The sequence below is a fragment of the Ruditapes philippinarum genome, unplaced genomic scaffold (assembly GCF_026571515.1).
Source record: "Ruditapes philippinarum isolate M1 unplaced genomic scaffold, ASM2657151v2 ctg6299_1_1_1_1, whole genome shotgun sequence".
Taxonomy (NCBI): domain Eukaryota; kingdom Metazoa; phylum Mollusca; class Bivalvia; order Venerida; family Veneridae; genus Ruditapes; species Ruditapes philippinarum.
Window position 1 is genome coordinate 33,374 of NW_026866369.1, and position 69,055 is coordinate 102,428.

At 33.1% G+C, this 69,055-nt stretch overlaps 3 protein-coding genes across 6 annotated transcripts; 2 read left to right on the forward strand and 1 right to left on the reverse strand.

Annotated features, from left to right (window-relative positions):
• The first annotated feature begins 17,385 nt into the window (after positions 1–17,385).
• LOC132732309 (torsin-1A-like) lies at positions 17,386–27,019 on the forward strand. Its single transcript, XM_060718702.1, has 5 exons — positions 17,386–17,592; positions 20,261–20,523; positions 21,735–21,910; positions 22,648–22,762; positions 24,698–27,019. The coding sequence occupies exons 1-5, from the start codon at positions 17,421–17,423 to the stop codon at positions 25,013–25,015; spliced, it is 1,044 nt and encodes a 347-aa protein (XP_060574685.1). The 5' UTR covers positions 17,386–17,420; the 3' UTR covers positions 25,016–27,019.
• Positions 27,020–30,251: 3,232 nt separating this feature from the next.
• LOC132732311 (torsin-1A-like) lies at positions 30,252–41,416 on the reverse strand. The gene is made up of 5 exons (XM_060718708.1): positions 41,107–41,416; positions 38,673–38,935; positions 38,043–38,218; positions 34,083–34,207; positions 30,252–33,522 (listed from the first exon to the last, which is right to left on the reverse strand). The coding sequence occupies exons 1-5, from the start codon at positions 41,297–41,299 to the stop codon at positions 33,254–33,256; spliced, it is 1,026 nt and encodes a 341-aa protein (XP_060574691.1). The 5' UTR covers positions 41,300–41,416; the 3' UTR covers positions 30,252–33,253.
• Positions 41,417–42,548: 1,132 nt separating this feature from the next.
• LOC132732310 (uncharacterized) lies at positions 42,549–60,654 on the forward strand. Of its 4 annotated transcripts, none has more exons than XM_060718703.1 (10): positions 42,549–42,705; positions 44,526–44,932; positions 45,604–45,737; positions 46,185–46,327; positions 46,634–46,730; positions 47,432–47,599; positions 49,035–49,207; positions 55,176–55,347; positions 56,313–56,503; positions 59,308–60,654. In XM_060718703.1, exons 1-10 carry the CDS (start codon positions 42,575–42,577, stop codon positions 59,417–59,419), a joined length of 1,728 nt encoding a protein of 575 aa, XP_060574686.1. In that variant the 5' UTR covers positions 42,549–42,574; the 3' UTR covers positions 59,420–60,654. The 4 variants fall into 4 exon arrangements, with proteins under 4 accessions (XP_060574686.1, XP_060574687.1, XP_060574688.1 ...); XM_060718704.1 differs by having other exon boundaries at positions 47,432–47,584; XM_060718705.1 differs by lacking the exons at positions 55,176–55,347; positions 56,313–56,503 and adding an exon at positions 54,240–54,405.
• The last annotated feature ends 8,401 nt before the right edge of the window (positions 60,655–69,055 follow it).

The window sequence follows — 69,055 nt, forward strand, 5'->3', positions numbered from 1 at the left end:
AGACTCTTAATGACAAACTATATGGTCAACATCTTGTCGCCGATGTCATTGTTAATCATTTAAAAGGACATATCACTAATCAGCCACAAAGTGCACTTGTTTTCTCCTTCCATGGATCTGCAGGAACAGGAAAAACATATTCAACCAAGCTTTTAGCCGAAAATATGTATAAGAAGGGAATGCAAAGTAAATATGTCCACTTAATATCGGCAACCAAAGATTACAATCATGACTCCGAAATTGCGTATTATAAGGTACTTGTATGATAAAGTTTTGTTACATCTACTAAGTTTTGTTACATCTACTATCATGTTAGTAACGTTGGTTTTCACAAGCGCAATATTTCGGGCCTTTCCGTCAGTCTTTATATAAGCACAGACACAAAAAAGAAACAATAAAGAAACCGTTAATGGCTTAAATAATTTTTAACAGGCACTATATAAGTAACCTATAAACAGTGGTCATTAATACTTTTTTTGCAGGATAAGTTAAAAATATTCATTGAAGCACGAGTGAAGGTGTGTCGCCGTTCATTGTTCATTTTCGAAGAAATGGACAAGATGCCAGCTTGAATTTTAGATGTTCTTCGGCCTTATCTAGATAATTATGAAAAAGTTGGGAAAGTGGACTACAGACAGACAACATTTATATTTATAAGGTACACCTAGTGTAATTACCTTTAAGTAGTAGGAGCTGCTTCAAAGCGCAGGACGTGAAGTGGTTGCACATATAGGTCAAACGAGCGGAATGGTTGCAAACTTGATATGGCGATCTTGTCATTAAAATTGTGTAATGTTCGCTCGATTTTGTCCATGTAAGTGGATTTGTATGTAGTTTTGAAGTCTTTGATCATCAGGTTTTAGATATTTGCCTGCCTGATTTGACGGAGTTATTGAAGATATAAGCTTGTCATTTACATATTTTATGATTTGACAAGTGACGATTCTGATCGAATTTTATGCTCATTTACTGAAATACCAAAATAATTTTCGTTGATAGTATTTAGAATCAAACGAAATAACTAATCATGAAGAAAATGTATATGGCTGTTGTTGGTAAGTGTAATTAAGATACATGATCTTACATATCTTTATATACCAGATAATAAAGTGTTCTATAAACAAAATGATATTACTCATTATATTTATTTCAAGAAATAGTTCATATAAATAGAGCTATTATATTTCTAATGTTTTTACCAATATTTGAAAAATTGAGGAAAAATTGTGCCTGTTGTAGACCGTTCAACTTAAAGCTTTAAAAGCAACGTACTTTTGCCTTAGATTAACGATATGTACTTATGATTTACGACGTAATAAACGGTTAAAACAAATCCTAAAGATATGGTGTTATATTTTTATCTATACTTGTAGTAATACAGCTGGAAACGATATAAATACGAAAACACTTAAACATTGGAAGAATAACGTAGCGAGGGAATCAATTACATTCAAAGAAATGGAACAGATCATAAAATTATCTGCTTTAAATGCAAAGAGTAAGTTAATAATACTTGTAAATTGTATCATAGTTTCTGCACCATCAAAACATTCGGCAATCTGATTGATATTCCTTGTACAAATCAGATAGCCTCATATGTTTCGATGGTCTTTCTATTACATAATCAAGTGATGGGTAAAAAAGTTAAAAGCACAGTTTGTCACCTAAGTAAAGACAGATTGTTTATTATATATTTCAATATACTGACGATTTTTAGCAATTCTAAATAAAATATTTTGAGAATCAATTGCGAACATCATGTGTAATCTTGCAATATTCTTACTTTATAATTTAATGAAATAGCTATCCTGCCATATATGTTTGTGTAAATATCATTTGTTATCTAGAGAGAGGAGCTATATAAGTTTTCTATCGTTCTAATCCCTTTCAATCTTATGTTACAACTATATACATATAAAATGTAATACATGTAAAATATTGAAATAAATATGTTTAAACTAACAGAATGCATTAATCAGCTACTCAATTTCCCTAATTTTATGTTGAGTTCTTATTACAACAAATTGAATGACGTCAGCATGCATTTATTATTATTATTCTATTATTCATTGGATTTATTAGCATCCATTATTGATCATTATTCTATTATTCATTTGATTAAGCTGCATGCATTATTATTATTCTATTATTCACTGGATTTATCAGCACGCATTATTTATCATTATTCTATTATTCATTTGATAAATCTGCGTGCATTATCATTATTCTATAATTCACTGGATTTATCAGCACACATTATTTATAATTATTCTATTATTCATTGGATTTATCTGCCCGCACTAGTAATAGAAAGTGCACCGAAACATGAGGCTATCTAATTTGTACGAGGGGGCGTAGCCCCCCGAGTATTAATCAGATTGCCGAGTGTTTTGGTGTTCTTTCTCTTTTGTACCATTGTCAAATACCACAATATATGAAACCCACAAAAAGTAACCAATGAACAAGCATCTGAATATGCATATGATATTTCAATCGCTATCTCTTTCTCTGTCGTCACAATATGTAAACCCCGGACAAAATGAACCAATCAACGGGCATGCTTTTGTTGTTTTAGGTTTTATTTATACTGGGCGCCGGTTTCCCATATGTCCCAGACTAGTCGGCCTCTATTACGATTGCTGGTAACGTAGAGCCTGCAACGGAGGACTTATTCGCCTGCAACGTCGTCGATGTCGTAGAGCCGCGACGGAGGTCTTTTCATGCTGTCGTTCGTCGTAGACCTTCTCTAGGACCCAATTCCTCGCTTCTTGAACAAAGGTTGACAATAGAGGAAAGGCACCTCTTCCGGGAGCAACAGCTCTCTTTAGGGCCACACCCCTTGTCGTTGGTTAGGTCACACCAGCTAAGTGACCTAACTAGGTCACCCATCTGGTGTGACCTATGCCTTCCGAGCGACGTGCACGCCGCGAAGGGAAGTCGGAAGAATGGGCATGCTCTGGAGTGCGGGTAACTAATACCTGCACTCCACAGTAAACGCATGGTGCATGTATATGTATACACTCGGCAATCTTATTTATACTCGGGGGCTACGCCCCCCTCGTACAAATCAGATAGCCTCGTGTTTCGGTGCTCTTTCTATTACTTATCCTATTATTCGTTGGATTTATCCCTCTACTCGACCAATGTTAAGTTAACAACAACACATAATTACATAATTTTACAAGATGTTCCTTACTGCTGCTGTGAAACACAACATTGTTACGATTTTATTTTTTTGCAGGTGGTTTGTGGCACAGTGAACTAATAAAACATGATCTCATCACAGCTTACGTACCATTTCTGCCACTTGAAAGAAAGCACGTGAAGCAATGTATTAAACAAGGACTTATTCGGAAAGGGTTTTACAAATCGATTAAATATGGACCAGTCGAAGAAATAGCAGACGAATTAGTGTACTTCAAGTTCCCCGAGGATATGCAACTTTTTGTTGTAAATGGTTGTAAACGTGTAGATCAGAAAATAGATTATAATAATAATGAATATTTAATATACAGTAAAACCTCTGCAGAGCAACTCCTTTTGGGACACAAATATTTTGGTCGTTGTAAAGAGGTGATGCACAAGAGAGGTTTAACTTCTGTAAGGACTTATACTGTGCTCCACTTAGTTCATGGTACTTTACGCTTTGAAGCAGAAAAGAAAACAACACATAAAACTTACGATACAAAAATTGTCATAAGCTGTAACATATAGGTATTTTCTGCTGTATGACATGAGGAAACAACAATATATTTAGTCGAAATCAATTTAAATGAGCCAGACGTAGACCATATGTCGGCCATTTTGAAAACAGTATATCATTTAAATCCTGTAATGGTGTTTTATTTCAGTTTTTTCATATTTCAGTTAAAATTTCTACATGTTATTTTGCATAATTTTAAATATTACAAGTATCTTTACATTGTAACTTTCAACAAACAAGGACATTTAGAAAATGATGATTGTTTCAAACGTATGCACAAATTTAACGGACTATTGTTGCTTTTTGCAGAAATTTGTAAAATGTTTTTCGCATTAGTGCCAGGTGTGTGTTTTTTATTTACTCGAAATTTCGAGGAACTTATCTCGAAATTACGATTTACTAACTTGAAATTTCGACTTATTAACTCAAAATTTCGACTTATTGACTCGAAATTTTGACCTATTAACTCAAAATATCGAGTGAATAAGTCGAAATTCCGGTTTATTAACTCAAAATTTCGACTAACTAACCCGAACTTTCGACTTATTAACTCGAATTTCGACTTACTAAGTCGAAATTCCGATTGCCGGTGAAAGCAAGGATTGAATTCAAGATACTTTCTTTTATGAAATTGACACAGCACCTATGTATGTAACAGAGCAATTTAATAGGATGAAATTGTCCACACAGACCGAACATTTCCTTCCCATTTTCTGCGATTGCTCTTTTTATTCGGAGGGGGGGGGGGGGAGGAAGGATAAAATCACACTCCATATTTCTTTTATTTACTCAGACTTTGATTCAAACAGTGTTGATTGTTGGGAATAATATTAAAGCAGCCGATTTTACAAGAAACGGAAAGATTGTCAAAGTTGGCCTCACTAATAAGTTTAAGGTTAACTTAGGCACCCGGTTCTCCATTTCCATCGTACAATCGCACTCCCTACTATATCTTATATTATCTTAACTCTTGGTAACTCATAACTTTTTTAGCCATTTTAGTAATGTAACTTAGTCGAAATTTCGAGTTACATTTGTACTAAGTCAAAATTTCGAGTTACTTTAAGTCGATATTTTGGGTCAGTAAGTCGAAATTTCGAGTAACGGAAGTCGAAATTACAAGTTAGTTAGTTGAAATTTTGGGATAAGTAACTCGAATTTTCGAGTTAGTTACTTGAAATTTCAAGTTAGTAACTCGAAATTTCGAGTTAATAAAAAAACACACACCTGGCACTAATGCTCTTACGTAGTTTTCAAATATAGAACACATAATAGTAACTACAGGCCTGTGTCAATTTTAAATGTAGTCTCCAAGATACTTGAAAAGATAGTGTATAACCAAGTTGAAACATATTTTAAAGAGAATCAGCTGTTGTATAAATTCCAGTCTGGTTTTAGAAATGGTTTCACCACTGATACTTGTCTCATTTATATGACAGACTACATTAGGCATGAAATTGATAAGGGTAATGTGGTAGGCATGGCTCTGTTAGACTTACAGAAAGCCTTTGACACTGTTAACCATTCCATTCTCTTAATGAAGCGTCAAGCGTCTGGTCTTGGTGATGACATCATAAGGTGGTTTAAGTAATATCTTTCTGAATGACAACAGCTTGTTGATGTGTCAGGTAGTTTTTCTTCTACTTCAAGTATAACATGTGGTGTTCCCCAGGGTTCAATCCTTGGGCCCCTCCTCTTTTTAATTTACGTCAATGACATGTCAGCGGTAGTGAAAAATAGACTGTTGTTATATGCTGATGACTCTTGAATACTTGTTTCTGGTAAAAGTTTATCTGAGGTGGAAATTTCTGTATCTGAAGATTTGTCTTCAGTAAGCCAATGGTTAATTGATAATAAGCTATCGTTGCACTTAGGTAAAACTGAATCCATTGTGTTTGGGTCTAAACAAAAACTCAGGTCACATTCCAAATTAAATATAAATTGTAACGGCACTGCAATAGAAGCGTCCACATCCATCAAATACCTTGGGGTAACTATTGATCAGTACCTGTCCTTTGGTTTCATGGCAGACTCAGTTATTCAGAAGGCTAACGCCAGGTTAAAGTTCTTATACTGTAAGAAAGATTTCCTTACACAGCATACCAAAAAACTGCTAGTCAATTCCTTAACTCAGTGCCACTTTGACTATCCCTGCTGTTTCTGGTATAATGGTTTAATTCAGGTCTTGAAAAATTAATTACAGACAATACAAAATAAAATGATGAGATTTGTTCAAAATCTTGATTCCAGAGTTCATATTGGCCCTTCCCATTTTATATCCCTTAATTGGTTACCAGTTCGTCAGAGAGTTGAAAAAAATATGTTATGTCATGTTTAAAGGTTAAAAACCAAATGGCCCCAGAGTACTTAAGTGATTGTTTAGTTTTTCAGGAATCTATGCATTCTTATTGTACCAGACTGAGTGAGAAAGGAGGGTATTGTCTTCCTAAGGTTAAAGGTTCTGGGTCAAAATCTTTTAGTTTTTATTTGGTGCTAAACTCTGGAACAGTCTTCCAACTTGTTATGACTGAAATTAACAAATTTCATCGTTTTAAGGTAGCCACAAAAGTCACTTTTTTAAGTAGCCCATATAAGTGTGTTGTTTTTTTAATTTCTTGCGAGAAAATTTTATGTTTTAATTTTTTTTATTGAATTATTTTTCGGCTCAGGTTTACTGTTTCATTTTTTGAAATTTGTTTTAATTTTTTTAAGACTTTAAAAACTTTCTTTTTTGTGAATAGTGTAAGCTATGGCATGTTCTTTCCTAACATACTCATAACTCTATATTTTAGTTACTTTTAATACACCATGGTCCCTGTGATAATAAATCGCAATTATCCTATAAACTGTGATAATTTTTTTAATGTAATCTTTTCTTAATATGCACATGATTATTTCTTTATGTGATACTGACTTTTTAATGAATTACATTATTTTACCTTTTAAACTGTAATAATTTCAAATGATATCCTTCATTAATGTGATTTCTCCTATAATAAGTGATATTTTTTTATCTTTTATGAAATACCTTGCTTTGTCATGCCACCAAATGCTAAGGACCGCAATGGAAATAAGAGCTTGCTCTTTTTTGTGTTATCCTTGGTTTTTGGAACATGTCATGGTTTACATATTATAGTATTTATTCATTTATTTATTTATCTATTTATTCATTTGTAATTGTTTTAATCTATATTGTGTTTGTTTATCATGTAACATGTTTACCTTTAGCCGAAATAAATCTACTAGTATAATATCTATCTATAATTACATGTATATAGAAAATTCTCGCACACACATTATCTATCACCGTAGGATTGAATAAATAGAACGGTATAGAATATAAAATTAAAATCATACAATATTACGGTGCACCGTTTGGACAATCGTGATTTTTGTGCTTTGCTACTTTCAAAACTTTTGTCATTTAGAAGTGACAAAATATGTAAAATAATCTACAATACTGCTCTAGCATTAGATTCTAACAATTTATGTAAATTTCCATGGATAATCTTTGTCAAGAACACTCTTGATGATTTGGGACTTTTATAAATCAGAATGTTAGTAATTTGTTAAAGTGCAAAAATGTTGTTAAAACCAAATTAAATGATTTGTTTTGAATGAATGGCACAACACAGTGGATACATCTCCTAAATGTTTAGTTTATCTTATGTTTAAAAAGGAATGCAAGTTTGAAGAATATTTAGACGAACTACATGTTGATCTCATGAAATATCTTTGCAAATTTAGAACTACAAATCACCATCTCCCTATAGAAAAAGACCGCCATCTTGGCATTGAAAGAAATCTTAGAACCTGTACTCATTGTAATAAAAATATAATTGGTGATGAATTTCATTATTTGCTTTAATGTGATACTTTTAAAGAAATAAGAACAAAAATGTTAAGGAAATATTATTATTGTCACTCAAATGCCTGTAAATTGAATGAACTAATGGACAGTATTTTGGTCATGTTAAATTCACAAAATTAGCTTTACTTTGTAAGAAAATCCTATAAGATATTAAATGAGATCTTTTTTGGTAACCTGTCATTCTCTAATTTTGTTATTTTCTTTTTATACGCCCGTTTGAAAAACGGGACGTATTATGGGAACGCCCCTGGCGGGCGGGCGGTCGGGCGGGCGGGCGGCGTCCAATTTTGTCCGGAGCATATCTCCTACATGTATGGAGGGATTTTAATGAAACTTCATAGAAATGTTCACCACTATGAGGAGCAGTGTCGCGCACATGAACCAGGTCAAAGGTCAAGGTCACACTTAGAGCTCATTAAAAAATGCTTGTCCGGAGCAAAACTTCCACATGTATAGAGGGATTTCAATATTACTTGGCACAAATGTTCACCATTGTGAGGCGGAGTGTCGCGCGCAAGATTCAGGTCCTTGCGGCCAAGGTCAAGGTCACACATAGAGGTCAAAGTTCAGATAAAAATATGAAGATGTGTATATGGACCATTTAGTCATCATTTATTGAGGGATTGTAACACAAATGGTCATTATCAAGACTATGGCTGTGATTCATATAATTTAGGTCAATATATACAAGGTCAAGGTCACTAAAGATGATGAATTATCCAGATTTTGTCCGGAGCATATCTCCTACACGCATGGAGGGATTTTAATGAAATTTCATAGAAATGTTCACCATTATGAGAAGCCATGTCACGCACATGAACTAGGTCTCTTGGTCAAAGGTCAAGGTCACACTTAGAGCTCATTGAAAAACGCTTGTCCGGAGCAAAACTTCCACATGCATAGAGGGATTTCAATATAACTTGGCACAAATGTTCACCATTGTGAGGCGGAGTGTCGCGCACAAAATTCAGGTCCCTGCAGCCAAGGTCAAGGTCACACATAGAGGTCAAAGTTTAGATAAAAATATGAAGATGTGTATAGGGACGATTTAATCATCATTTATCGAGGGATTGTAACACAAATGGTCATTATCATGACTGCGGCTGTGACACATGTACTTTAGGTCAATATATGCAAGGTCAAGGTCACTAAAGATGGTGAAATATCCAGATTTTGTCAGGAGCATATCTCCTACATGTATGGAAGAATTTTTATAATACTTTATGGAAATGTTCACCACCATGATATGTATTGCTCCATGCATGATCCAGGTCTCCAGGTCAAAGGTCAAGGTCACACTTAGAGCTCATTGAAAAACGCTTGTCCGGAGCAAAACTTCTACATTCATAGGGGGGATTTCAATATAACTTGGCACAAATGTTCACCATTGTGAGGCTGAGTGTCTCACGCAAAATTCAGATCCCTGCGACCAAAGTCAAGGTTACACATAGAGGTCAAAGTTCAGATAAAAATTTAGGAAGTGTATAGGGACCATTTAGTCATCATTTATTGATGGATTGTAGCACAAATGGTAACTATCATGACTACAGGTGTGACACATTTAATTTAGGTTAATATTTGCAAGGTCAAGGTCACTGGAGATGATTAAATATCCAGATGTTGTCCGGAGCATATTTTCTACATGCATGGAGGAATTTTAATGTTACTTTATAGCATTGTTCACCACCATGAGACGTAGTGCCCTGCACATGAACCAAGTCTCTAGGTCAAAGGTGAAGGTCATAGTTAGAGCTCATAGAAAAACGCTTGACTGGAGCAAAACTTCTACATGCATAGAGGGATTTCAATATAATTTGGCACTAATGTTCATCATTGTGAGTGCCGTGCATAAAATTCAGGTCCCTGCGACCAAGGTCAAGGTCACACATCCTGTGCATATCTTCCCTACTGTTTTGTTTTAAGGTTCATTTAACAACACAGTGCCAAGGATAAAAACTTGCTTGCTAGATAACACTTATCCATAATGCCCCCATCTCCATCTAAAGCTTTCGTAAACGGGCGTATTTTGTGACTATGGCACCCTTGTTTACAATGGTATAACAATTGCATATAGCATTATTCATTATAAGTGTTGAAATAGTGTCAATCTTGTAATTGTTTATAACCTATGTTTGATTAAGTTTTTGTTGTTTTGTTAGCTGTTTATATTCATATGAAAATGTGTTTTCAATGAATAAAAGAATTGAATTGAAATATTTCGTCCAAACACGCGATGCACGACGGTACGATGGTGAAAACACGATAGTACGATGACACGATGATGAAAACACGATAGTACGATGGTGAAAACACGATAGTACGATGACACGATGATGAAAACAAGACGGTACGAGGGTGAAAACACGATAGACGATGGTGAAATCGCGATGTCGCGATGGTACGATGGTGAAAACGCGAGGTTATATCGCGTTTTCACCGTTTTCACCATTTCGCGGTTTCACCATCGTACCATCGCGTTTTCATCATCGAACATCGTGTTTTCAACATCGTACCATCGTGTCATCGCGTTTTCACCATCGTACCATCATGCATCGCGGGTACATAGTAAATAAAAAATCACGATTGTCCAAACGGAACGCCGTACAAAATAAATATAAATGTATTGGATATGTTCCAAAAAATAAATTTATTGAATTTTGCAACGTTTAACATGCGATAAAAAACTTTCGGTTTATACTCAATCAAATTAAAACCACGAAACAAGTGATAGACTTATAAATCTTTATTTTTGGCATAACTGGCTAAGAAACATCAGACCAAATGAATGATTATATGATAAATATAACTAAAACTGGAAATAAGACATAATACATGTTAAAACCATTAAGTCTGGTGTAGTCCGAGCCAGTATGCCTCCTTCTTTCTTGGTATTGGCTGACGAGCCTCATCCCCAAAAGAACATGGATGATAGCAAAGCGTTTGCAACCATCCAGTGTTTATGCCCAAGAAAGAAGGGTACCTTGAAGAGCAATACAGTGTTTGTTATCATAAAGTACTGAATATTCAATAAAATAACATTTGTATATATTATACAGAATTACCAATTATGACACTTAAGCGTGATAATGAAACATTAAATTATAGAGGGTTAAATATGTCATGTTAAAAATACTAAATTTCAATTTATTATATAAGCAGACTTTAGCAAAAATGTGCCTTTAAAGCAGACACCTATAGAAAGATAGCAGACTTGAGATAAATATTGCCTACGATAGCAGACACATACATGGATAGTCTACGATAGCAGACTTGAGATAAAATAGTGCCTACGATAGCAGACACATACGGAAATTATGCAATGGCAGACTTTAGATAAAATATTGCCTACGATAGCAAGCATCTAACAGGGATGGTCTACGATAGCAGACTTGGGATAAAATAGTGCCTACGGTAGCAGGCATCTAACAGGAATAGTCTACGATAGCAGACTTGAGATAAAATAGTGCCTACGGTAGCAGGCATCTTACAGGAATAGTCTACGATAGCAGACTTGAGATAAATAGTGCCTTCGATAGCAGGCATCTAACAGGAATAGTCTACGATAGCAGACTCGAGATAAAATAGTGCCTACGGTAGCAGGCATCTAACAGGAATAGTCTACGATAGCAGACTTGAGATAAAATAGTGCCTACGGTAGCAGGCATCTAACAGGAATAGTCTACGATAGCAGACTCGAGATAAAATAGTGCCTATGGTAGCAGGGATCTAACAGAAGTAGTCTACGATAGCAGATTATAGATAAAATAGTGCCTACGATAGATAAAATAGTGCCTACGATAGCAGGCATCTAAGAGGAAAAGTCTACGATAGCAGACTTGAGATAAAATAGTGCCTACGATAGCAGGCGTCTAACAGGAACAGTCTACGATAGCAGACTTGGGATAAATATTGAGACTTAAGATAAATATTGCCTACGATAGATAAAATAGTGCCTACGATAGCAGGCATCTAACAGAAAAAGTCTACGTACGATAGCAGACTTGAGATAAAATATTGCCTATGATAGCAGGCGTCTAACAGGAATAGTCTACGATATCAGACTTGAGATAAAAATAGTGCCTACGATAGCAGGCATCTAACAGGAATAGTCTACGATAGCAGACTTGAAAATAAAGGGATAGTGCCTAACGAATATAGCAGGCGTCTAACAGGACAGGAATAGTCTACGATAGCAGACTTGAGATAAAATAGTGCCTACGATAGCAGGCGTCTAACAGGAATAGTCTACGATAGCAGACTTGAGATAAAATAGTGCCTACGATAGCAGGCGTCTAACAGGAATAGTCTACGTCAGCAGACTTGACAAAATATAGCGCCTACGATAGCAGGCGTATAAAGGAGTCCTCAATAGCAGATTATAGATAAAATGGCGCCTACGATAGCAGGCATCTTATAGCGAGAGTTTATTATAGCAGACTTGAGATAAATAATGCCTACTAAAGCAGGCATGTCATCGGAAGTTTCTCTTGAATAGTAGGCCTCATATAACTTGTTTGATGATAGCAACATAAAACAGGCAGGCGTGTTTACAGTAATAGACCATACATGATAAATAACATCTAAGGATGTGTGACAGCAGTACCAGAAATAAATAGTATATGATAACAGAAGTTAGATAGTTCTACCATAACAGATTTCATAAACATATATCAGATCTTATAAAAATGCATATTTTAATACTAAACTGTAATTGATACTGATAGGATCAACATGATTTTAAGCAGTATAATCTTTACAACATGATAAGAAGTATAAATTTTACAACATAATAAAGCATTCTTTCACAAAAAGTCTTTCAAACAAATCTTAAAACAATGAAAAATTGCTGGCTTGCATTTGATACATTGGATATTAAAGAATATTATATACAAATGTACATGAAAATTAAGCAAACATGTGAGATTTCTATAAACATGACTTTTTCAGAACATAGTATTCCTGATAGCATAAATGTATTTTGGGTAACATGATAAACACATTTTAATATGAACAATGTTTAAATGCTATAAAAAGACAACAATGGTAAAATCATTGATACACTATCATTTTTAGAAATTATTTACATATGTACATGAAATATCCTTAAAATGTGGCTGCATTTTAAGAGTAAAATGAAACGTAGGATTAAATCCTTCTTTAACAGTGTTACAACCGATCATTGTATGATTGTTATATGGTTGACATGGCTATTTGTGCATCTTTTATTGTATTCTTATCAGTGTGAATATATGCTGTATAACAGTCAGAAGACCAACGGCCTAGTGTTTTAATCAGATGGTCTTCTATTCTAATCTAGCACAAGTTGTAGCTGCACCTATTCGAAAACTGTGACCATTGTATTTAGAATCATCCAAACCAATAATCTTTAGAACTGATTTTAAATCTTTAATGAATTTTGTTCTTGTCAAAGGCAGACCTTCTTTATTCACAAAAAAAGCGTTAGAGCTAGATGACTTCCTCTGTTGTAAATAATTTTTAACGGCATTAATTGGACATACAAAATTTTTTTGTAGCATAAATTGTAATTTCAATACCCTGTCTAAAAGGGTCAGTTTTTGAATGATTTAGATGTAATAATAAATGATCTTCCCTGAGTTTAATGTCATCTAGCTGTAGAGTATTGTGATTATCAACAATTTTTTGATTAATGGTGAATTCGCCATAACGTAAAAACACAAAAAAACAACTATACAACAACATGTCATTAATACATCATCATAAGTACCAAAACATCCACTTCTAAGACATTTTATGATCTTTTCTAACAAGGCAATATCAATAGGTAATCTTTGGCGCTTATCATTGCTTTGCAATCTCTTGACAGAATTTAAAAAGGTGTATACTTTAGTGCTTGTTAATTTTGATTCTAAGGGTGAATCTTTGCCATTTTTATATAAAAGAAACGTATGCCACACAAATACAACTTAATTGTTTTATACTTTAGGTTTACAGAATGATGACAATATGCTATAAAAGATATTAATAAATCGTTTGTCACTGGTGGTAAGCTGTCACACTTATATGTCACTGACTGTTTTAAAAGAAATGTTTTGTAACTGTCCATGCCAGTAGTGTACACTTTGCATGTGTTTTTGCTTAATACAGAGTCCAACATTTCCTCCACTAAGGTGTTGAGGTTTAACTCCACATTACGTCTGTAATTGCTGGGCATATTTCTGACTCCTGATTTGCTAGTGGTGCTGCTGCTCGAAAGCGATCCATCTGAAATCGAGAAAGAGAGTCAGCGATAACATTTTGTTTCCCAGCAATATGTCGTGACTTGAAAGTGAAGTTATTAACAGCGACTATCCATTTCAAGTTTCTCATTAATTTCATAATATACAAGCATTTTGAGCGCCCTTTATTTAAAATATTAACTGTCCCTTCATTGTCACAAAGAAACAATAGTTTTTTACATTTCCAAGAATGGCCCCATGTCACAGCAGCGGCTACAATAGGATTAAGTTCTCGAAAAGCCATGGAAGCATCTTTTGGAATTCCTGTAGGCCATGTGCTACAAAACCATTTGTTCTCAAAAAATGCTGAGAAACCGAGGGTAGAACTAGCGTCAGTATAAGGTTTCATGTCTTCTGTAGAAGTCACTTTATTTTCATAGAAAATGGAGACACCATTCCAGTTTTGAAGAAATTTTAACCACATTAAAAGATCATCTTTACAATTCTTGTTTAAATTGACAAAATGATGCAATTCTTTAACTCTTGTGGAAAGATTAATCAAATATGACACAAAACTTCGACCAGGCATTATAACTCTTGATGCAAATTGAAAATGACCCAAGAGCTGCAGAAGATTTCTTTTTGTACATGACTTTTTGTTGAGTAGTGTACTAATGATTCTGTCTATTTTATCCTTTGGCAGTCTTGCTTCCATTTTCGAAGAATCGAGAATGACGCCTAAATACTCCAGACATGTTGTAGGTCCAACGGTTTTCGATGGGGAAATGGGAACCTTAAGCTTGTTGAATATATGGGTTAGAAGTGCCATGGTTCTATCGCCATTAGAATGGGCATCTTGCACAGTAAGAAAATCATACAACAAATGAAAAATAACACTTATTTTGTAGTTATACTTGCAATCCAACAAATAGCGATTGATAGGTTATCAAAACGTTTTGGCGAGGAACGACATCCAAACACTAAACGCGTGTACACATAATATTTTCCTGTCCATTTTATCATGAAATATGGCATCTGTTCTGGTTAAATAGGTAAGAGTTTGAACGCATTTGTTATGTCAGTCTTACACAATTTTGCACCCTGTCCTATTTTTTGTATAGCTGAGACTGCATCATCAATTTTAACATATATGAAATACTGCACTGATCTTTAACTATTAAATCATTTATACTCAAATGACTTTTATCATTATGGGGTGATGATAAATCTACTATTAATCTTTTCTTGCCGGAATATTTTCTTTCTGCTATCCCAATTGGTGATACTCTGTAATGTTCGAAGGGGGGGGGGGGGGGGGTTCAAAAGGGCCTTGTAAAAATGTGTTATCTAGTTCTGAACTTAAAAGTATATCCACTTCTTTTGGCTGTTTTAAGGCAGACTGTAAATTTTTGCAGATCTTATTGTCGCGTGGATAAGGCGTGAGCATAGTGTCAAATCCTTCTTCTAAACCATCACATAAATATTTGACAAAGTTTTGGTTTGGATGACCCTTTGGTTCTTCCTTTAAGCTTTTAATGTTAATTGGTGTGAAGCGCGAAAATGTAGTCAGTCTGTTTTCTGTGAAGTATGTAAGTATTTTCTGTTATCAAATTTCTGGCAGGACGTTTTTGAATGGCTGTCAGTTTTACAAATTAAGCAAATGTGTAGTCTGGGGCAGCCTCGTCTAGAGCAGCCCTTATCGTTGTTAAAGTTGTTACATATCTCAGTTCCTCTGTGAGTTACATTCGTCTGCCGAATTTGTCTTCATTGTTTCCTTTAAAGGGGAGTTGCGATGGCCTTGTTGTTGAATATGGTCGTGCACAAAAATCCGAATCATGAAGAGTGGACTGGCAGTGAAAACATTGTTTAGCCCGGGTACCTCCAAGTATCAGTTGAAAGTTTTCTGTGTCACGGATAGCCCAGTTGATTGGTATGCCGTGCCTGACTGCTTCCGCGGCTTTACTTGAAAACGCCATGTGGTAATCATAGAATTTTTCCCCATAAAAGGCATGAATTCGTCCAATATCGATTTCATACTCGTCGAGCTCATTCTTCCTGTGAGGTCATCTTTGACACATGATTCTCTTATGTTTCCCGAAGGCAGTCCTAAACTGTTCGATGTTTAGTCTTTTCTTTAGCCTGGAGTCATTTTTGTAGGTGTTATTGTCAAGGATCAATAAAGAAGCCAAATTTACGTCTCTTCCGGTCTCTATTTGTTTTTTTCAAAGATTCTGCAACTATATCTAAGTTGCCGACTTGGCTTGCTGGTATTCCATTAGGGGACTGATAAGCTAATTTTTTAATTTCATCTAGATGCTGATGTTGTAAATATGTTTCGGAAGATTTACGTACCTTTGTATATATCCATCAATGTACCATTGTTTGCCGACTCCTTTTGTGGTTCTGACAGCCCGGATCCTCTGGTTTCTGATAAAGCCTTCACTGTTTCAGTGAAGGCTGACATTGTGTTGTTCAAAGTCGAAATGCATAAACTCATGTCTATGTCGCTTGCTTGCCGACGTAATGGTGATCGAGGTCGTTCTCTTTCTGTGTCGATGCTAGGTCCCGGAGATTCATTTGTTTTTTCTTTATGTGCATTTTCTTTGTAAAGAGATTTTAAAGTACTTTTGTTCATGGATGTTGGAACATTAATTCCTAAATTGCTTAAATGTTCTCTGTATTCTTTTACGCCCCAGTTGTCCGGCGATGACATATCAAAATATTTTCTCCGGGATGTTCTGGTGTTCGACGCCATTTTTCTTTGTTCGAATTTTAATTCCAAAGTTTAAAAGGTCTCAACCCGTTACGGAATTAGACCGAACCCATTGTAGTCTAGAAAGTAGTTCTTTAAAATTTTGGAATGGCCCAATTTAAGTCATCTCTAGTTAGATTGGTCATAATTAAAGTGTATTTATTGCATGTGTGTAGTTTTTGTGTGTTATATGATGACTTTAAAAGTTGTTTTTTGTGTATTCTCCAGGAACTCATTTGTTGGTGGAAGGATTAAAGATGTACTACCCGCCAGCTGTCAGGAGTGGTGAATTTAAACAGTGTTACATCAGAATGAAGATTTCTGAAAAAAGTAGATGGCTAACCTATTATATTTTGGGCCTCATTGGACTTAGATAGTGTTGAAGACAGTATATAATTCATCAAGAACAGTGGAATCCAGAATTAAGCCTCAAATTTGACTGATTTACTATAGAACAAATAGTACGAAAATTCACCGGGCCGAGTCCAAAATAGTAATAAATTCTGAACAAGAACGGCACTATACGGAATTTAGATTGTTAATGTTTGTATTTCCGTTGTTTTTTACAATAAAATATATCGATTTAACACGTTATTTGTAAAATTATTTTTCTAAATTAATGTGCGTGTGAACAAAGAGCGCTGTGGAAATCGAGAGGCTGCATACGTATTAGCTGCTGATGCGGATCCTACTTTGTTGATAAGGGAGCTAAATTTAGTCACGTGGTAGAATCTATTAGAAACCGGATATAGGTCAAGTACTGACAATGTAAACATCAAATCGAAAGTAGAATTAATTTAGATCTTGCAGAAACCGCGTTTACTATGTAAACTTCAATTAAGGATATAATTGTTAACAAGAACACTTAACAAAGTTGTGAATTTTAAATCTAAAAAAATGTACTTGTTTAAAGGAATTTTAGTTTTCTTTTTCTTTTTGACGGTGGTTTCGGCAGATATTTTCACGTTCGGCGCTGTTCTGGCAGCATTTTGTTCAGCCGCTTATGAAAAATTATTCTGTAGAGATTCAGAATGTTGTACAGATAGATGGATATCTACTAATTTTAAAGGTGTTTAAATATATATATATATATATTTATGCCATAATTATGAAAACTAAAAAACTAACAATTATTGTACTGTATGCTTTTGTAGTAATAGTGTCAAAAAGCGTTTTTTCTGTACGAAATCTGCTGTGGTCATAGTATTATTTTTACAATAGGTTTATCTCTTAGATTTGGTTTGCTAAATTGCTATTCATGGTCATGCAACTACTTAGTTAGGTAAAGAAGCAGGCGCTTGTTTTGGTTGAGTCTATTATGTTTTGTTTAGGGGGGTGAGTTGTCATGCATACACAAATTTACAATTTATATGCATTTATTTTTTTCCAATGATTGTTATTATCTTATGTTGTTTTATCAATTCATTTGTAAATAAGATTGTTATATGTCTTTTAACGGAATAATTTTAATGAACACGAAATTAGTTCACACCTACATGTGTATTGGTAACGTGATGGTTTAAGCCAATGAAAATACGTCAATATTATTATACTCAGGCAGAGAAAAAAGTGTGCAAAGAGTAAATCGATAATCTTTATGTAGCCAGCAAACTTTGAATTGCAAGTATTTTTTCATATCTTTTCGGCAGGATAAACTGTCCGAGGATTCGTATCGTAAAATGGCTGCCATTTACAGTATCAAGTGATTATCCCAAGCACCACCGCGACTTAGCGCGGGAATTTTAATTATAGCTAACCTCGGCGCGTATACCTTTCTCATATTTTATTGTAATAAATATTTACAAACTGTGTCTTTCGGTTTTTTTATCAATATATAACCAATAATGATGCTAATATGAATAAATAATCATATCTCAAATCTTTGACTATGAATTTAAAATGAAATTCTACCTGAAGTGTATTAAAAAGGTTTTTAATTTCCTGTAATTTTATTTTGTGAATATGCTTCAAAGCAGTCAATTGACCGTGAATTTTCTTTTCATATTTTGATTCCCTTGAAATCATTTTTCTCATGTGAAGGCATGCAACTTTAATGTGGTGATACGTTAATTACATTCCATGAAAATGTTTAAAGATATAAAATATCTCATGACATGTTTGTTCATTTTACATTACACCTTTAATTCAGCAAACATAAAGTCTTCACAAAAAGTAGTATGCAATCGTACCTATATTACATACGAATGTATGTAATATTTTTCTTGTTTATTCCTTGAAATAGTCTCATGTACTGTAAATATGACATGCTCACAAACATAAAAACTATCTATATACAAATAAAACAAATAAAACAAAAAACACAGTCCATGAGTTAACTTATTTAATTATTTGCCATTATGTTTGTGTGTGTGTGTGTGTGTCTAAGATCTAAAATAAGATTATACATTGTCTGTATTAAGACATTGTTTAAAATTTCACATTCCAAAAATTAACTGTCTTCAAGTGAAATATGATCAAAGTGCTTAAAATCTTTGCGCTATTGCCTCTACGGGTTTACAACTGTTATTAGATCACATTTCAATAGTTATGCTTTAATTGAGAGTAATATATTTGCTTCTTGTATTGTACAAATTTTGTACAGTACCGATAGGTACAGTTGAACCAGCAGTACCGATAGGTACAGTTGTACTAGTACCGATAGGTACAGTTGTACTAGTACCGATAGGTACAGTTGTACAAGTATTAGTAGGTCTGTTGTACATTGGTAAGTCTGCTTGTACAAGTATTAGTAGGTCTTTTTGTACTAGTATTGGTAAGTCTGCTGTACCAGTACCGAATTACCGATAGGTAAAGTTGTACTAGTACTGATAGGTACAGTTGTACCAGTATTAGTAGGTCTGTTGTTCTAGTATTGGTAGGTCTGCTGTACCAGTACCGATAGGTACAGTTGAACTAGTACAGATAGGTACAGTTGTACCAGTATTAGTAGGTCTGTTGGACTAGTATTAGTAGGTCTGTTGTAATAGTATTGGTAGGTCTGTTGTACTAGTATTGGTAGGTCTGCTGTACCAGTAACGATAGGTACAGTTGTACTAGTACTGATAGGTACAGTTGTACCAGTATTAGTAGGTCTGTTGTATCAGTACCGATAGGTACAGTTGTACTAGTATTGGTAGGTCTGTTGTACTACTACCGATAGGTACAGTTATACCAGTACTGATAGGTACAGTTGTACTAGTATTGGTTGGTACAGTTGTACTAGTATTGGTAGGTACAGTTGTTCTTGTATTGGTAGGTCTGTTGTACTAGTACCGATATGTACAGATGTACTAGTACCGGTAGGTACAGTTGTACTATTACTGATAGGTACAGTTGTTCTAGTATTGGTAGGTCTGTTGTACTAGAACTGATAGGTACAGTTGTACTAGTATTGGTAGGTCTGTTGTACTAGTATTAGTAGGTTCTGTTGAACAAGTACTAGTAGATACTGTTGAACTTGTTTAAGGTACTGTTATACCATTAGTAGCAGGTACTGTTGAACTAGTACTGATAGGTACAGTTGTACCAGTACCGATAGGTACAGTTGTACTAGTATTAGTAGGTCTGTTGTGCTAGTATTAGTAAGTACTGGTAGATACTGTTGAATTTGTTATATGCACTGTTGTACCATTAGAAGCAGGTGCTGTTGAACTAGTTCTAGTAGGTACTGATGTATCATTTGTACTTGTACGTTATCGGCATTAATAATGACTAATTTGAATGTATGTAACTTTTAGGTTTGAAACAGACTCTTAATGACAAACTATATGGTCAACATCTTGTCGCCGATATCATTGTTAATCAATTAAAAGGACATATCACTAATCAGCCACAAAGTGCACTTGTTTTCTCCTTCCATGGATCTACAGGAACAGGAAAAACATATTCAACCAAGCTTTTAGTCGATAATATGTATAAGAAGGGAATGCAAAGTAAATATGTCCACTTAATATCGGCAACCAAAGATTACAATAATGACTCCGAAATTGCGTATTATAAGGTACTTGTATGATAAAGTTTTGTTACATCTACTATCATGTTAGTAACGTTGGTTTTCACAAGCGCAGCATTTCGGGTCTTTCCGTCAGTCTTTGTATAAGCACAGACACTTTGGCTGGAGTGTGGAGCTCAAAACGCATTTAAATTCCAAATGAAATGTATATTTGTCAATCCTAGCACGTGTAATTATCATGTACATGCATATAAAAAACCTTAATATAATTAAGCCGTTTTGAAAAAAAAAAAAACATCTTTAATATTTTTTTTTCAAAACGGCTTTTATTAATTTTTTGATATACAGTAGAACTTTGATAAGTCTAAGTTTAAGGGACTTAATTGTGTCGGGTATATTGTAAGTACATGTGCTAGGATTGACACATATACATTTTATTTGGAATTTAAATGCGTTTTGAGCTCCATACCCCATATTTCTGTGCGGATAAGAACCGATTATGGTTTTGATTGGAAGATTATGAAGCTTATATGATATTAATATGAGTTGATGTAATTTTCAACAAACAGACTATTTACGATACTAAATGAAATATTTAAATCTTCAATTTTGTGAGTTAATGGCTTCATAAGAATAAAGCAACAGAATAAAGCGAAATTCAATAAAGTTTCGAAGAATCCATTTAAAGCGACATACCTAACATTTAAAGCTGCATGCCTCCAGATAAGCCAAAATATTTCAAGAAAATAAGACTTGAGAAAGATTTAAAATAAGTAAGAAGATTAAAGATTCAAATAATGATTTACAGGTAATGTGCGAATAATGACTGATTGCGGTATTTATCACCATAGTTCGACTCTGGCTGTGACTATCGCAGATTTTGGCATTTGTTAGGTAATTCGGCTGAAAGTGCTGTTTGCAGTATATAAATTACTTTCTTTATTCACTTCACAATAATTTAATTTTAAAATTATTTTTAAAATTTTCATGAAAATTTGCATTAATCTGAGGGCATGCGGCTTTAATTTGTCCCTTGGGGACCAAATGTATTCTCGCGCTATTCTGTTTTAGACCCTCGCGATGATTAACTTTAATTTTAATTTGCATGTTTTTATGCACTATATTATTTTTATATATTATATGTAATTTTTTTAGTAAAAAGAAACAATACAGAAAGCGTAAATGGCTTAAATTAATTATAACAGGCACTATATTAATGACCTTAATGTAAACAGGGGTCATTCATACTTTTTTTGCAGGATAAGTTAAAAAAATTTATTGAAGCACGAGTGAAGGAGTGTCGACGTTCATTGTTCATTTTCGAAGAAAAGGACAAGATGCCAGCTGGAATTTTAGATATTCTACGGCATTATCTAGATAATTATGAAAAAGTTGGGGAAGTGGACTACAGACAGACAACATTTATATTTATAAGGTACACCTAGTATTTGAATATGTAGTAGGAGCTGCTTCAAAGTGCAGGACGTGAAGTGGTTGCACAAATATATAGGCCAAACGAGCGGAATGGTTGCAAACTTGATATGGCATCTTGTCATGAAAATTGTGTAATGTTCGCTCGATTTTGTCCATGTAAGTGGATTTGTATGTAGTTTTGAAGTCTTTGAATATGTCCAGGAGCTAGATTCTTGCCTATTGATTTGACGGAGTTATTGAAGATATAAGCTTTTCATTTACATATTTTATGAATTGACAAGTGACGATTCTGGTCGAATTTTATGCTCATTTTCTGAAATACCAAAATTATTTTCGTTGATAGTATTTAGAATCAAACGAAATAACTAATCATGAAGAAAATGTATATGGCTGTTGTTGGTAAGTGTAATTAAGATACATGATCTTACATATCTTTATATACCAGATAATAAAGTGTTCTATAAACAAAATGATATTACTCATTATATATATTTCAAGAAATAGTTCATATAAATATCCAAATAGAGCTATTATATTTCTTATGTTTTTATCAATATTTGAAAAATTGAGCGAAGAACTGTGCCTGTTGTAGACCGTTCAACTTAAAGCTTTTGTCTTAGATTAATTATAAGGATATTTGCCTCGATTTGCTTGATTTACTTTTTCTAAATTCAACGTAATAAACGGTTAAAACAAATCCTAAAAAATATGGTGTTATATTTTTATCTATACTTGTAGTAATACAGCAGAAAACGATATATTTACGAAAACACTTGAACATTGGAAGAATAACTTAGCCAATCCGAGGGAATCAATTACATTCAAGGAAATGGAACAGATAATAAAATTATCTGCTTGAAATGAAAAGAGTAAGTTTGAATACTACTTATAAATTTTATCATAGTTTCTGCATCATCAAAACATTCGGCAATCTGATTGATAGTCATACTCCTTGTCACTTAAATAAAGACAGATATTGTTTATTATATATTTCAATATACTGACGATTTTTAGCAATTCTAAAAAAAATAGTTTGAGAATCAATTGCGAACAGCATGTGTAATCTTGCAATATTAGCTATCCTGCCATATATGTTTGTGTAAATATCATTTGTTATCTAGGGAGAGGAACTATATAAGTTTTCTTTCCTTCTAATCCCTTTCAATCTTATGTTACAATTATATACATATAAAATGTAATGCATTTAAATATTGAAAGAGCATCGAAACACGAGGTTATTACCTGATTTGAAAGAGGGGGCGTAGCCCCCGAGTATAAATCAGATTGCCGAGTGTTTTGATGTTCTTTCCCTTTTGTATCATAGTCAAACATAAAAACACGTTCCCTGATACCACAATATGAAACCCCACAAAAAAAGTAACCAATGAACGAGCATCTGAATATGATATTTCCATCGCTATCCCTTTCTCTGTCGTCACAATATGTAAACCCCGGACAAAATGAACCAATCAATGGGCATGCTCTAAAGTGCGGGTAACTAATACCTGCACTCGAGTTAACTCACTGTGCATGTATATGTATAACTATGTATAACTATGCCACATTTTCAACAGAAAGGTCCCCAAACTATGATACAAATATGTTTAAACTAACAGAATGCATTAATCAGATACTCAATTTCCCTTATTCTATGTTGAGTTCTTATTACATCAAATTGGCACGCATTTTTTATTATTATTCTATTATTCATTGGATTTATCAGCACGCATTATTTATTATTATTCTATTATTCATTGGATTTATCTGCACGCATTATTATTATTCTATAATTCACTGGATTTATCAGCACGCATTACTTACTATATTATTCTATTATTCATTGCGATTTATCAGCACGCATTATTTATTATTATTCTATTATTCATTGGATTTATCAGCACGCATTATTTATTATTATTCTATTATTCATTGGATTTATCAGCACAAACATTATTTATTATATTCTATTATTCATTGGATTTATCAGCACGCATTATTTAGTATTATTCTATTATTCATTGGATTTATCTGCACGCATTATATTATTCTATAATTCACTGGATTTATCAGCTTGCATTATTTATTATAATTCTATTATTCATTGGATTTATCAGCACGCATTATTTATTATAATTCTATCATTCATTGGATTTATCAGCACGCATTATTTATTATTATTCTATTATTCATTGGATTTATCAGCACGCATTATTTATTATTATTCTATTATTCATTGGATTTATCAGCACACATTATTTATTATTATTCTATTATTCATTGGATTTATCAGCACGCATTATTTAGTATCATTCTATTATTCATTGGATTTATCTGCACGCATTATTATTATTCTATAATTCACTGGATTTATCAGCTTGCATTATTTATTATAATTCTATTATTCATTGGATTTATCAGCACGCATTATTTATTATAATTCTATCATTCATTGGATTTATCAGCACGCATTATTTATTATTATTCTATTATTCATTGGATTTATCAGCACGCATTATTTATTATTATTCTATTATTCATTGGATTTATCAACAGGCATTATTTATTATTATTCTATTATTCATTGGATTTATCTGCACGTATTATTATTATTCTATAATTCACTGGATTTATCAGCACGCATTATTTATTATTATTCTATTATTCATTGGATTTATCTGCCCACATTATTAATTATTATCCTATTTTTCGTTGGATTTATCAAACCGACCGTTTCCTCTATTCTACCAATGTTAAGTTCACAACAAAACATAATTTTAATTTTTAAAAGATGTTCCTTACTGCTGCTGTGAAACACAACATTGTTACGATTTTATTTTTTGCAGGTGGTTTGTGGCACAGTGACCTTATAAAACATGATCTTATCACAGCTTACGTACCATTTCTGCCACTTGAAAGACAGCACGTGAGGCAATGTATAAAACAAGGACTGATTCGGAAAGGGTTTTACAAATCGATTGATGAAATAAAACATGGACTAGTCGAAGAAATAGCAAGCGAATTTGTGTACATCCCCGAGGATATACAACTTTTTGTTGTAAATGGTTGTAAACGTGTAGATCAGAAAATAGATTTAATCATGTACTAATTAGAATTTAACATACAGTAAAACCTCTGCAGAGCAACTCCTTTTGGGACACAAATATTTTGGTCGTTGTTAAGAGGTGATGCACAAGAGAGGTTTAAAGATATACCATGCTCAGATTTGATATAAGAAAATATTGATAATTTCTGTACAGTCTCTTTGCAAATATAATATAACAATGTTTTGACTTCATACAAAGTGGATATGTTGTGTTTAAAACTCAACGAACTATAGGTGATTACAAATGGATAGTGACATTAAAACACTGGCAGTTTTTTTAAGAAAAGGCGAACCTTACTTGTCTTGTAAAATGGAATGCCGATTCTCATACATAGTTTATTCATTCCCTTAATTATATTAGACATATTCAGCAAGAATTTCATAGATTTCAATAAATTTCTGTGATTAAAATATTTCACTCTAGTATGAGCATAGTATATCTTTAACTTCTGTAAGGACTTATGCTGTGCTCCTCTTAGTTCGTGGTACTACGTTTTCGGGAGTTTTCATATAGACATATAGGCAAAATTAAAACTGTTCAATAGAATTTCTTCAAACTTGGCATGTTGTTAGAATATGATAACAGAAACATTTTAAGCGGAAAAAAATTGGGGTCACCGTTCTCATTTTTGAGTTATCTGCCCCTGAATCAGAATTTTCTACTTATTTGAGGTCATTTCAAGGGCAGATAGCATACTTAAATGAATTCTTGTTTTTGCTTCTGGATTATGTTTTTCTTTTTATTGTTAAGTACAATACATAATAACATGCATTTCCGTATATCGTTTCTGTTAATTTTTTTCAATGAAAATAAAGGTACTTTAAATTCTTAAAAAATAGGGCATTTTTTAAGAAAAAAATGCATGGGTGAAAAGAAAAAGTGAAAAAAAATTTATCCACTCTACATTTGTTCTTGAAATTTTGCATATCGACTTAAAGGAAGGTAAGCTTCATGAAAATTAGAAAAAAAATTGTATTGCTTCCCTTCATTGTAAATTATCTGCCCTTGAATTTAACGAAAAAGTCCAATTCAAGGGCAGATAACTCGAAAATGAGAACGGTGACCCCAATTTTTTTTTTCGCTTAAAATGTTTCTGTTATCATATTCTAACAACATGCCAAGTTTAAATAAATTCTATTGAACAGTTTTAATTTTGCCTATATGCCTTTATGGAAACTCCAAAAACGTCCTTAACGCTTTGAAGCAAAAAAGAAAACAACACATAAAATTTACGATACAAAAATTGTCATTAGCTGTAACATATACATGTAGGTATTTTCTGCTGTATGACATGAGGAAACAACAATATATTCAGTCAAAATCAGTTTAAATGAGCCAGACGTTGACCAAATGTCGGCCATTTTGAAAACAATGTATCATTTAAATCGCGGTAATCGTGTTTTATTTCATTTTTTTCATATTTCAGTTAAAATTTCTACATGTTATTTTGCATAATTTTAAATATTACAAGTATCTTTACATTGTAACTCAAAATTTGTCTTTTTAACAAACAAGAACATTTAGAAAATGATGATTGTTTCAGACGTATGCACAAATTTTACGGACTATTGTTGCTTTTTGCTGAAGTTTGTAAAATGTTGTTCTGTTTTACGTATAAATCTATAGATTTCAAATATTTTGCACAAAAATTTTGTTGTTTAGGTGTTTGAATAAAATATGTCAATTCTTACCAATTTTAACACTGGTCACATAAAAATATGCCATTACCGTGAGATAAGTGATGACGCGGAATTAGTGATTTTGAGTATACTTTGGGAAAAAATAATTCCCTTGTTGTACAGAAGTTATTACTTTACAGGGGAAATTCTGTATAGGTTGTACCGAAGGTCACTCTGCTTAGGTTGTACCGTAACTCTGTATTCATCATAGAGTAAACATGAAGTAAGACTTATCATGCTGATGAGCTTTGTTAATGCAACAAAGATTGATTGATTTCCTGCTTATCTTATCCGTTTTTACCAAGTAATCAATAAAATTAAAAATTCCTTTTATTTCATGTGTATTTATTTGTATATTTGAATGTTTTAACTGCAAGTCTTTATATAAGAGACATAAATCATATTGGTCAACTAACAAGCAAACACTGCTTTATTATGAAGTACATGGACGATCATTTGTTGTGTTTCTAAAGACAATTGAGGTCTAGAAATTATATTACATTGTACAATAAAGTATAAGAATATAAGTTTCTAGAACATAACTTTTACATTTCAAATTTTGCTTTGTGTAAATTATAAAAAACTAGAACTGCCACTGTCATGGCATGATACACCCGCATACCACTTTGTCAGAATCAACAGTGGTCATTTAGAGCTAAAGGACAACCTCTTTGCCAAATCTGAGCTTACTAAGCCAGTGCATTGCTTAGTTATGTATTCTACATGCTTCAAATGTGAAAATGTCAAAACAAATTTTAAAACCCACATAAATATCATTTATGACAAAACCACGGAATTTCATACCGACTTAATTAAGTGAATTTACAGTTAAGACATTTAAAAATTAAATACATCAGTATATTGTAACACCCAAGCTTTTTTTTACTTGGTAAAAATGGTAACTAGAACTATCACTAAATGTGATTAATACCCCCACAAGACTGCTTCAGAAATGAGGATGTTACTAGTAACAGAATAACTTGTAAAAAAATTGAAATATAGAGTTATGGTTGTGGGCAATTAAAGATAGTTGTGGTTCTTGTATGTTGCATTTCCTTTCAATGTGGTTGGCCATTGATGAAGTTTTATTGAATTACTCTGTAATAAGTCCAGAAAGACAAGGAAAAGAAACAAAGGGCAATAACTCTATAAATACTGAGGATGGAGTTATAGTTCTTGTGCACTGCACTTCCTCTTATGGTGCTTGACCATTGTATGAAGTTGTTTTGAATTCCAACCAGTACGTTTTAAGTTATGCTCTGGACAAGGAAAAGTATCAAAGGGCAGTAACTCTGTATTTTGTCAAAATGGAGTTTTGGCTCTTGTGCACTGCACTTCCTTTTAATGTTCTTGTTTGTTTGTTTGTTTGTTTGTTTCATTTTACGCCTTTTTCCAACAGTATTTCAGTCACATAGGCGGGTAGTTTCCTAACCATCGTTCCTGGAGAGTTACACCAGTACTAGACTACCTTCCTCCGCGCTAAACTACCAAAGCATCTCCCGGGGATCGAACCCACGCCAGAGAGGTAACTGGATTAGAAGTCATCGACTCTAACCCCTCGACCACGGAGGCGGTTTAATGTCCTTGACAACTGAAGTTGTTTTGAATTCCAACCAGTAGTTTTCAAATTATGCTCTGGACAATGAAAAGTAACAAAGGGCAATAACTCTGTAATAAGTCAAGATGTAGTTATGGTTCTTATGCACTGCACTTCCTCTCAATGTGCTTGACCATTGTATGAAGTTATATTGAATTCAAACCATTGGTCTTCAAATTATGCTTCGGACAAAAAAGCAATGGAAAAGTAACAAAGGGCAATAACTCTGTAAGTAGTCAAGATGGAGTTATAGTTCTTGTGCACTGCACTTCCCCTTATTGTGCTTGACCATTGTATGAAGTTGTTTTGAATTCCAACCAGTAGTTTTCAAGTCATGCTCTGGACAAGGAAAAGTAACAAAGGGCAGTAACTCTGTAATAAGTCAAGATGGAGTTATGGCTTTTGTGCACTGCACTTCCTCTCAATGTGCTTGACCATTGTATTAAGTTATAATGAATTCCAACAATAAGTCTTCAAGTTATGGTCCGGACAAAAGAAAGCAATGGAAAGTAACAAAGGGCAATAACTCTGTAATTACTTTAGATAGAGTTATGGTTCTTGTGCACTGCACTTCCCCTTATTGTGTTTGACAATTGTATGAAGTTGTTTTGAATTCCATCTAGTAGTTTTCAAGTTATGCCCCAGACAAGGAAAAGAAACAAAGGGCAATAACTCTGTAATTAGTCAAGATAGTTATGGTTCTTGTGCACTGCACTTCCTCTCAATGTGCTTGACCATTGTGTGTAGTTATATTGAATTCCAACCATTAGTCTTCAAGTTATGGTCCGGACAAAAGAAAGGAATGGAAAAGTAACAAAGGGCAATAACTCTGTAATTACTTTAGATAGAGTTATAGTTCTTGTGCACTGCACTTCCCCTTATTGTGCTTGACCATTGTATGAAGTTGTTTTGAATTCCAACCAGTAGTTTTCAAGTCATGCTCTGGACAAGGAAAAGTAACAAAGGGCAGTAACTCTGTAAAAAGTCAAGATGGAGTTATGGTTCCTGTGCACTGCACTTCCTCTCAATGTGCTTGACCATTGTATTAGGTTATAATGAATTCCAACAATAAGTCTTCAAGTTATGGTCCGGACAAAAGAAAACAATGGAAAGTAACAAAGGGCAATAACTCTGTAATTACTTTAGATAGAGTTATGGTTCTTGTGCACTGCACTTCCCCTTATTGTGTTTGACAATTGTATGAAGTTGTTTTGAATTCCATCTAGTAGTTTTCAAGTTATGCCCCAGCAAGGAAAAGAAACAAAGGGCAATAACTCTGTAATTAGTCAAGATAGTTATGGTTCTTGTGCATTGCACTTCCTCTGAATGTGCTTGACCATTGTGTGTAGTTATATTGAATTCCAACCATTAGTCTTCAAGTTATGGTCCGGACAAAAGAAAGGAATGGAAAAGTAACAAAGGGCAATAACTCTGTAATTACTTTAGATAGAGTTATGGTTCTTGTGCACTGCACTTCCCCATATTGTGTTTGACAATTGTATGAAGTTGTTTTGAATTCCAATCAGTAGTTTTCAAGTCATGCTCTGGACAAGGAAAAGTAACAAAGGGCAGTAACTCTGTAATAAGTCAAGATGGAGTTATGGTTCTTGTGCACTGCACTCCCTCTCAATGTGCTTGACCATTGTGTGTACTTATATTGAATTTCAATCATTAGTCTTCAAGTTATGCTCCGGACAAGGAAAATGCAACGGACGTCTGGACTGACCCGCCCGTCCTACCGACCGACCACTGGGTGACTCCTATATACCCCCCCAAACTTTGTTTTTGGGGGTATAAATAAATTTCAATTGGTTTTAAAACTGATTGAATACAGCCTTAGTGTAGGAACACATCGCATCAAGGTTTACTTCATTTAATGCCTCATAGAGGTAAGACCACATGCAATAGGTACAAGTATGATCTGAAGGTCTTCAAATGGAAAAAAAGTAAATACAATTTCAATATTTTGAGACATTTTATTTATGTACATGCATTAAACTAAACCAATAAATAATGCAAAACAATATTTTACGTGAAATAGCACTTTTATACAAATAGCACTTTTATACTTGTAATATTGAAACTAACATCAGAATAAAACACGTTATCTAGGTCACAAGTTAAGTACAGTTATTCGATAACCATCAAAATCTAAGTTTGGCTACCTCTGAACATTCTATTAACATTTAAAATTTTTGTCAATTATCTTGTGAACTACAGAAACAGGCGGCCATCTTCAAACATCCCTCAAATCACTCCATGTCAGCATGACTAAAATAAGCAACAGAGAAGTGCAAATTTGGACATGAATTTTGAAGCTAATTTGAGCCGCGTCACGAGAAAACCAACACAGTGTGTTTGCAACCAGCATGGATCCAGACCAGCCTGCGCATCTGCGCAGTCTGATCAGGATCCATGCTGTTCGCTTACCAACTCTATTACAAGTAGAGCAAACTGATAGCGAACAGCATGGATCCACGATGGTCGCAAACGCATTATGTTGGTTTTGAGGCTATAATTTTGAGTTTGTTGGTATAAATGCTTACTTTGTACATTATATATTTTGAAAAATCATTTTAAAGCAGTATTATTATTATAAGCCTTTTTTGCTGAAAAGGAGTTAACTGTAAACTATGGTAGAAATCTTAAAAGACAATATAATTGAATTAATGTCCATAATCAAAACAATACTGTATATTAAATAGGTAATTAAAATTAATTTTTGAGATCATAATTAATTTTAAATTTGTTTTGGTGAATATATATTCACTAAAAATGTTTTTTTTTTATTAAAATAATTGAAAAGAAAAGATGAAAACATGCAAAAAGAATGTATTTGAAAAATTAATGCATAAATTATGTTAATGAACATACAGTTAATTACCTTTCATTTTATCAATAAATTATTAAACCAACAAAAAAACAGTAAAAAAATGTTTTCCAATAGTCTGACTGCATTGACAAAGTTAAAAAAAACAAACAATTAAAATAGCAATGGACTTTTTCTTACATTCAAAGTAAATCTCTGGAAACTAAAAATTTTTACATTCTGTCGCAATTAATCATTTACTCATTACTATGTATAAATATCTTAAATGGAGGAATGTTCCGGAGGATCTTGGTCTGCACTGGTTGTTGTCAGCAGCCTAAAGGTTAATACTTTCAAACAATACGGTGGAAATAAAAAACAAGCACCAAGAGATCTTGGTAAAAGAACAACAGTCACTTTAGGTAGGTTTCAAAGGCTTTGTTGCACTTCTCATGACCTAACATACAGTGATTTCAATTTACTAGTCAAAATATTCTGATGTGCCAAAGCTGGATTCTGAGATACTTTTGTTCTGGATCAGAATCTCCATTCTGAGAAGGGGAGATATTGCTCATACACAAAATAGTACAATATCTCAATGTGCAGTACAATTAGTTGTACTAGGACATTTATATACATGTGGTATAACCATAGTTCTTGACCTGTGTATAAATTACTCACAATGTCTCACAATGACAACAAATACAATGCATATCTTCACCTTAGGGCAGTAAAGGGTTAACTCCTTATATAATTTAATAAGAGTTAACCCATTACTGCACTAAGGTAACAATATGTTAGAATTTAACTCTGCATAAACACTACATGCACTATGAAAGCAATGAAAGACCCTAGAGCTATTTTTTTCAGTTATTATGGCTTGTGATCAAACTCCAGACCTCACATGCACTCACACCAAACCGTACTTCTAAAAAATATTCTGTCACAATTAAATAATTTCAAAAATTATAAAACATTACAAAAATATAGATTTAAGTTTATCTTATTTGAAACTGAATTGATATTGTCATTAGATATTCAATTAAATGCTGCAAGCTAACTTCCAGTTTTACTGATATTTCCAACTTATGAAAATTAAAGGAACTCAACAGAGGTCAAAAATCTGAAAACATAAAATTTGAATTTCTTACATAGATCATGTAGATCGATCAGAACACTTAATGCAAGTGAAATAAGAAAATATACTTAGAAAAAAAAATTGAAAATCATATTTCTGTGCTATTCTTAGCCACACTTTTCAATTTTAAGTCAATTTTACCAATTAGACTAATTATTCTGGGAAAACGGAGTGAGAGAATGATCTAAAATTTTGCACACAAGTTATAAGTTATTGGTCTAGATCTACATCAAATTAAACATTTACCTCAAAAAATTAGTTCCAGCCTCTACATTTTAAAAAACGTTGATGGAGTCCCTTTAAAGGGGAAAAGAGCAACATATGTCAACCTAGTTTACAATATACACAATATTTCATTTAAAGAGACATAGGCTAGCCTATGTACTAAAACAACTTTCCTTAACCCTAACGACACATTTTTCTGTCAAATTGAATCATGCAGAGTATGTGGACGGCTACAATTTTTCAGAATTATTAAGAAAATAACAACACCAAAATATGTGATACAATATTTTTTTTTGGCCCTGGTCAGAATAATTTGACCATATTATGTGTCTGTGAAGCAAGTATTTCTAACAGCTCTGTCATATGGAAGTCTATTTTCCCATAATTTCATCTACAGCCTATGGTTACAGATATACATGTATTTATATCTTCAGGAATTCACAAGAAGTTTGTTACAGTTTTTTTCCCATAATAATACTGCTGTAGTTGAATAGTTAACAATCTTTTAAAATAGTACTGAAGTTTGTTAGAGTTCTTCAAAAATAATGTTTATTTTCACAACAATGCATTAAACACCCATTGTCTAAGCAAAACAATAATACTTTCAGTTCCCTAGAGGTCTTTATTATGACTTCTGTTTTCTTGTGCCTGTAGTTGAGATTATACCAGTACCATTGGGTTACTACATAATTTCCTCAAAGCTCTTCCATTATGAAGTCCATTTTCTCGTGAAAACATTTACAACCCGTGGTTGAGAATATATTTATTCTTTCATGGTACTAAATATTTTCCTCAAAGCTCTTCCATTATGAAGTCTATTTTCTCGTGGATACGTTTACACCCAGTGGTGGAGAATATATTTATCCCTTCAGGATAATACTGCAGCTCGTCGGCAATTTCTTGTACTTTAGCATCAGAAATTTCTTCTTCTGATTTGTAGTACCCTTTATATACAAGTCCATCTTTAATACACTGTTTAACATGACCTCTCTCTAGTGGTAGAAATGGTATATACGCCGTGATTAAATTCTTCAGAATGAGTTCACTATGCCACATCCCACCTGCAATAGAAAATCAGTAACTAAAAGTTTCATTTCACTGGTTACCTTATAATTACAACCAATCAAACATTTTTTTTTGAACATTTTTTTTTCTTGTTAATTAATATAGAGTTATTTGATATATGTCAATGTAATTAATAAACTTCTTGAGGGAAAAGAGGTGATATAGTTCAACTTCTATGGAGTGTGGATCAACAAGCTTTTGGAGACAAAGATTGTGGCTGTTGGTGAGAGGTTTAATTTACACTGATTTTTTATTTTTTGGGGGGAAAATCAATATTGTTGCTTTAAAGATTTGAATACTCTACTGTATAGAGGTGCGGTCTACAGATGTTGTACTGTAATATTATAATGCTGGAGACTTAATGTTATAGACAGAAGTTGTTATAGATAACCTTAACTTGCAACAGTCAATCTGCAATATGGAAATTTCATATTTCACTACATTCAGTTACTTTCGCTTGGCAAACCAACAACCCCTGGATTAAAAGTCTAATGCCCTCCCTGTTGAGCCAAGTGGGCGGACTACAACATATCTATAGGAAGAAATTGTGACCAACTTTTGTTGTTGAGAGCAGGAAGCCTGATAACTTCCTCCATTTCCTTTAGTTTGATACTTTCTCTGTCCACGTTACTCTTCCAGTTTGCAATGGTTCTCTCTGCTATATCATTACCGGCTGTGTTACTGAAATATATATAAATATTTTATACATAAAGGGATGTAACTCTTGTTTTTTTATAATTTAAAGGGGAAGAACTTTCCATCTCCAGGTTACTCTTCCAGTTAGCAATGGTTCTCTCTGCTATATCATTACCTGTTGTGTTACTTAAATATATATATATTTTATACATAAAGGGATGTAACTCTTGTATTTTTATAATTTAAAGGGGAATAACTCTCAATCTCCTTAAGTCAAAGTTACTCTCCCAGTTAGCAATTTTTCTTTCTATATCATAACCAGCAGTGTTACTGAAATATACATTTTTTTTTCATACATAAAGGGGTGTTACTCTTGTTTCTTTTTTACAACCTAAGTGGAAATTACTCTATTTGTTTCAATACCTATCACTCTAACATCAATTATTCATGACTATAAAGGACCATCACTGTATTTTCATTTATATCTCAAGGGGAATAAACTAATTAATTATTCCTGAGACATACGTTATTGTATATCCCAGATTATTCTTATATTGCATTATTCATTTGTTAAATAAAGGTGAAGAAGAAAAGGCTTGGAATAGCACTCTTTAAAATAGACAATTAGAAATAAAACAAAATACATCTCAAATTAAAAACAAGGGTGCCATAGTCACAAAATACGCCCGTTTACGAAAACTTTAGATGGAGATGGGGGCATTATGGATAAGTGTTATCTAGCAAGCAAGTTTTTATTCTTGGCACTGTGTTGTTAAATGAACCTTAAAACAAATCAGTAGGGAAGATATGCACAGGATGTGTGACCTTGACCTTGGTCGCAGGGACCTGAATTTTATGCACGGCACTCAGCCTCACAATGATGAACATTTGTGCCAAATTATATTGAAATCCCTCTATGCATGTAGAAGTTTTGCTCCAGACAAGCGTTTTTCTATGAGCTCTAACTGTGACCTTCACCTTTGACCTAGAGACTTGGTTCATGTGCAGGGCACTACGTCTCATGGTGGTGAACAATTCTATAAAGTAACATTAAAATTCCTCCATGCATGTAGAAAATATGCTCCGGACAACATCTGGATATTTAATCATCTCCAGTGACCTTGACCTTCCAAATATTAGCCTAAATTAAATGTGTCACACCTGTAGTCATGATAATTACCATTTGTGCTACAATCCATCAATAAAAGATGACTAAATGGTCCCTATACACATCTTCAAATTTTTATCTGAACTTTGACCCCTATGTGTAACCTTGACTTTGGTCGCAGGGATCTGAATTTTGCGTGCGACACTCAGCCTCACAATGGTGAACATTTGTGCCAAGTTATATTGAAATCCCCCTAGAAGTTTTGCTCCGGACAAGCGTTTTTCAATGAGCTCTAAGTGTGACCTTGACCTTTGACCTGGATCATGCATGGAGCAATACATATCATGGTGGTGAACATTTCCATAAAGTATTATAAAAATTCTTCCATACATGTAGGAGATATGCTCCAGACAAAATCTGGATATTTCACCATCTTTAGTGACCTTGACCTTGCATATATTGACCTAAAGTACATGTGTCACAGCCGTAGTCATGATAATGACCATTTGTGTTACAATCCCTCAATAAATGATGATTAAATCGTCCCTATACACATCTTCATATTTTTATCTAAACTTTGACCTCTATATTTGACCTTGACCTTGGCTGCAGGGACCTGAATTTTGTGCGCGACACTCAGCCTCACAATGGTGAACATTTGTGCCAAGTTATATTGAAAACCCTGTATGCATGTGGAAGTTTTGCTCCGGACAAGCGTTTTTCAATGAGCTCTAAGTGTGACCTTGACCTTTGACCTAGAGACCTAGTTCATGTGCGTGACATGGCTTCTCATAATGGTGAACATTTCTATGAAATTTCATTAAAATCCCTCCATGCGTGTAGGAGATATGCTCCGGACAAAATCTTGATATTTCACCATCTTTAGTGACCTTGACCTTGTATATATTGACCTAAATTATATGTATCACAGCCATAGTCTTGATAATGACCATTTGTGTTACAATCCCTCAATAAATGATGACTAAATGGTCCATATACACATCTTCATATTTTCATCTGAACTTTGACCTCTATGTGTGACCTTGACCTTGGCCGCAAGGACCTGAATCTTGCGCGCGACACTCCGCCTCACAATGGTGAACATTTGTGCCAAGTAATATTGAAATCCCTCTATACATGTGGAAGTTTTGCTCCGGACAAGCATTTTTCAATGAGCTCTAAGTGTGACCTTGACCTTTGACCTAGAAACCTGGTTCATGTGCGCGACACTGCTCCTCATAGTGGTGAACATTTCTATGAAGTTTCATTAAAATCCCTCCATACATGTAGGAGATATGCTCCGGACAAAATTGGACGCCGCCCGCCCGCCCATAAGCTCGACCGCCCGCCAGGGGCGTTCCCATAATACGTCATAAAAAAGTCTTCTATTTAACGACATCAATTAACCTTTTACCCCATGAGCATATTGCAAAACATGGCCATTCTATTGAAAAGCCTCCTGTTACAAGTTCAAACTGCTATGAAACTATGAAAAATGCTTCAATACTGATAAAACTTGGTATAAATGTTGACTAGACCATAGCCTCTTTAACAGCATGCTCAATCGTAAATTTCCTGTTACCATGGCAACGGGGACATATCAAAATTGCCAAAAATCACTATTTTGCATTGGTTTTTTTTCATCAAAACTGATTTTAAAGTGCTGCAACTTCTCAATGAATTGAGATAGAGTAAAAGGCTTTTCAGCGATGGTTACTAGTTACCCTAAGATCGACCTGAGGCCATTTTCAGCCTGTAACATGCCCAAAATTTTCTTGGCGATGAGGGGGACTGCCGCCCCCTTCAAACCCCCCAAACAGAAGGGGGCACATCCCCCTTCTGGCAACCCCCTGATGTAACATTTGAATAGGGGACGGCGTTGAAAAAGTGGTCACTTTTTTAACAACATTTCTCAAACGAAAAACAGGTGTTTGGGGCCTAAAGAGGACATTTTTTCACTGTTTGAGGCCTCAAAAAAGGGGAAGGGGGAAAAAGCTGTCGTAAGGGAAAAGGTTAATGAACAAAATCTATAAAGAAAAATAGCTGCCAGTAGGACAGTGTGATCTATTCTCAGTGCTTGATATTAAACATGAGCCTAAAAAATGTAGAATTGGCTATTTGAAAAAATGGCCATAATTCTGTCAAAATCCATGTTAGAGTTACGGGCCTTGAACAGAGAATCAAATAAGTGTGTGAAGTTTCAACCTATTCCCTTCAGTAGTTTTGGAGACCCAAATTGCATGCTAAAAAATACCACAGGTTATCGGCGTGGGACCAAGCCCAGTACCCCTAAGGTACCACCCCCGAGGACCCACAATACTACCCAAATATACTTCAATACATTCAAAATACATGTCAATACAAAATCAAACAATTCTATCAAAAAATTGTATTTTGAATGTATTGAAGTATATTTGGGTGGTATTGTGGGTCCTGGGGGGTGGTACCTTAGGGGTAGGGCTTGGTCCCACGCCGATAACCTGTGAAAAATACCAAAGTGTGACGCCAAAGTTCACAATTGGGTGAGTGCAATAGCTCTCAGATAGTCAAGCAAATAAAATGCATCAGCTATTCTTAGTATGCCTAATTCCAGGCTTCCATTATTGGAAGTTTGGGAATCAATTACTCAGTGACTTTGGCTTGTGACTTCCAAAAAAAAATGGTTTTCCTTAGTAAATATATTTATAAGACTTCCAATGTCATACATATTGAAGTTGCTGACTTCCAAATTTTTGAACTTCATGGAAGCCATGCTCTCTCTTTTCACTTTACCTCAAAAAGAAGAAAGTTGCCTTCCTATAGTCAACTCCTCCTAGATTTTCATAGAAGTCCAGGTATGGTTTGAGCGTATCAATAATTCCTGCTGGCATTTTGTCCATCTCATCAAATATGAAGAACGAGCGTGGACATTCTTTCACACGTGCTTCTATGAAGTCTCGTAACTTGTCCTATTTATTGGAGTAAAAGACAATTTTTAACGTAAGGATCAAACAACAGGTAATCGCAACATTTACATGTATATTCTTTTTAGAGCTCTTCAAAGAAATGTTACAAAAGCATGTACGAAAAACATACAACTATTTGTTGAGACACATGTTCATTGCAATCCATATCTTTTCCTTGGTCTAGATTGACATTTTCAATAAAAATAAACAAAATGTCATTTTCTTAAAGATATACATCTGCATGTTGCACTTATATACATGTATATCAGAAATCAGTAGTAATTGTTTCATGGTTCTACTCAGGTGCCGGCCTGTTTGTGGTTGAAATAATGCACGGAAGGGCACCAAAAGTCTTCCTCCACCAGTAAAGTTGGAAAGTTGGAATATGATCTGTTCCCAAAAATAAAGAAAAAGAAAATGCTTAGAATTTCTGCTTTTAGAAACATTAGGTACAGACCTTATAAAATGGCACCATCTCTTTGTGTGGGAACTCTTTCGTGGCTGAGATAAGATGTACATATTTGCTCTTCATTCCTTTAACAAACAATTTTTCAGCAACAATACGACTAACATAATTCTTGCCAGTTCCTGTCCACCCATGAAAAGACAAAGCAAGTGCTTTACTTGGGTTTTCTTTACCATGTGCTTTCAAATGCTTCACTATAGGTTCAATAACCAGATGCTGTCCATATAACTTAGCATCTAAAGTTAATTTCAGATCTGTAAAAAATGGAAAATAAAACATTTTTTATATACATGTATTATATACATCAATGTGATTTTAAGCAAAACAAGAGCCATCACTAAAGGTAATGCATATCCCTACCCACCACTTAAATTAACTTTGTAAAATATTAGTGGTCTTACCATCTAAAGGCAAAATTTAACCTCATTTCATTTCTTTGATTCATATATTTGAGATAAAAATATACATCATTACATGTACAACAAATATGCTTCTTGTTTGATAAAAAAAAAAAGATAAGTAAACCCTGCAAACATTGGTCATCAACCTAAGTAAATGTCACATTTTGATATTTTAATAGGTAGAGTATCTTAGGTCTAAATGTAGAAGCTTCCTTATCAGGAACCAAACATCAGATTATTACCATACAGAAATAATATCATATAAAATTATATCAATAACAACAAGCACAGATCCAACAGTGAGTGGAGTTGGGGAAGGGCTTTATCGGCTATAGACCCCCTAAATATCCCAATTTTTTCAGAGTCTGAAAACTTCATTCCTTCAGACAATATGCTGTAAATATGTTATAATATATAATCTAGGTCATAAAGAATGCTTTCAATACCTTACTCTGGGTCAGTATAGATACAGATATACAGATACAGCTTAATTGCAAATCTTGTTGAGCATGGTGACTGCTGAGAATTCATAATATTTTATTCTTTATATCCCTGTATTAATATACTTCACTATCTAGCATGGACTAAGGTTGTTACGATACGCTCACCTCAAGATACTATACGTATCGTGGTACAGGGTCCATGATACGAATATGGAAAATATCCAACAAAATAGCGTAGCCATAACTCTACACAACTACTAGCCGCAGTGTATTGACAATATTTTGAATTCAACAATGTGGGTTTTATTTTCAAAAGTGTCAAGATATTGTATTATTATTTATAATTTTATTAACAATTTTTTTAGCTGGCCAAAAAGTATTTCCAAAAAGGTTGTTACAGCCGATGGTCAGTTCTTACAAAAATAACAATATGTCGGAAAAATAAATTCAGGAGATTGAAGAAGCATTTTCCTGATTATTTTTTCACCTGAAATCAAAAAAGCTTTCATATTTTGGACTTAAAACCCACTGACACTGATTTAAATTCATCTTTTGCATTCTATACTGAAATAAATACTCCCCTTGAAAATGGTCTGAAATGCCGTACCGTTCTGATTTGTCGTACCGTGAACCGTACCAAGTGAAAACAGTACGATAATCCGCAAGTACGGCATACCGTTACACCCTTAGCATGGACCCCACATTATTGAGGGACTTATTGTTTACACTGTAGATGTCTGCACTGAATTTCATTGATGACCTTAATAATCTAAATTTTGTGTAAAGCAGACAAGTTGAAATTAAATATTACATATTTTGATGAATAAGATATAAATGACTGCACATTTTAAAATATTGAGAAAATGTTGTTAATGGGTTTAAACATTAGCGACTACACAAAACATTAGCGACTACACAAAACTGAGGTTTTACCGTTTAAAAATAAATATACGAGGATTTCAAGAAAAAAATTAACCCTTCTATTAATTTTGTTTAAACATATATATAAGGGTTGAGGGTTAAGGATAGCTCAGTTGGTTTTTAAACTACAGTGTTTAATCGGCAAGATAGCTCAGTGGGTAGAGCCACGGTACAGTATTCTGTGGGTCCTGGGTTCCAGTCCAAGTCAGGCTGCACATCTGTCACACCATGAGTCATTTTAAAGCGCCCAATGGGGGACCGTGATGGTACTTTTTAGAATTATTTTTAATTAAGCAGGGGTGTATGTCACCGTTCAGAATTGTTCACTATTTAGGGGAGTTAGTATGTAATCGGCCAGATACCTCAGTTGGTAAAGCGACAGTACGGTATTCAAAGGGTCCTGGCTCAAGTCCCAGTCAGGCTGCACATTTGTCTCACCTTGTGACACATATTACTTGCTTGATTGTGAAACATTGAAGTTCTAGCAACTTATTTTAATATTTTGTTCCTCTGCTTTCTGAAACCAAGTGTCTTATGAAGAAACATGGTCGTGACCAAATTAGGGCTCAAACCCATATGATCCCTGTTGGTTGAGGGGCCATCACCTAACCACTAGCCTACCGCTCTCCTAGGTATTGAAGCAGGAGAGTTAATAATTACCTGTGTAATTTGCTTTCAACCATCTGTCAGTACAGCATTCATATATCATACAGTTTATCACGTTGAACCCTGCCAGTAAACCTGCAGAAATAGCAGAGCCCACTGCCACAACCCCTGCAGTCATAAATTCTCCAGAAACAAATGACAATGATAAATATATTATGATTATCGTGAAACTTTTTGTAGGAATCATAATTTCACTAGTATAATGCTATTCTGATGGCTTTAGTGGAGTTTAATTTAACAACTTTTGATGTTCACATTTTTATATTTTTTTTCCAACAAACCGAAAGCGGAAGTAGCTAACAATTAGAATAAATAAAATAAAACGAAATGGTAGCAAGACACCTCATCCCCCCAGACACTTCACCCCTCAAATTTTGAAGACACTTCACCCCTTAAGACACTTCACCCCCCAAAATCAGTAAGACACTTCACCCCTCATCCATTTTTTTTCTATAAAGTAAATAAAACAAGTTGGTCAACAACAAAATGCTTATATATGTTTTATATTTATTATTTTTAGTATTATTTGATTAAAAATTTTGCTTATTTCCTTTATTTTTACTAAGTTAAAGCTGATTTAGGTTAATTGGTTGTATTGCCAAATGTATATATCACAGCACTTTCATCCATTAAGTGTTTATTGCATGTCACCTTGTTTATTCAACATGTTGATTAGTTGTTTATTCACGGTTATCTCACAATTGATTAGATATTAAATTGAATTAAAATGGTATAATTGTATGAAAATTAAATTTATTCTTAATAAATAAAATGATATAAATGAATATGAATGAATGAATCGGTTGCTTTATAAATATGGTAAATATAAATTATTTATCATCATTATCAGACACAATTATCCTGCATTTCATACAAAGATCATTCATAATGTCATTTATTAAACAAATAAATAGCACCAATTATGTAAATTAAGCACAAGGTTAAAGCACAAATCATCACCAAATGAGTGTAACTCAATGATTATTATATGGTAAAGATCAAACTGAAAACAAACTTAAGTACCAAAACTTCAAGAATTAAATCAATTCAAAATTTATTAGACAATGGGTTAAAACAATAAACATACTCAATCACTATTGAATGTATTTAACATAATCTACATAAATAATTGTTAAACACAAAATAAAAAAAAATGAGGGGTGAAGTGTCTCAATCAAATTTCTTAAAATGAGGGGTGAACTGTCTGAGGGGTGAAGTGTCTGCAAAAAAGGGCCTAGGGTGAAGTGTCTGGGGGGTGAAGTGTCTGTAAGCCAACGAAATATATTGACAAGAAATTAAAGATATATCTCAAATAATGATACATTTCCATCTACAGCAATATATTTCTAATTTTATAATTTATTTTATAGCAAATTCTGTGAAATTATTGATGCTTATAGATTTTGAATATTAAATATTTCGTCTAAATACTTAACCATTTCTTATTACAGTAAACACCAAAATGTCGACTTGGACAAGTCAGTCGCAAATGGAGCAGCCTCTACTTTACGAACCAGGGACTGATCCCAAGGATGCAGATGGCGATGCACACTCGCATAAATCACATCCTATATTTGATGCTATCAAATCTGGGTAAGTAAAGAACGACTTAGTGCAAATATGGCAGAATCTTCTACGGAAAAATGACCGGTCATGTCAAATTATTTTTCCTGTTGGGTCATGCCCTAACAGGTGTATCTTAAACTTAACACATATTCATATAATTCTAAGTTACTACTGCTTGTATATTTCTTTCTTATTTAACATGTTTTTTTTTCTATGTAAAAGTTAAAAGTTTATTCCTCAATAGATAAAATGGTTTGTTGATTTGTCATGTTTGTTGGTTGCTAAGTCTGGATTATTTATATATATTTACAACTTGTTTTACAGATAATATGTAGCCAGATTGTCACAGATCTTTTTGTGTAATTTGAGAATAATAAAGGTTTCATAGTACACCCAACAAAAGTAAAATTATTCCTTGACAAACGAAATTATATTGATTTAATTATTAGATTGCCTAGGTGATGACAAAAAATTGTCAGAAGAACCTAAAAGTTACGAAAAGTAGTCCATACCATTCAGTATTACATATTTGGATTTAATTTTCTTTCACGCGGATAAAATAAATTAATAAACATAGATAACATGTAATGAAAGAAAAAACAACAATTATGTATTTAAATTTTAATGACCTGTATGTTTTCATTTTAATACTAAATAACTAATGTTTTTGTACTGATACCTTGATGCAGGTGTATTACATTTTTGCTTAACAGACGGGATGTGTTTCAAAGTTTTTATAAACTACCTGAGAACCAGAGCAACAGATAAGCTTTAAAAATGAATTGGGTATTACTCCATCCTTTCTTTTGGAATTGGGTATTGGCTCCATTTAATTGGGTATTCAAAAACTCGATACCCTATGATTTCAAGATCAATTGGGTATTCAATTATGAAGATATGAATTTTATGGTTTCAATATCAATAAAATTAAATTTAGATATCTTAACTGTTTTAAAAAGAAAATAGGATTAACAATTTACTAGAACTTTTCACAATTGTTTTATTTTTATATAAAATGCTCATGTTATATTCCATAATATTTTTAACAAGTTCGTTTTCTGACTGATTTTTGATTATTTGCGACTGTTTTGTTTCAAATCATTTTCCCTTTTGTACGACGCCATATTGCTTTTCAAAGCGTCTATTGTTACAGCTGGGACCTACTTATTGACGGTCTCCGCAAAATCAACGGTCTCTGCCGGTCTGTAAAGACCGTCAACCTGAGTAGACAAATTGACGGTCTCATGCTTAGTCGGTCTTTGGAGACCCGGGACCGTGGAAGACCGGAGACCGTTGATTCGTTGGCATTGTTACGGGAATATTCGGATATCGTGCATATCGATATAATTTGTCCAAAACTACGAGTGTAACTGTAAGACAGATTAATTTTGCGGTGATGAAAATGACAATACGCACGGGTTTTTAAGACAATTGCGTGTTTTAATTTTTTTAATGGGTTTTGATACGCATTCTTAAAAAATCAATTGCGTATTTTACAAAATTAATTGCGTAAATACGCAAATACGCACCTTATCTGTTGCTCTGTGAGAACACTTAAAAGTAGAAAAGGATCAATCCTGAAGTCTTTGTGTTAATCAGCAATACATCTGACATATATAAGTTAAAGGTCCCACACCCATTTAATATTCTTTCATTTTCAATACAACTTCACAAGTTCTTATTTTCTTAAAGAAATAGCTCATCTATTACATTGTAGTTACTAAAGATGCCTTCAGTAAGTTACTAATAACAGGTATTGTAAATTTTTGCCTTGTAAAATATAACTGGTAAAATATAAGGTACATTGTTTGTAGATGCATTTCAAATGGATATTTTGTATGTTTTAGGATGTTGGTTCCAGTTCAGGCCATTGTTGAGCAAGAGGGGCCAGATATTCTGTCAATGAGAGATGAAAAGGGACACACGCCAGCCCATTGGGCTTGTTTAGGGGGACATACTGCTATACTTAGATATGTACTTGAACATAAGGCACCAGTGAATGAACCGAGTAACAATGATCTTGGTGCTCGTCCCATACACTGGGCATGTGTGAATGGGCATATAGCTATCACAGACATTCTTATTCAAGCTGGTGTTAGTTTAGACATTACTGACAATAAGGGTTGTACACCATTGATTGTGGCAGCTCAGTATGGACAGACAATGTTAGCTGGATATCTAATGGGTAAAGGTGCCAGGTTACAAATGGTAGATAGAGATGGAGACACAGCACTTCATTGGGCTGCATTCAAAGGTAATTGTTGTACTATAAAAATCTTACAGTATAAATAATAATACACTGGCTGCCAGTGCAGACCATAATATCTAGCTTGAAGGTAACTGTTTAACAGTTACATGTACCTGAATGCTACATATAGATTAATAGTATGGGCTGGTACCCGAAGGACGAATATTTTGATCTGAACTGCAAACACATGTCAGATATTAATACTTTGTATAATGATTTACTGCAATAAAACATTTTTTCATGGAATTTGAGACCGCCTCCGTGGTCGAGGGGTTAGAGTCGATGACTTCTAATCCAGTTACCTCTCTGGCGTGGGTTCGATCCCCGGGAGATGCTTTGGTAGTTTAGCGCGGAGGAAGGTAGTCTAGTACTGGTGTAACTCTCCAGGAACGATGGTTAGGAAACTACCCGCCTATATGACTGAAATACTGTTGAAAAAGGAGTAAAATGAAGCAAACAAACAAAATCATGGAATTTGATGTCATTTCATTCATAATAGTAATAAAATAATATTATAGAAAATAATGTAATAATCCTAAGCTGCAATTCATTCATAAAAAGTAAGCTGCACTTTATTCATAAATTTTATTAAAGGGCAATTGAAGGATAATAGATTCAATTATTATTATATTGTTGTTACTAGAATTTATGAAATGTGTGATGTAAATTTCTTACAGGAAAATCAGAGTTGATGAGATTGTTGATTTATTCTGGGTTTAACCCACGTCAGAAAGACAACTTCGGTCAAACTCCTCTACATTTGGCATGTATAAATGGTGACCTTACTAGTGTTAGAGAGTTATGTGAGCAAGTAAGTGTGTATAGTAATATATAGTTTTAATTGGCTAGATAAAATATTATAAATATATCGGTTTGCATTAAAAAAATTAAGATGCTTTTTATGTTAAATGGATACAAAATAAAACTGAGAAATTGATAGTTGCTATTGCCTTTTGGGAATTCTGTGTATTTCTAAAAAAATATTTTTTTGTTACAACATATTAAAAACATATATAACTTTGTTTTGACATTGCAATGAATGTTTATGAACTTTCATTTTAGCAGGCTATAATAATGTGATAATTTGAATTTTGAACCATCTTATGTTATAGTACATGTAATTGGTTTTAAAAGGACCAGTATTATAACTCCTACATTATCTTTTATGCGTTTTACAACTGGCAGTAGTTTGTTGTTGTTTTTTCACGTACATAGAAGCTATTTAGATTCAGCTAGAGAAAATATATATATCTTGTAGGATGGTGTAGAGTTAGGCTTGCCTGATAAGAATGGGAAGACCCCACTGATGTTGGCTACAGGGCGTAAACATATAGCTGTCATAGATTATCTGAAAGCTGAGCTCAAACAGAAAACTAGTTTTATGCCAAAAATAGATTTTTGGTAAGCATTTTAATGTATCAGTGTACATTTATGAAATATTGGATGTGTAATTCTGACTGCATGTGATATTTTAATGACAATTAAGTCTTATGACTAAGTATGATGAAAGTTAATTTCAACTTGTGCTAGATTCTTTTTTTCTTTGACTGTTAAAAATAAGATTAACTAAAAGTTGACTGTTTTCATGCATTTTGGATCTTTAACTTCCAGTATTGCAATTTTTACATAGCTTAGTCATTAGTATATTTTGGTGCACATTTATAATAAGTGACTGTATACAAAAATTTTTTTTTTTGCTTCTGACAGGTCAATAGTATTTGGTCCACCTGGAAATAGTAAAGGTCCATTGTTATTCTTCTTCTGTAATCTCCTGTTGTGGGGGTACCCCATGTATATAATCAAGGTAAGTGTTATCTTTTACCCAGAAGTGTTCAAAATTCTATATAACTGTTCTTTGTCTTTAACTTGTAGTTTTCTTTGAAATGTATAAGTAACTGTATTGTAAAGTTTTATTTATAATACTGATAATTTTATGATACACATGAAACAGAAATTATGTATAATGAACATGATTGATAGTTATATGATGTAAGAAGTTAAATACTTTGTATAAGCGTTATATTGTAACAGTCTACAACTTCTGTTTAAGTCATATATACTTATTGCTGATATAGTCACATGATGCAAACTGAAAAAACATGTAGTCACATGACACAAACTGAAATACATGCTATGATGTAGTCACATGACACATACTAAAACAGTCACATGACACAAACTGAAAAACATGTTGCCACCTGACACAAACTGATAGTCACCTGACACAAACTGAAATATATGTAGTCACATGACAGAAACTGAAATAGTCCCCTGAGACAAACTGAAATAGTTACGTAACACAAACTGAAATAGTCACATGACACAAAATGAAATAGTCACATGACACAAACATCAAGCTCAAGTTCACTTTGAAAATGTCTTAAATTTAATGTATGCCAATAATGCACATATATAATCTTCAAGAATTAGTTGTTAGTGACTCTCTCACATATACAGACACACTGCTAGTTAATGATATATCTTTTAATATTTGTAATATTTCAGTGCCTACCATACACCTGGTATGACCTACAACTGGTACACACTGTGTTCTTCTTCATGAATGTAGTCATGTGGTTTTGCCTATTCCACTGCAGTACGACGGATCCCGGCTACCTTCCTCGTAACATACCAGAATATGATATGGCTATAAAACAGGTAGATTATAACAAGGTATCTACTTCTTTATGACGGAAGAGATAACCAGAGCTTTTATTTATAACATTTAACTTTAATATAATATGCACTGATAATTATATAAAAGGGGTTATAATTTCCCATTTTTCGCATGTATGACATATCATACAAGATTGGTATCTGCATAAGGAAGGAGTAAAACTATTAATAGTGTTGGAGCACCACAATATATGCTGAATTCCTGTACATTCCAGAAGGACGTCTGAATGATTAAATGCTAAAATCGTGCCTTTTCACCGGCATAACTGCACTTTATAATGGCTAGCTTATATCCTCGGGCCGATTTAAAAACTATCATGAATGAATCGCAGAAAAAAATGATATTTTAAAAAGTGATATTTTTCTACTTTTATATTCTTATGGTCTGTAGCATAAACTAATGGTATGGTATGTGTTTATTCCATTCAATAATAAATTTTGAGGGAAAACTGTTCACTATCCAATCTCGGTTCATTTTGGATGGCAGAATTTTAAAATGCTATATGTTTGCATTCTAACATAAACTTTTCACCGCCTCAGCTAACTGCATGACAGCTTATTTGAAACATCCAGGGTCTTTATATTTGAAAGACCCTGAAACATCTTAGCTAATGCTATAACCTTTACCCTGCTTTGCTTTAAATTTTGAACAGTCCATTCAAAGTACATTGTATAAGGATTACAATATTAAAATATTAGGCTACTGACAGTATAGAGCCTGGTCAGACTACATTGATGTGTAGTCTGGACTGGCTCTATATTTGTGGCAAAGACTTATCAATTTCATTTCTAGCAGATTGAAGGATTATATATTCTCATTGTTTACTTTCTGAAATGTTAAACACTTTGGTGGCAAGCTTTAATGGGTGAAGTATTTGTTTTACATTGTATACTATTCTATATTTACTTACTATATTTATATTTTATGAAATGCATGTTGACAGGTTAAAGAAGACCTTTGTAATATAATCAGGTGTAAAAACACCTCTGTTATAATGGAATGTACTTTTAATTCAAGCTACAACAGTGGTGCAATGGAACTGTGTATGACAAAAATAATATATTTTATCAAATCGTTCCCTTTCTTTTGATGGTGTTGGGGTACAAAGTGTTTTAAGAACTCTTTCTTACTTCAGCTATAACTTTCAATGAAAATGACTGTTTTAACATTTTTGAGAAAAAAAATAACAAGCTGTTATTTCAAATGTATTTAATGCAAATGTTTCCACTAGAAATTCATTGATGCATAACATAAATAGAATTATCGAATGAAAGGTCTTATCAGAACAAAAATAAATAGGTTCAGGTTGTGAAGAAAACTTTTGATACCAGATTTGATGAGAATTATTGAAGTATGGTACTTTATGACAACTTTGCTATTGTCTTCATTTTGAATGGTTTGCTGAACTTTTTACTTTACAAAACAATTTAGGTTGCTCATTTTGATGAATGGAAGCAGGGAGATAACCCATTGAGTAGACTGTGTCATACGTGTAGAACGGTTAAACCGCTGCGGTCAAAACATTGTAAAGTTTGTAACAGATGTGTGAAAGTATTTGATCATCATTGTCCCTATATATACAACTGTGTTGGAGTAAACAACAGGTATGTAGAAATCCTTTTACATTTATTTGTATATATTTGTTTAAACTTAGAATTTATCGAGTGGCTTACTCAGACAGCTTGTTGGTGTAGTATTAAAGTGATGTACCTGGTGCTCCAGATTAAGGTACTGGTTAACAAAATAAAGTTGATGTGTCAAAGTTTGTTGGTATTTTACTCTAATAAAACTTATGGTATGCTTGAACAAAACTGTCTTGTTTCTGGTTTTCTGACTGCCTCAGAATTGTGTAATTAATCTTATACATTTCATTATAATTTCAAAATTGTTGTCAAAGTATTAGAGATATTGATACTATGTTTTTATTTCTTTAATGAAAATCCAAATATTATTTATCGAGAAGACCAGAAATAGACAATCTTTTCAGCCTTGACATTGCAATGTAGGAAGTAGAAATGCTTTTAAAAGGAGTAGATAGCTAAATCAATCTGGATTGCAAAAATTATTGTTTATTTTTCTTGTTATCAAGCATGTATTATAGAAATGTTACATTTGGTGGAGATCTTTCAATTTATATTAGGATATCTTGCAATGTTGGTTGGAGATCGATGGTTTTACCAATATGCCTGGTAGGATGAATGAAGGGCACTTAAAGGTCATTGACCATAATGGTTGTAATTTGAATTCTATATTAACTTGGCAAGAAATTATGTTATATACATGTGTTATTTGAAAGCCAAGGATTTCATTATGTTTGAAACAAGTTAGGTCATTTATTAAGATAGGTAGGTATATGAATACTGGCCGAAGGGTTTGTAAAAGAAATCAGCTGTACATGGGTAGCCCAAAACCTGTTGCTGGGTTTTAAACACTGTTTTCCAAAGCATAATGAAACCTCTGAAAAGCATGATTTATTGATTCATGTATTATATCATTATGTGTTTGCTCTGGGCAGTTTGAGAAATCCTGTCAATCCTTAATCTTCTTTCAAACTGCAAGAATATACTGCTTACTAAAACCCCAGATTTCACAACCAGCATATTTGAATGTTTATTTGTGCCGCATCACGACAAAACCAACATAATGCGTTTGCGACCAGCATGGATCCAGACCAGCCTGCGCTTCGCGCAGTCTGATCAGAATTCATGCTGTTCGCTTACAAACCCTATAACAAGAAGAGAAACTGATAGCGAACAGCATGGATCCTGATCAGACTGCGCAGATGCGCAGGCCAGGCTGGTCTGGATCCATGCTGGTCGCAAACCCATTATGTTGGTATTGTCGTGACGCGGCTCATTTGTGTATATGTATCCCAGAAATCTAGTGCAGTTAAAACTTTGCCTTGCATGATGTTTTGTCAGGGGATATGTTAAATTTGGGTTAATTACTTGGTTATTTTATATAAAATGGAAAGGGCGAAGTATTACAAATAAACCCAAGGAATTAAGTTTAAAAATCCCAGCCAAGCTCAATTTCACAATCTTTTTAACCTTTTTTTATACTGCATGTTTCATTTCTTACAAAACTTTTGCCTCTGTAAATCATTTCAAATATTTAATGACAAAAATAGTCAGCTGTTAATTTTACAAAATTTTTTTATTTTAAATGATATCTGTTATAAAGAGGCAAAGGTTTATTTGGTGTAAGGGAAGATATGCTATTGTTTATAGAGGATAAGCATTTGATATAATTAACAGATTTAAATACTCATATTTTCTTACTTACTGGTATAGTCATATTCAGTTAGAGCATGATTTACTACAAACAGTTTCCTGCTTAGAAGCCAGCAATTTATTTACAGGCTGGTCACCAAGAAAATTAAATGTTTTAGCAATTTATTACTATTAAAGTACATTGTTATTAGTAAATGGCAGTTACATGTCTAAGCATTGGCCTGAAATTGTCTGCTTCCACAATTGAATGTTTTAGACCATTCATAAATGCTGCTTTTTCGTTGTAGTTGAAACTGTATTATATAAATACAAAAGAAATTTGGAATTTGTGTAAAAAAAAAGATGTATATAATCAGTTCAATAGAAACAAACACTTTTTTTAGCTTTCAACAATTTCTTTTCTTCAGAAAAAATTGAAGTTTAATTATACCAAATGACGCTACTTTTGTAATTTTTGTAAAAAATGATAAAATTACGCAGCCATCAGAAAGGCAACTTGCTTCAGTTTGCCTCGGACTAACATTTGCACAATCATATGCTTATTCTCTTATGTTTACTGTTGATTTTCTCCCTTACTTTGCTTTGCTTGTTCTCCCTTTCTTTGCTTGTAGATCTAAATTGTTAGTATGTAACTGAAAAAGTGAAAATTGAATGTGACTTTAATGAAAAAAAAGTTTGAAAAATGCATCTGTTGAAATTGTTACCTCCCTTAATTTAAGTTACTGCGAATTCACTTATATTCGTGGGCATGAAATTTCGTGGTTTTATCAAAACCGGCATTTTCGTGGGTTCTTAAATTCGTGAATTTTCGTTTTCTTGTTAAAAAAAATTCAGTAACCTAATGCAAACTAATCTTAAACTTAACTGCCGAACATTTTTACTTACAACGTGTACATATCTTTACTTGTCACACTGCGCTTGTCAATAAATTTAATCCTTGCCTCTGGGCATATTAACTCTAATATAGCACAGTAATGTTACTGCCGATAATTGACTGCAATTAACACATTTATGTGACATGATATGCACCTCCATTGGACACACTGACCCTGTAATTCGCCGATGTAAACATCGCATAATTTATACGACACCTGACAGGTTTTAACCAGCGAGTTTAAAAGTTTACACCCTGAATTGGTCTTAACATATTTGACAGTAACTACACGCAACGTCACAGCGACTGTGTAAATTTACATGCATATCAATTAGTCTCGGTAAATAACACGAGTATATGTGAATCTTGTAAAAGTCGGTGGCGTCTTTGATGTTTACGGAATAGCATTCGCACAAATACAGATTAAAATTCATATAAACTGGATCATTTAAAAACGACAAAAGAATGTACAATAAATCTGTTTTAGGGATCGTATTTTTTATAGTTTTGTGTACTTACGACATTAATATCAAAGATTTCTTTTTAATTAATAAGAGCAAACTGACAATTTTTATTAGCGATAATTATAGCACTGCCTGGGTTCCCATATTTACTCGATTATGTCAAGTATTCTTGTTTCTAGTAGACTACAACAATAAAGTATGTATATGTGACATTTGTGACAGTAAATTGAGGACTTTATATAATCGAGTTTTCTTTCAAGTTTCTTTAATATTGCAAACGGATTTAATATGTCACTAACCTGATTATCTGTCTGTATTTACATCCATTTCACGAAATATCGGCCGGAAAAGAGCCGACACATGTTTGTAATATATAGAACAGAGACTGGGTAAGATGTATTTGTTGGGATAAAAGTTCGTCGGATCTTAAATTCGTGGATTGACCTACCCACGAAAACCACGAAAATTCGTGCCCCACGAATAATAATGATTTTACAGTATATTCGCTTTAAAATAACTTTCTGTATACAGATAACAGCATGCTCTAATTATATCATCCATGTGTATCTGTGTAGTGTTTCTTAGATGATCACTTGCTTGATATATGCAAATTTATAACTTGACTTTTCAGATAATAGTAAGAGCTATTATTATGGCACTTTTTGAACGGAAAAATCTTACATTATCAAGGCAAAATTTTTTTTAACATTATCAAGGCTCTTGTTTTACTATCAAGCACTGAGAATAGTCAAGCACGCTATCCTACTGACAGCTCTTGTTCTTCTCATTTTCTTTACTGTCATACCTGCTTTTATAATTCAGATGCATGTAATCTCCTGACTACATGAAATCCTAAAACATTATCAAACATTCATATTTGTATTATACAGATTCTACTTGATCAGTTACAATCTTAAGTACTTAACTTAGTTTGCTAGAATCATGTTCATGTTTTTTTGGTGGTAGATTGCATGTAAACAAGTTTGAATGCATTACACTGCATGTTTACTTGCATTAAAGCTTACCCTACTAAATTTACATAATGAATTCAACCTGTTTTGAATTAGGAACTATTCTTTGTTAATTGAAGGGATATCATAATCAAAAGGATAAAATTGAGCAGTTAACTATAAACTTTTGTTTTCTGTCATGGCATTGCTTGAACTAGTGTAGTACAGGCACATGTGTAAATTTAGAGCCCGTTTTTAGCTAGAAAAAAAGTTTAGAACCTTTGGAAATGGTGAAAAATACTGGTTTATAAATCAATATAATCATATTTAAGGTAATGCATCCAGCATAAGCTCATGAAAACAACTGGCATATTTTAGAACTAACAATATTATACAGATAATATTATCACCTTAGTGCAGTAATGGGTTAACTCCTATTAGATTATATAAGGAGTTAGCCTGTTACTGCACTAAGGTGACAAATTATAAGGGTTAGTACAATAACCATAAACAATGAAATATTTTATTTTGGTTTTAAAATTTATGAACAAATCTGTAAAATAAACGAAGCTTGCCAAATTTATTTGAGCTTTTAAAGGATGGAGTACCTCAAGAATTTAGAGAACTAGTATGTAATGATCGTGTTTTTATCAGAGTTTCTGTAAGAGAGAAATATAGATCGACAAATTTTCAGTTAAATGGGTCATTTCGGTGGATACAGTCAGGCTTAGAGTTAAATAGCAAAAATCTTGAGAACAGTTGATGGTCAGAATAGGACAAAACAAAATTTTAAAGAAATTGTATTTTTGTTATGTAAAAACATGTTTTTTGTGTGTGAAGAAAGTAAAATCTAGCAAACATTTTAGTTAGCAGTTAGATTATCTTTAACTTGCATTAATAAATGTTGACAAAGTTAGATTTATCTCTCTTCAACAAAGTTATTGACTTACAGAAAATCTGATGACCATATTTCACGTAACAGTTTTTTCTCTCATTTTAATCACAATCATTTTGTTTTCCCCATATATAATCACATCTCTGTTTTTATGAATAAATAACAATGACCAGATAATTAGAGACATAATAAATTGACTGGTGCCCTGCTCTCGTTGTAGGCACTGGTTTCTGGGTTTCGTATGCAGTGTGCTCGTCAACGTTTATATCACAGACTACCTCTGCTACCACCTTCTTAACGAGTTTGGCTGGGACTGGGTTGTTGTCGTCGGGTCATGCGAGGCCGGTATCTTAACTTTTGCGGTCACGGGTTTGAGTTGTATGATGGTAAGCCAGAAAATGCCCGTTTAAAGTGATTAAGTTAGTTCACATAGAGTTGTTCCCCCATTCCTAGTACATTGTGCTCAGTTTATACCAGTTGGTTTTTGTGGGATTCTAAATTAAGGTAATTAAAATGTTGGATTTTCTCTACTTCGGCTCTGTTTTCAGATGTTTGAATATTGTTTGGGGGTCTTTTGAGTTATTTTCAATAAAAGCATCATGCATAGTGTATATGGATGTATATGGGGGACTGCTCTATTGTAAACTATTGACAGAACTTGAAGTTGCGGAGAAGCAGAAAGCTTTGTGGGTCCAAAAAAATTAAACATAGATTTGGCCACATCCATAGCTTGATGTAAAACTGTTTGCATCTCCTTCATCATGTACAAAAGTGTACAACATTTACAAATGAAGTCCTTCTGGTATACTCTTCAGCTTCAAGGTCTGTACTGTATATGTTGGAAGTTTAAGCATCTGATAAATGATGCTTATGCTTTCTTTAGATAAGAAGACTCAAGTTGATTGCATTATTTTTGCATTAAATTCAAAAATTCCTTCAGTAATTGAATGGGATTATAGATTGAGGTAAATGAATGTAAGGATTTATTTTATTCCTTCAGCTGCCGTAACAGTCTGGACTATCAAAAATTTAATTAATGATAACTGAACTGTATATGCATCTATGTAAAAAAGTATGCAATCAGTTTGAATTAGCTTGAATTGTGTATAATGGTGTGTTCTTTAATTAGGGGAATCTGTTGAATTTGTTATTTCAGAGTTACATTTACAATATTCTGCTATACAGTGATGGTTAACGGAGCTTTAACCATCTTTCTCAGTCTGTACACATTGAGAGTTACAGACGAGGAGTGGAACATTGTTTATATGTTCTATATGGCTGTCGGCATCTTCTTCGAGGGAGTTTCTAGCTACGTGTTTCTTACTATGGTATGTACTCCATTTTATTTTTTTCAAGAATTTCAAGGGCACATACCGCCTCCGTGGTCGAGGGGTTAGAGTCGATGACTTCTAATCCAGGTACCTCTCTGGCGTGGGTTCGATCCCCGGGAGATGCTTTGGTAGTTTAGAGCGGAGGAAGGTTGTCTAGTACTCGTGTAACTCTCCAGGAACGATGTTTAGGAAACTACCCGCCTATATGACATTAATTTATGCCTCTGAAAGGAAAATTATTTCCTTCTTTAGAAAGGGCAAAATTGAGTTTTATTGTGTGTAAAAAGTTGTTTCAGAGCATTTTATATGCTTATCACCTAAAGAAAGTGGAGTTGAATGTGGTGTTATTTGTTATGAAAGTAGAAAAATGTGAAAGAACTAGTAATTTGACTTCCATCCACTATACCTCTATTAATTGCCAAAAAGTAGCAGAAACAAAAGATGGTTCTTGTATATGGCCAACAAGCAACATTTTGAAACTGGAACAGGCCATAAAAAAATAAAAGATTTTGAGAAATACGTATAAAAGCATTTCTGAGATATAATGAGCCTTTAAAAATTACTGAAGTATAAAGCATATAGTTTATCATAGTTTATTGATGTTATGCTAAAGACAAATTTCAACAGTAGCAATGGTTGAATGCTGCATTAAAATATTGCTGAACAATTTCTTTAGAGTCTATACATGAGCAAGACATTATCTTGAGTCGTATTAAGTACAACTTGAATGCATCTAATTGGCTGATCCACATATGTCTGAAGAAAACTGTTTGTAAAGCTGAATCCTGGCTGGTCATAGATACTTCATCTTTTACTCAAAGGCTAGCACGCCTAGTTTTCATTTTCTTTTCTTTTAACACCAATATAAGTTCAGTAAATTTGCTGTTTGTAATATGTATTACTGAAAATATACTAAACTAATAATTATTCTAGCCTCAAAGTTTTTCTTCTTTTTCTTTCAGATATATTTGTCAGTGGTTAACCTTACAACGAACGAGTACATAAACTACAAGCGCTACAAACATTTCAAGGACAAGGACGGCAGCTTCAAAAACCCCTTTGATTCTGGCTGGAAATTTAATGTCCTCGAGTTCTTTAAGATCATTCCCCAACCTCCGGAATTTCTTGATCCTGATGATTATAATGAGACTCCGTAATATATATGTCTATATTATACAAAATATTGAAAATGTTTCTATGGAAACAGCATATTGCTAACATTAATGATATTATAACTATTTTCATTTCAGCGGGATTCAACTTTAAATTATTTGATTTTATTTGTAACATATTTAAGTTTAATTATTATATAGAGTTTAGAGAAAGGTAGATGTCACTTTTGGTATAATGTGAGTTATAGATTTAGATGAAATGAAATCGGATAAAATTGGCTATACTTTTTTTATAATAAGAAAAGAATAGTTAAATTTGATAACATAGATCTGGCATTTTTATTCTCCTCTTTTTGGTTTTCTAAAATATAGAAATTTAGTCTTAATGATATTTTTATGCCCCCCTTCGAAGAAGAGGGGGTATATTGTTTTGCTAATGTTGGTCCGTCTGTCTGTCGGTCCGTCGGTCTGTCCGTCGGTAGACCACATGGTTTCCGCTGATTATCTTGAAAAGCGTTTATCACAAAGTCTTCATATTTCACATAGTGATTGGTCATAACTAGTAGATGACCCCTATTGATTTTGGGGTCACTAGGTCAAAGGTCAAGGTCACAGGGACCTTAAAATGTCAAAATGGTTTCCGCTGATTATCTTGAAAAGTATGTATCACAAAGTCTTCATATTTCACATAGTGATTGGTCATAACTAGTAGATGACCCCTATTTTGGCGTCACTAGGTCAAAGGTCAAGGTCACAGGGCCTTAAATGTCAAAATGGTTTCCGCTGATTATCTTGAAAAGTATGTATCACAAAGTCTTCATATTTCACATAGTGATTGGTCATAACTAGTAGATGACCCCTATTGATTTTGGGATCACTAGGTCAAAGGTCAAGGTCACAGGGGCCTTAAATGTCAAAAGGGTTTCAGCTGATTATCTTGAAAAGTTTTCATCACAAAGTCTTCATATTTCACCTAGTTATTGGTCATAAGTAGAAGATGATGACCTCTATTGATTTTGGGGTCATTAGGTCAAAGGTAATTGTCACATGGGCCTTAAATGTCAAAATGGTTTCCGTTGATTTTTCCATAATTGAACACTTCCATGTACCCATTTTTGGCAAGTTTCTGTAATAAAATTACCAATTATGTGAGTCAATGGCTAGAAAGGGGGGTATATGTGTCGTTCGACATTCTTGTTGTGTTTAATGTTGTAAAGTCATGATATCTGATTACATTTGAATTTATTCCCATGTCATATGAATAAGTAGAAACTCTTTTACTTACAATATACCTTCCATATTATTGTTTCTTGGGAACCTTTTACTTACCATATACCTTCCATATTAATGCCCCATGGGAACATAGAAATTCGTCTATAGGGGGCATAAAAAAGGGTGAAGTGCATTTATATGGGGTATAAGGTATTTGTATTTATTTATGAATCTATTTCTATAATTGTTTACATGTATTATGACTAGTAGAAAGTTCATCTGTCAATTTATTTTAACGTTTTAATCAGTAAAAAGTTTTTTGGTTAGAATTCCGCCTTGGATCACTTTGGATTTATTTCATGTGAGTAAGCTAGATTACAGTAGGTTGGTGGATCTACTCTGGGTTCAAGAATGCATGGAGGGTCTTTCTCCACCAGTAAAGCTGGAAAATCTTGCACTCAGAGTTATTTAAGTGCCTTAGACTTAAGAATCGTCAGACGACATTGAACTTAAACTGTTTATGGACCTAGATGGTTCACTTTTACAGCAACATTTTCATTGATTCAAATTGTTAATGTTTCCGCCATCTTTACAAGAGAATTTGGCATATTTTTTTGTGGACAAAAACTGGTTAATATAAGTACAAAATCCAGAAACACTTGTTAGGAAAATGCATGATGGTGTATGATTCAAATACTGAATTACACATGCATTACTGAATTACAAAATAAAAAACCATCAGTCGATGATTACTGTGCTAGGGTGCAGGAATAGGTTAAATACAAGCAATAGATAAATGATGTGATAATATACTGAAACAAAAAAGAAACCGCCTCCAAGTTTGAATGTAGATATGTTAGTACAGTTTTTCAATCCTTTTGAAACTCTATTTTTACGTTGAATAAACATATCGGGCTTTAATACAGGGATTAGCTGACCGATTTTGCAAACAAAACTAGTTTTACAAGCTACTACATGTAAATATGTGGTACCCTTGAACAACTGGCACATACTTTGCGAAAGTTTCTTTTTTGGTTCAGTATAGTTTTATGTATCATTATAGTTAAAAATGGATGTGTATATTTATTGATATCACTTTCTTGTAGCCTAAAGTAATCCTTGAATAGCTAAAATGGGTTATTTTTTTTATACATTTTGTAAAGTGTTAGTTGTAATTGATTTTTGAAAGAAACATTAAATTTGGCAATTTTGGACTATCATTTGTCAGTGAAAAACTGAAAATATAAAATTATGGCCTTTATTAATCAAATGCAAGATGATATTGGTTTTATGTGATTCATTTTGAATGTCTGCTTGATTTCCAAATGTTCTTTTGCAACACGCATTTTTCTATGCATATGAGATTAAATTACCCATTTTAGACTATAAAGGAAAAGTTAAAAATATGTTTGACATTGTTTTTGACCTTGACTTGTGTTATTGACCTTGACTTGTGTTTTTTACATTGACTTGTGTTTTTGACCTTTACTTGTGTTATTGACTTGTGTTTTTTACCTTTACTTTTGTTATTGACCTTGACTTGTGTTATTGACCTTGACTTGTGTTTTTGACTTTGACTTGTGTTATTGACCTTGACTTGTGTTATTGACCATGACCTTGTGTATATTTTCAGGCTTTCCACGCTTGTAACAACATTACAGTCAATGAGAGAATCAATCATAAACGATATGGCTACCTTAAAGATGGAAAGGGACAGTTCTACAACCCCTTTAGCCGAGGTGTAGTGAAAAATCTGAAGGAATATTTCCACCTAATCCGTCCATTTGAGGAGAGAGACGTCGAGTTATTAAATATTAGAACTGTTTGAGGTTATTTTTTGTACATACACCAGTATTTGAACTTTATTAAATTGTGTCTTAACGTTAACAGGGGAGATAAGTTACATACTAGATTGGTATGAGGGAAATTATAAGGAAAGAGAAATGAAAGCTGGGTGCAGTGTTTCACTGTCTCGGTGCATTTTGCCGTGGTTAGAAATTTTGAAATGTGTAGGATAGGTGAGTGTGGCGTTAATAACAGGCTGTGAGTGGAAGAGTTATTCCATCATGAATTGTGTTTTATAATTTGTGACAAGAATATTGTGACTTATGTTATAATGAATTGTATTCTTGTTATTGTCACCTAAGTACAGCTGCTGTTGTCCATTTATCACAACATTTCATATAAAAGTTATTCAGTTTTAATATAATGCATTGATCATAATAATAATTTGTCATCTTAGTGCAATAGATGGTGAACTATAAATGAATTTAGAAGGCCCTAACCTATTAATGCACTAAGGTGACAATATATTCAGTGTTAAGAGATTTATTTATAAACAGAAACACTTCTGCTTCACCCATCTATTATAAACAGATATACAGAATATTTGTTATATTATTACACAATCTCCTGCTAATTCAAATGGCTTGCAAACAATGTTTTTTCCCCCCATTGTTTGAACATGATCATCAATAAACTTTCACTGTTTGTCATTTCATGTTTTTTTAAGGTTTGTTCAAAATTATACTTATTTTCATACAGTTTTATTATTTATTGTAACAAAACAATTAGGGGATCAATCTCGCCTGGCATATTTCTTTATAAAGAATTGTGTGTTTAAATTAAACAGCAAAGAAACAGTTTAATGTTTGCATTGTTTAAAATAATCATGTTACCAACACTACTTAATATTAACTCTTTATATACTTTAATAAGCTTGTTCCTTTAATCAACAAATCTGAATTATATCCCTCAATTATGTTAACATAAATTATATTTTGTCACATTAGTGCAGTAATAGGTTAACCCCTAATAAAATTCAATAGGAGTTAACAGGTTATTGCACTAAGGTGATTTGTTATGAAATTATGGTATTTTATGTGCTGACATTCCAGTTTGCACAGTCTGTGATAGAATTGAGAAAATAAATTATTAACGAGTGTTGAATTGCTCTGCCTTGTTCATATGGGCATTGACAACAAAAACATTTAAAAAACAAACTTGAAATTAAAATTGATTCCTGGGTAAAAGTCTTGAATAATGTAGGTTTTAAAATTAAATGTGATGTGTTCACATTATATTTGATAAATATGCCTTGATTAAAATGCTTGTTTGTAGAAATGTAACTTATTCATCATCTAGTAATGAATCTGCAGTTTACAACATTGAATCAAGGGGATTAATTTAGTATGGCAGACAAACATTTTGATGTATTTCATTTCATTTACATTCTACACTTTTCATTTATAGTTTTGATAATTTTCATGCTGAGCATTTAGCACATTGGGCATTTTTAGAAAAACAAAAATCAAAATACCCTGCCAGTTTCTGTAAGACAAATCTTGATTGTTTTGGAACATTGCTTATTTTATTGTATGATTATCATAACCTGAACAAATACTGTTTACACATTGTAAATATACCTGGTGTGCAGGTGTTTTGTAGCTTATAGACTTAAGGTAGCTCGCTACTTTCCGACCGAAATTTGACAACGTCTCAGATCTTAGTGATTTCTGGTATGCAAACATATAGATATGTGAGCTTTACTTCATCAGTATTATTTTGTAAATAAACAGCGTTACTATGACGTCAAAGCGCCCTCTATCGGTGGCGGCGAAATTGCGTCTTTTTATCAGTAAACTAGTCTGTTTTTATCAATTTTCATCCGATTTCCTTCGTTTTCATTTTATAATGTTCAGTAAATGTATGTCTTTGTAATGATGTCTTTCTTTAACATTTACTTAATAGTGTCCGATTCTACGTCATTTTTCTCTACGTTCTGACGCCCATATTTGATGCAAATATGCGCGATATTTCAATGAAGATTGTGTAATAAAAAAAATTCAACACGGTGAATTTTGCTATAATTTTCCGAGCGTGTAGTGAGATAGTGAAGGAAAATATTTATGCAATAAAAATATAGGGTCAACGCGTAAGATATTTTGCTAATACTGTTTTAAAATAAAATAAAGGGTGAGTGAAACGTAATGGTTTTGGTGACGTTAATAGATGTTGGAGTTCAAAGAATAATACCAAATAACATTTTTCTTACGTCAAACATTATGATAGTAAGTATAAACAACACATGGACTTGATGTAATGTATATTTTTTTAATTGTTGATTATTTTCTCATTGAAAGCAAGCACTAGATAAAGCACATTCAATCTGACAATGCCTTTTTAAATACTTTTCTAATTTGCAGGACACAGTCTCATACATCTTTTAATTTTAATTTTATAATTTGATGTTTGTAATGAAAGAGTGAAAAGTGTAATATTATTATATGAATTAACTAGTTTCAACGCAAAAAATAAGATTCACATATTGCTGTATGAATGAAGTAGAAGTAAGAATATTAGGTCGCCTAGCTTATACCGTTAGAATATTTTTTTTTAATGCGTTTATTTAAGGTCGCCCCTTATGGGCGACCGTACACTCAACTCGGGCCATTCTAGATCGTCCCGCCCGAGATTTTTTTCGTCGATTTTTTCCAGCATTATTGGTGGAGGAAGACTCTAGGTGCCACTTCGGGCATTCTTTCAGGCACGAGCTGGCACCTGGGTACAACCACCGACCTTCCGTTAGCCAGCTGGATGGCTTCCTCACATGCAAGATTTCGACCCGAGTGAGTATCGAACATACAGCGGTGAGGGACCTGTAATCTCAAGTCAGCGACCTTAACCAGTCGGCCACGGAGGCACCCGAATATATTTATTTTACGTTACATTCAGCTTTTAAACACTTTCATAAAATCACATACAGGCAGACGAGCCTCGGTGTCAAAACACATCGTAAAAATGCAATTAAAATAGATATGCATACAAATGTGCCGAAATAAGTGATAAATAAATTCAGAAATAATATTCAAATATGTTAAAGGGACTCCCACTGAGAGTTTTTGACATGATGGAACTGAAAATATTTTTTCCAGATAAATTTACCATTAATTTTGATGTAGGTTTAGACCATTAATCTTTGTGCAACATTTCAGAGCATTCGCGCACTCTGTTTTCCAGAATAATTATTCAAATTGAAAAAATGACCCAAAATGAAAAATGTTTAAACGCTTTTCACCCAAATCGGGCTAACAAAAGCATGAAAATACGATTTTCAATTTATTTCAAAGTATATTTCTTAACTATCTTCGCATATATTTCTGTTTAAAGTGCCCAGCTCATTATGTAAGAAAAATTCAAATGTTATGTTTTTGGCTTTTCAACCTCAGTGGATTCCCTTTAAGAATATTTAAAAACAAACTGTACAAGAAACAAAATCATTTATTTTATTTTTATTTTTGCTAACCTGTTTTAAGTCTGTGCAATACATAGATTATATTATTATAATCTAATTAAAATGTCATGATAATAAGAAAATGAGCACTTATGTGACAAACTAAAACATTTGGAAGCAAAAATCATACTGAATAAATTTTTTTTAGCATATTCTCAACTGCAGACTCGAACACCCAATATAACCATAACTCAACTCGGATTTACGTATACCTTTTTCATTACAGTATAACATATATAGCCGCCCTCAAAATATTATTTATTTCTAAAGAGCTCCACTACATTTTACCTCTGTAGAGCAACCACTCTAGGCAACAAATTCTCTGTAGAGGTTATACTGTATATATTACTTAAATACAAAATATAATTATTAAATAACTTGTGCAACTTTTGTTACCACTGAATACGAATAATGTATTATGTTGACGTTATCGTGCTCATTTTTTTAAATACAATACAGTTTGCTTTAAAAAAAAAAAATAAAAACAAGAAAAGAACAACCCCAAAACACACACCAAAAACGCGTGTTTATGATGTAAACAATATGGTGGACTTCTCCCTTATTAAGGGAGATCATGATCAGGTTTTTAACTTTGAATATTCTTCTGTTGCCACGGTGTAATCGGTAAAGTGGTATTACACTGAATTCGGAAGGCATGGATTCGAGACACGAAATTCTTGCGTATTGTACTTATAGATTATTACTGTGTATAGAATGTTTCAAGGTCCACCTCGGACTCCTGTCTTTCATTTTCGAGGAGAAGTTGATACTGTGAGAAACACTGGTTTCCGCTATAATTGAAATACTGTTGAAAGCGGTGTTAAACCCAATATTAAAAAAAAATAAGAAGATATAAAACATAAAATGCATAGTTGATTATTTTCATAGGCTCTACATAGCACTGCATTATGTGCAGACAAAAATCGAGCTTCTCCCACAACCATATTTCACACAAATTGAGGATCCTACATGAATCGTCTTCCATACAAGGGAATCTGTATTTAATATGCAAAATTCTCTGCTTATGAACATACAAAATAAATCAACAGATCTTTCGCCTCGAATCGAGAAATGATCGCGGCTTCAGGTCGCCTCAAAGTTGCGCTAGTAAACGCATACCGCGAGTCAGCAAGTTTAAAATAAATAAGAATATCTGTAATTATGTGAAATACGTGAGAAATTAAAGCCATAGCACGAGAGCGTGATTCCTCCTTTAAATCCGAGTCTCACGCTTAGTGCAGGAATATAAATTACTAGTATTTAGCTGCCAGAGAAAATAGAATAACTGATGGCTGTAAATACATAAATTTTTATATGAGTAGAAAATTTTTGAATTAAATGTCTTTAGATTTATATAATTAAGACTACCAGTGAATCATGACTTACGTACAAATCGTTGTTACTTCCAGTTTGATCATACATTTTTAAAAACGTAAATTTGATTCATTCCCTACTAACTGATATATCCAATTCAAAATTTTTACATATGATAACCTGGAAGTTTATGTTGTACCGAGATACACATAACATGATGACACTGCAACTGCACCAGCCTTTTCATTCTTTTTTCTGACAATCTTTGCATAATTTACGTTTTTATTATTTCTACTTAGGTGGCCTTTTAATTTTATCTTTCAATATTTTGAATTGTCTTTCAGTTTCTCGAGGTATTTATAACCATTCGTTGCAGTTTTTCAGAGATTGATACCAACTTTTGCAGACAGTCATATCCTGATTTGTTGTACATGTACATGTATATAATTGAAGTTATTCATCGAAATGCAGGCACCTGACAGGACTTTTAAAAGAACATTTTTACGGAACATGTCTAAATACTATTGTTGTTGATGGTTTCACACGTGTTTATTCCTGTCAGTATGATATTTATTGAAAAAGTCGTGAAAATTTCCTTGAGAAAAATATTTGATGTCACCAAAATCATTACGTTTTACTCACCCTTTATTTTATATTCAAATAGTAATAGCAAAATATCTTACGCGTTGACCCTATATTTTTATTGCATAAATATTTTCTTCATGACTTCACTACATGTTATAAAAAATTATAGCAAAATTCACCGTGTTGATTTTTTGTTATTTCAAAATATCTATTGCGATATCGTGCGATATTTGCATCATATATGGACGTCAGAACGTGGGGAAAAATAACGTAGAATCGCAGAGTATTAAGCAAATGTTCAAGAAAGACAACATTACAAAGACATACATTTACTGAACATTATAAAATAAAAATGAAGAAATCGGATGAAAATTGATTAGAACAGACCGGTTTATTGATAAAAAAGACGCAATTTCACCGTCTCCGATAGAGGGCGCTTTGACGTCATAGTAACGCTGTTTATTTATAAGATAATGCTGCAGAGAAAAGCTTGCATATCTACATGTTTGTATACCAAAAATAATCAAGATCTGAAATGTTGTCAAATTTCGGTCGGAAAGTAGCGAGCTACCTTAAGTTATATATGTAGTTCCATTTATTATAAAGTTGGTGCAAACATTTATGGTGAAAGTCACTATGCTTGGTCATTATCATGTTTGGTCTGCATAGTTCATGAAATATTTCCATGACATTTAATAATTTTGACAATGATTGTTCACTGGGCAGCATGTTATGCCATTGTCCATGTACATAACGGCATGTTAAAAGATCTGATTTACATAGTAATAGTATTTTAGAACCATTACATGCATGTAACTTTTGTTACTGGTGACTGAAGCAGCCTATTGGATTTTCATGTTTAAGATCAACATTCAATTTTAAGGTTTCTGTTTTTTTAAACTAAAAAATTTGGTGACATTATTAAATTACAAATAGTTCAACTTCAAGATACTGAGTTACTTGTACTTATTGTTTGAAAAGGTGTTATTTGAATTCTCTGGAATGTTATTTTTAAGATGTAAGCCTTAATTAAATGGTCATTTAAACATCATTACCAAAAACAAACAAAAATGGTTTAATACATTGTGCTAAATTAAATGCAATAAGTCATACAATGTGTACGATGAGACATAGATATTACCCCCATAAAAACATGTTATATGTAGTACATATGTGTGAAATCACATAGATGTTGCATCATACAAACACATTATATGTTCTAGACAATTATTTTGTTCTGCTTTTCATACATTTTGTTGTTAGAATTTTTCATGATGTACATGAAATCATTTTCAGAAATGGCAAAATTATCTTAGAATCTTTTTCTGCAAATGGCATTTATTATTTTAATAGTCACATTGAGGGCTTTGACAAACAGAGGCTGGAGGGTATACTGAAAGTTCAGATAATAATTGTTGAAGATAGGGCCATATATACAACTGCTGTGCCAATTTATTTATATTTTCATTTACTGTAAAATCATTATATTTGTGGGGAACTAATTTTCGTGGTTTTTGTGGATAGGTCAATCCACAAATTTTCGATGAAACAAAATTTCATTTCTTCTGCTATAAGATTAGTTTACATTACATTATTTACATATTACCTATTGGAAAAAAATCTACAAATTTAAGAACCCACAAAAATGTTCTTTATCACAAATCGACGAAATTTCATGCCCACTAAATTAAGTGAATTCACAGTAATAAGAGCCTGTCCAGGTGAAAAATATTGTAGACTCTCAGTTGAATGATTATTTACATTTTGGCGTGCCAGTGTCAACCATTTCATGAATTTTTTGATCACATGTCATGAATGATACTTATTATTATTATTTGTGTCTAAGAGACAATGAATGTGTGACATTTTTTCAGTGTGTAAATGTCACTTTTTATTTTAGTTTAAATGAAGCGGTTATTTTGAGAGATTGGATAATGACAGCAGAAATTTAAAGCATAATATTGGAATTTAACATATAAAAGAAGTTTTTTGTTTATTTTTTAATGAGTTTGAATATTTTATGTATGGATAATTTAGAAAGTTCATGTATTTGTGAGTAATTTCAAGTGATCAGACCTCTACATTGATCAGTGTTTTTCCTACCCCCTTTCCCCTAAAATATCCAAAAGATTAAAAATGATTGTCTTAATTTCTTTTTCATTCAAAGGTTCAATTAATCCTCACTGTTTTGGGTTTTCAAATTTTTTACGATAGGAATTTATGTTTACACTGGAGGAGGTCTTCCACTGCCGGTAAAACTGATACCCTTTACAGTGTCAATGTAACTTGAAACCCAATCCCAAAAAAGTATTAAGAATTTAACTTACAAAATGGTCTGATCTGATCCGAGGATGCTGGTTAAAGTCCTTGTCATATCTTAACACTATGTGTCTTATGATACTATATCTGCATCTATGTTTGCATGTTTTATTTTGATATATATACTTGATTGTATGAATATTATAAAAGTGTAAAAATTTTCATCATTTCTTTTATATGTTATTGATTTATATATATATAAAATTAGTTTTTGTACAAAGTTATTTATTATAAGGTACTCAATGCTGTTTATTTGCAAAATGATTGTGTCAGTGATGTGCTATACATTGTGATTACATACATCAATTACAAAATATTTCATGTTACATAAATTACATGTTATCATTTATAACACTATTACATTGTATCATAAAATACATTTTCCTTTTTCTCAATAAAATGTGACAATTCAGGGTTTTTTCTTTCGTTATTTTGTTTCCATAGCTTCCAGCCCATTTAAGATGTACATTAAAAATTATGAACAATTGTTCAAACAGGGAGCAATATACCTTGTAACTTTTGTTTGTCGATTTTTTTAGTGACAGCAAGTTCCAAACCATAGGATGGTTCTCAAACCTGATTTTACGCCTTCACTTAAAGGCCTATAAGCTTTTTTTTTTGGTGTTCCCCTTACAATTTCTTTAAAAGTTGTCATTGGCCAGATAGACTGAACCATTTTTAGCTTCTTCTTGTTGGAAGTTCAATGATTTAGTATTTTGTAAGTCAAAATACCACTTTGTTTTACGTTTGTTAGATTTATGACAAATTATTTACCAACTTCAAGTGATTAACATTTTCAATATGCTATCACATTAACTAAGCCATGTTTGCCTCTTCTGAAGCACAAAATTTGTTAATATTTCTGACCGGCATAATAGTGAGAGCATACTGTGATGTGGGTTACATCCGCATATGACCTGAAGTAATAAGCATTCGTGTATGTAATTTACTAGGGGACACTGCCCACGGCCAGTAGATGACTTCTATTGATTTTTGGTGAAAGGTCAAGGTCACCATGGCTTTGTCCTGCTAACTAGAGTTAGGATGTGGAAGTTATCATGACTAATAGATATCCCTATTGATTTTTAGGTTCAAAAGTCAATGTAACCATGACTACTAAAAGCTTGTCAGAGCATAAACTATAAGAAAACTTTGAACAACTGTTGAATCTTTCTTAAAAAAAATAAAGATGACAATATCATTATTATTCTGTCCAATCACAGTCTGTAGATGCAAGTCCTTGGTGAACTTTTTTTTGGTGTAACACTGCTTGCAAAGCGGTTAGCTTGCAAATAACAATTTTGTTATTAATTTTACAAGACTTAAAAAAAAAAAACCCAAAGCACATTCTGTCAAGTTTGATTAGAAATCTATCCGTTAAAGGCAAGTTTTTTTTTCAAAAGACCTCACGGCGATTATTCCAATACTAGTACTGTATCTCTCGTATACCCAAAATAAAAAAAATATTGTTTAAATCATTAATTTTTAAAAAACAATCCCTATCTATGTTATAATTTTAACAAAAGGTAGTATAACAAACTTCAATATTTGTCTATAACTATGCAAAGAGAATCAAACTCATGACTGCATGTAAAGGAAATTTCTTCATGATGGCATAGTTATTACATGCATTTATATTCACATCTGATAAAAAATAAAGTTTTCCTAAAAATGTCAATATTTTCATAATTATTTACAAATTTGCTAAGATTTTAAAAACATTGGATAAAAAAATAAGTAAAAGCTTATTTCAATTGTGTAGACACTTATATTTGTCCTTTAATAGGTTAAGTTGATTAAATAGTTGAAAAAAAACTTGAAAAAAAAAAGTGTTACTTGAATGTTACCTTCCTCTTTAGTTATCAGAATT

What these genes read in the sequence shown, in the direction of transcription:
- LOC132732310 (XM_060718703.1), top strand. Translation starts at nt 42,575, where the DNA reads ATGTCGACTTGGACAAGTCAGTCGCAAATGGAGCAGCCTCTACTTTAC. An exon ending in AACAGGTAGATTATAACAAG is followed by an intron (nt 47,600 to 49,034) that starts GTATCTACTTCT and finishes AAAACAATTTAG; the next exon opens with GTTGCTCATTTTGATGAATG. An exon ending in GATGATTATAATGAGACTCC is followed by an intron (nt 56,504 to 59,307) that starts GTAATATATATG and finishes GTATATTTTCAG; the next exon opens with GCTTTCCACGCTTGTAACAA.
- LOC132732311 (XM_060718708.1), bottom strand. Translation starts at nt 41,299, where the DNA reads ATGATTCCTACAAAAAGTTTCACGATAATCATAATATATTTATCATTG. An exon ending in AGATGGTGCCATTTTATAAG is followed by an intron (nt 38,219 to 38,672) that starts GTCTGTACCTAA and finishes TCCAATAAATAG; the next exon opens with GACAAGTTACGAGACTTCAT. An exon ending in GCAACTTTCTTCTTTTTGAG is followed by an intron (nt 34,208 to 38,042) that starts GTAAAGTGAAAA and finishes TATATATTTCAG; the next exon opens with TAACACAGCCGGTAATGATA.
- LOC132732309 (XM_060718702.1), top strand. Translation starts at nt 17,421, where the DNA reads ATGTACTTGTTTAAAGGAATTTTAGTTTTCTTTTTCTTTTTGACGGTG. An exon ending in GATATCTACTAATTTTAAAG is followed by an intron (nt 17,593 to 20,260) that starts GTGTTTAAATAT and finishes TGTAACTTTTAG; the next exon opens with GTTTGAAACAGACTCTTAAT. An exon ending in CCGAAATTGCGTATTATAAG is followed by an intron (nt 20,524 to 21,734) that starts GTACTTGTATGA and finishes CTTTTTTTGCAG; the next exon opens with GATAAGTTAAAAAAATTTAT.